This window comes from Papaver somniferum, chromosome 8 (genome assembly GCF_003573695.1).
Source record: "Papaver somniferum cultivar HN1 chromosome 8, ASM357369v1, whole genome shotgun sequence".
NCBI lineage: Eukaryota > Viridiplantae > Streptophyta > Magnoliopsida > Ranunculales > Papaveraceae > Papaver > Papaver somniferum.
The window spans coordinates 158890930-158963018 of record NC_039365.1 but is presented as its reverse complement, the minus strand read 5'-3'; the positions used below and the strand labels follow the sequence as shown (position 1 = coordinate 158963018).

Genomic DNA, 72089 nt, shown 5'->3' with positions numbered 1-72089 from the left:
CCTATCGTAGTCAAGACGTATCAATTCAGGTTTTCTGGCATGAGGTTTTTGCAATGTTTGCCTCAGAAACGGGGAACCCGTTTATGCATGTGTTAGAGCATAGCTCCGTTGAACCCACCAAGCGTTGGTATGTCAAGTTTGTTTGTCATATTTTAGTGAATCAAAACTCATGTTAAGAGTCGCTTGATTATGTACTAGAGTCAACTTCGTATAGGTTAGCTTGAAAGTATTAGGATATGAGACTTTACAAGTATCGCGAAGACTTGAAGATGTGAAGAAGCAAGGAGCTACAACGACAACATCATCCTTCCACTTGAGGTTAGTGATATTTGACTTGAACTGTTTCATTCCCTAACGTATCTTTCAAGTCATGCATATTAAAAACAAATCTGTGAATCATGTTTGAACTCCAGATAGACATAATATTAAGGAATACAATACGAGGTTTATTGCTTAACCATTAAACTTTGTAGATAAGACATCGACATAAATGTTTAAATGCTATTGTGATTATGTATGAGTATGAGGTGAGGATTTCATCCTAGGGAACAATGTTTTACATGTGTTCTAAGGAAGTAAATTCATGAACTTGGTTTGTGAATCGAAAAGGAAATCACCAGGTGTTATTGGTATTGTTATTCATTGCATATCTTGTGAACAACCAATATGTGTGCTTTAGTATAACCGTTAATGACTTGTTTGTGTTCTTGGTAAAACTATTCACAGAGGCCTGACTTATGTATTGGTATGACTTTTATTAGTGAAACCGATCTTAAGTAATCACCTGAGATGGTATGATCGAGTTTGTGATTTTATGTCTGACCAAATCTGGGTAAAGGGAAACCGATCATAGTAAGAGGTGCAGTACATCACAAAGGGGAATCGATCCTTATATTAGGTGCATCAAGTTTATAGCAGAAAGGGGAACCGATCCTATGGACATGTGCAACACGTTTTTAGGCAAAGGGGAACTGATCCTATGGACATGTGCAACTCATATAAGTTAGATACCATATATATGTGGGGAACCAATCCTAGTACCTAGTCAACTGAATTTTGGAAAGCTAGTGTGACTATGCACAGTACTCACATGGAGGTAGAACCGAAACCTGTTTCGGTAGAACAGTTAAACCCATGATTTGTGATTGAATGTTATTTGATCAATCGCATAGTTCTTGAAAGTCAGATGAACCAATTCTAAACTTGTTTGGAAGTGTGGCAAATCGGTTTCAAGGTTGTAAGTATGAAAGAGAACTTACAAAGTTAGGATGTCGACATACTTTGAACACGTGTTGTGAAAGTTTATTATATAATTTTTCAAAGTTATTCCTTAATTGGTAAGGGAATAGAATCCAAGGATCGAAACATAAATAAGTTAAGAATCTTTTAATTAAGGTTATTAATTTCATTTTTAAGAAAATAAGAATTAGTAATGTGCATTTAATAATTAGAGATTCTCCAAGAGATTTCGAACTTTATTTTTGGACCGAGCATTTCCAGGAATTATGGAAACCGAATTTGTGCCTTAATGAATATCTTGAGAATATTTTCGGTTTTGGAAATTCCTTGGTGTCCGAACTTCCTTGTCTATAAATATTGAAGTTTGCATTTCTATCAAACCAATCCTTCGTAACAGAAAATTACCTCTTGTTATGCTGCTACTGGTGAAGCCGCCTATTCGCAGAGGAGAGTAACCTAATTAGGCGAAATCTCTTACGGTCACTCGTTTTAAAGTCTTCTTTGGGATTGAGAAGCTCTATTAGTATCGTTGGTGGGAAGCTAGATAATTACGGTTTATCTTTTGTTTTTGATTGATTTAATTGACAAACGGTGGTTGAATTTTGATTGCACCTAGTTTGTTTATGCTTGAGGATCTTCTCTTTTGATATAAGATTCACTCAAACTAGTTCAGAGTTTCGACAGGGATCTTTAGACTGATTGTAGTTCTAAAGACGATCTTGTGATAAACCATTGTTAACAGACTCCGTTCTGTGCGTGATTGATCACAAGAGATTCAAGTTGTTGTGTGCAGGTATTTATTGAAGATCTAAGAAGATTTGAAGACAAAAAAGATATTGAAGATTTCTGATTTGGGGTTCATAATCTTTGGTGTGCACAATACTTGTTTCAGTAAAATAGGATCCAACTATAATCGGTTTATCCTTGTGATAGAATTAGATTGATTAGTTGAGTAGATCGGAATCAACACAATTTTTTGGATTAAGAGTGTTGATTGCAAAATCTTAACGATTACTTCGGTAATTGAACATAAGATAGATCTAAGGACCTGACGAAGGAGTTTATGTTAAGATAAACAGAAGAGCCTTTGTCCGAATCATATCACTTGGTTGAAGAGAGTTGATACCAAATAGATTTGTTGTTCCTTTACTGTTTGGAATATGAACCAAAGGAATTGTTCCAAGTACATGACTTATTCATAGGTTGGAGGCGTAGGAATACAGACGGAACTAGGTAAACTATAGGTTTAGTTGCTTGGTCTCAACTATACGAAGTTAGGTTTAATTTTGTGTAACGGCTTAATCCTGAGAGTATTCAATTCTGGACAAGGTCCCTGGGTTTTTCTGCATTTGCGGTTTCCTCGTTAACAAAATCTTCTTGTGTCATTTACTTTTATTTTCCGCAATTATAATTGTATTTATTATAATTTAAAGTAAATTACACAAACGTTAATTCCTATTTACTTGATAAGTAATCCTATTGTGTTTGACTAAGTCCGAACCTTTTTATCAAGTAAACATACTTCGTTGTTGTATTGGCTCGATCTCGTATCCATATACGATCACAAGAAGTGTGAACCGATTAGTTGCATCGTCTCGACTCAGTCCAAAGACAATCACTTTCGGAGAAATGAAGGTAGTAAAAGTTTTAGATTGAGGTGTATTTGGGTACCCTCGTCTTTTCAATTGGTGTCAGAGAGGGCAAACACGAAAAGATCTAACAATCTGTGTTTGGTGCGATCCAACCTATAAGAAAAAGAATCTAATAAGTGATTCAGTTAACGTAAGTCAAGATGATAAATCAGGACTTGAGGATAACATCTTCTGTGAATCTACTGAACAACCTGATATCTGTAATGTAGATTCCACTGATTGGAAAACTTACCTAGAAAAACAACTTGATGAGATATCTGAAGATGGTGACTCAGAAATTGATCAAGATGTTAAAGATGATCTATCTGAATACTCCTCACTACTAGGAGCTGTCTCCGCAAAAAGACTGTCTTCCTCAGATGTGATTCGACTTCTTGCTCCTCTCAGCAGAGAAAATAGGAAACTAAGAAAAGTATTTTCTGGCTTCTTCTATGAATATCAGAATTCCAGATATCTACTTAAAGACTATAAAGAAAGTTTTCACTCAAAAACCCTTGAGTTTGAGAACCTCAACAGGAAACATTACTTGTTGAATAAAAAACTTCTCGAGACAGAAGCCATGATTAATTCTCAACATTCAACAAGCAACGAACAACTTGATTCTGATTCCTTCATGAAAAATCCTCTTGAGGATCAACTAGCTGAAGCTATTGAAAAAAATCAAGGTGCTATAAGAAGAATTTGTAAGGCTGAGAAGACTCAATGATAGCACAATTAACTTATCTTCCATGTTAGATGCAAGGAGAAGTCATGGCGACAAACGTGGATTAGGATATGATGGGATTGATACTTCGTCAATCAACAAAGAAGTAAAATTCTTAAAGGCTTCCTGCGTCTACTCCAGAAGATCCACCGGTAGAAGTATGCTTGCATGATTCGCCCAAGTGCTCAAGTGAGGTTCCAACATAAAAAAACTTCGAATGCAAAAAGCGGAAGTTTCCAACCAAGAAGCATCATCATGACCAAAAAACTCATAAAGGTAAATTGAAAAACTATACACCTTTCAATAAGCATTGTTTTTATTTTAGAGAAAAGTGTCATATGCAAAGGGAGTGTAAAATTCGAAAGATGCAGAATGCTCTATCGTTTGCCTCAAAAGAGTTGGATAGATTCACTTCCAAAAACCTCTCAGATCATTATTGTCCAGTGAGACAAATGAACTATAACATAAATTCAAAATCATATCCTAAAAGAAACATTCCTACAAGGAGTAATAATAGAAAGGTAATGCCTTTTTCAATAAGGATATGAGATCTGATGTTCCAAAGTGGAAAGATGCAATGTCTCTAGAGATGAAGAATCTTCATTCAAAGTCTACCTACAAGTTGATACCGAAATCTGAGAAGGTATCCAAAAGAAAGTCATCTAATTCAAAGTCTAAGAAAAAAAATCCTGTTATAATATTGGACAAAGATGACTATAAAAGTCTAGTGGTTAGACTCAAAAAGGATTTAGAGATATTCAGTGATATCAATGTGCAAACATCGTTTGACGATCTACTACAAAGTAGAAAAACAAAAAGGGGGTCGACCAAGTCTCTAGGACCTCTCAAATTATAGTAATTTTTCCCTCTCTTATGTAAGGAAAGAGTTGTTTTTCGGAATTGTATAGGAAATCTTTCCTTTTTGAGTTTTAAGTAGGGATTATAAATAAAGTCCGATTATGCTTCTTCTGTGATATTGTTACAATGCTTTCACCATTTGTAAAAAGTGAGGAAGACTTGACAAAAGAAATTTCAGAAATAATTAGCACATGCAATACTTTGCCGCGTTCAAAAATTCGTCATATGATCCCTTTCATGGTGGAAGGTAAAGAACGATATGATGTTGTCTGTAATTTTTGTGTGGAAAAGATTGAAATGACTCTTGAGTCTAGATGCACATATTATGAGAAAATATTATATGGAATATGTTCCGATTATTTTTCTTTCCCTAACAAGAAAACTCTCTCAACAATTCTTGCTCAGAATTTGTTTGAGGGAACAATGGAACTCATTGGAAGAAGAGATATTCTCAAGGATGATCTTATTGGTGCTAAGATGAGTATCTCTAGATACAAAGAATCTATTGCAAAATATAGATGGCCTCAAGACCTTGGATAATTTAGAAGAAATTTAGAATATTCTAAAGGGGAACAAACCAAACTTGAGATTCTACTAAAGGAATTCTCCAGTAAGACATGCAAAGCAAAAATAAGATTAAATTCTTATTTGAAACTAGGATACTTTATGTAAGGTCTATTATGAATAAAATTATTTGATTTATAATTTTTCTTGTGATAGTTTTGGTTTACATAGCCTGTGCTTAAATGCTTTTATCTCATTGCTATGTATATTTATGGGATGTTTGATTTCGGTTTTCTAACCTTGATATTCGATCTCATAATGTTGTGAATACTTGTGGTTTGGGTGATTTTTTGATTTAACAGGATTAAGTTCTAGCCCATGTTGGTAGGCTTTATCAAAGAATCATGAGGGGTTCTGGTAGAAACAATATGTGAAAAAGTCACAGTATGTTGAATCGTTTTTGGTTTAGCATAAAAGCAGAAATGTTTCGACGGTTTTCAACTTTTGCTTGCAATTATTAAAACCGATTTTCAACCTTTCTCTGGTAAAGGTTGGTTTTTGTTATTCTTTTGTTTTTACATAAGGATGACAACATGATGATATTTCGATATCAATTCTCCCTGGAAGAAGATGCAAACATATTGGAGAAGTGGATGCGAAATTTGAGGTAACAATCTTGTTAGTTAATTGTTTTCCTGTTTAAGAAAAACCTGATTTTTATTTCATATATATTTTGCTTTTGCTTAACAAAATTTCGGTACAATTGATGTTTATTCCATTATGTGTGTATGGATGTATGTGTGATTAAATTGGTCCCGGTTAAGAAAAACTATTGTTATCTTGCTTTATTGTGTGGTATCAATTGTTTAGGCTTACAAAATTTCGGTGCAATTGCGGTGCTTTAATGTCTATGTTGTTTCAATTGTTTCTGGTTGAGGTGAATAATTATGCAAGTTGATTTATTTGGTTTGTATGAATTATTTATGGCTTAACGAAAGAAAAGGTTTATGGAATGAGTTGTTTAGTCCAATTCGATTCTGGATAAGAGAAACTAAGTTAATTCTGATTTTAGTTAGACTTATCGAAGTGAGGTTTCGTTTATTCAAGTCTAATCGAATGCCTTAACAAGAAAGGCTAGTTAACTAACCTAGTACTTGTCTTGTTTAAAATTGAAAAGTATAAGTTTATGGATAATTAGAACCTGATGAGAAAAATAGAGTTATCTTTATTTTGGTCTTATCGAATAAGTGATTGTTTTTGTACAATCAGTTTAGCAAAGGAACTAAGGTTCTTAGTTGATTTTTGGTTTGCTAAACTAAAATGGGAAAATTGTTTCCTTGGTAACATATCAAAATAAAACTACTTGTAGTTTCTATTTTTCATATTGGTTATCATAAAATGGTGTGTGGAACCGTCGTGCTTAAGTCTACAGGTTGTAAGTCTATTTTGAGATTTGTAAGATTATTTTCGGTTTGTCCTTTATTTATTTTTCGTTTCTTTATCATTTTGTGACAAAAAGGGAGAGAAATATATGGAGCAAACAAGTGATACTGGCATTGATTTTATATTGATTGGTATCACAAAGGAAAAGAACATATGTGCTTAAACGTTTATCTAAACGAAAGAGTGAAAGCATAGACTAAGGGGGAGTAACATATCATTTTAATTGGTATAACAAAGACGTGTTGATTGAAATATGCCCATCTTCCTTTAGGTGGAGTATTAGCTTTGTTATTATAATGTCAACATTAGAATTTTTAAGGATTGAATGTATGCAGATTACTGTGCTGTTGAATTCGAGAATCAAGCGTATGTGTAATGAATTCTTGTAATTTGTTTATCCATATGATGTAACAGTTTTGTCACTAAAATTGACAAAGTGGGAGATTGTTAGAGCATAGCTCGGTTGAACCCACCAAGCGTTGGTATGTCAAGTTTGGTTGTCATATTTTAGTGAATCAAAACTCATGTTAAGAGTCGCTAGATTATGTACTAGAGTCAACTTCATATAGGTTAGCTTGAAGTATTAGGATATGAGACTTTACAAGTATTGCGAAGACTTGAAGATGTGAAGAAGCAAAGAGCTACAACGACAACATGATCCTTCCACTTGAGGTTAGTGATATTTGACTTGAACTGTTTCATTCCCTAACATATATTTCAAGTCGTGCATATTGAAAACAAAACTGCGAAGCATGTTTGAACTCTAGATAGACATAGTATTAAGGAATACAATACGAGGTTTATTGCTTAACCATTAAACTTTGTAGATAAGATGTCGACATAATCGTTTAAATACTATTGTGATTATGTATGGGTATGGGGTGAGGATTTCATCCTAAGGAACAATGTTTTACATGTTTTCTAAGGAAGTAAATTCATGAACTTGGTTTGTGAATCGAAAAGGAAATCGCCAGGTGTTATTGGTATTGTTATTCATTGCATACCTTGTGAACAACCAATATGTGTGATTAGTATAACCGTTCCTGACTTGTTTGTGTTCTTGGTAAAACTATTCACAAAGGCCTGACTTATGTATTGGTATGACTTTTATTAGTGAAACCGATCTCAAGTATTCCTCTGAGATGGTATGATCGAGTTTGTGATTTTATGTCTGCCAAATCTGGGTAAAGGGTAACCGATCCTTGTAAGAGGTGCAGTACATCACAAAGAGGAATCAATCCTTGTATGAGGTGCAACAAGTTTATAGCAGAAAGGGGAACCGATCCTATGGACATGTGCAACACATTTTTAGGCAAAGGGGAACTGATCCTATGGATAGGTGCAACACATATAAGTTAGATACCATATATGTGTGGGGAACCGATCCTAGTACCTAGTCAACCGAATTTTGGAAATCTAGTGTGACTAAGCACAATACTCACATGGAGGTAGAACCGTAACTTGTTGTGGCGGAACCGTTACACCCATGATTTGTGATTGAGTGTTCTTAATAAATAACATAGTTCTTGAAAGTCAGATGAACCAATTCTAAACTTGTTTGGAAATGTGGCAAACCGGTTTCAAGGTCGTAAGTATGAAAGAAGACTTACAAAGTAAGGATGCCGACATACTTTGAACACGTGATGTGAATTTAATCTTTAATTGTACAAAGTTATTCCTTAATAACTAAGGGAAGAGAATCCTAGGATCGAAACATAAATAAGTTAAGAATCTTTTAATTAAGGTTATTAATTTCATTTTTAGGAAAATAAGAATTAGTAATGTACATTTACTAATTAGAGATTTTCCAAGAGATTTCGATCATTATTTTTGGATAGAGAATTTCCAGGAATTATGGAAAACGAATTTGTGCCTTAATGAATATCTTGAGAATATTTTCGTTTTTGGAAATTCCTTGGTGTCCGAACTTCCTTGTCTATAAATATTGAAGTTTGCATTTCTAGCAAACCAATCCTTCGTAACAGCAAATTACCTCTTGTTGTGATGTTACTGGTGAAGCCGCCTATTCGGGGAGGAGAGTAACCTAATTAGGAAAAATCTCTTACGGCCACTCGTTTTAAAGTCTTCTTTGAGATTGAGAAGCTCTATTAGTACCGTTGGTGGGAAACTAGATGATTGTGGTTTATCTTTTGTTTTCGATTGATTTGATTGACTAACAGTGGATGAACTTTGATTGTACCTAGTTTGTTTATGCTTGAGGATCTTCTCTTATGATATAAGATTCACTCAAACTAGTTCAGAGTTTCGACAGGGATCTTTAGAATGTTTGTAGTTCTAAAGACGATCTTGTGATAATCCATTGTTAACAGACTCCGTTCTGTGCGTGATTGATCACAAGAGATTCAAGTTGTTGTGTGCATGTATTTATTGAAGATCTAAGAATATTTGGAGGAAAAGAAGATATTGAAGATTTCTGATTTGAGGTTCATAATCTTTGGTGTGCACAATACTTGTTTCGGTAAAAGAGGATCCAACTATAATCGGTTTTATCCTTGTGATAGAATTAGATTGATTAGTTGAGTAGATCGACATCAACACAATTTTTTGTATTAAGAGTGTTGATTGCAAAATCTTAACGATTACTTCGGTAATTGAATATAAGATAGATCTAAGGACCTGAAAAATGAGTTTATGTTAAGATAAACAAAAGAGCCTTTGTCCGACTCATATCACTTGGTTGAAGAGAGTTGATACCAAACAGATTTGTTGTTCCTTTACTGTTTGGAATAAGAACCAAAGGAATTGTTCCAAGTACGTGACTTATTCATAAGTTGGAGGCGTGGGAATACAGACGAAACTAGGTGAACTATAGGTTTAGTTGCTTGGACTCAACTATACGAAGTTAGGTTTAATTTTGTGTAACGGCTTAATCCTGAGAGTATTCAATTCTGGACAAGGTCCCGGGGTTTTTCTGCATTTGCGGTTTCCTCGTTAACAAAATCTTGATGTGTCATTTACTTTTATTTTCCTAAATTATAATTGTCTTTATTATACTTTAAAGTAAATTACACAAACGTTAGTTCCTATTTACTTGATAAGTAATCCTATTGTGATTGGTTAAGTCTGAACCTTTTTATCAAGTAAACATACTTCGTTGTTGTATTGTCTCGATCTCGTATCCATAGACGATCACAAGAAGTGTGAACCGATTAGTGGCATTGTCTCGACTCAGTCCATAGACAATCACTTTCGAAGAAATGACTTATATGTAGGAAAAGTTTTTGATTGAGGTATATTTAGGTACACTCGTCTTTTCAGCATGAGAATCACGTGTTGCCGCATCGATTTAAGCTAATTAATCGTGAAATCACGCAATTTGTAGCTCAGGTGCACACTAATTGCAGTAGATTTAACGGTGAAGGTATAATATAGTGGTACAAAGAACACTAGCGAGTTGGAAATTACTTAGCGGGTCACCTTTCGTTTACGAAGCTTGTTCCAACATCCTTAAAGAGCTTCACAAGTTCAACCCTTTTGGATTCTTGGATGCTCCACCAGCGGGTCGCTGAACGTCAATGTTACTTAACAAGGTTTATAAATTGACGGCTATGTAGTATGCTTTAATCCAGTGTAGTTGCTTTAATCTTATGTAGTTTATTTAATCTAAAATAGTTTTCTTTAAAATAAGAAGGTTCAAATTAGTTACGATAGTACACTGACGGTACAAATACATAGACATTTTCATTGATTAAAAACAAGGCAACATATAAGACCGTGAATCAGTTCATACACTCAATCAGTCCTTCCTAGTTTAAAACATATCGGACATTTTCCGAAGTGTTTTCCATATGTGCCTTCTTCTGTAGAAGTGTGCAAGTGCATAAAAATAATTGCAGCCAGGGTATGAACACCCACTAATTAAGATTGCGGGAAACTCTTCTTGTCCACAGTGGTCACGCTGTGACTTCTTCAACTTGGCTTTAAGTTGCAAGTTTTTTGGGTGATTTTTTTCTCCACAGTGGTCGTGACTTCTTCAATTGGATTTAAGTTTCAAGATGTTGCACGGTGCTTGTACCTTTTCATCTTCTTTCTTCTTCATAGCATCATCTAGCAGGTGTGGTTCTTCAAGACATTTATGATCTTGATATTGTAAATATCTGATATTTTCCGGTTGCGATTCAATGACCAATCCTGATTCATGAACAACCTACTTACGGACACTAAGAATACATCCAAAGGTATCACATCATACTATTGTCATCCATGAAACATAATTGACCTGTTATTATATAGTGGTATTTTGTAAAATGAAAAATTCATCTTCAATCTCAGACAATGTTGGTTGAGATTGACTTCGATTAGGTCGTATTTTTTTGTTTTATTTTTTTAATATGTGGTATTTCGTAAGAAAAAAATAGACCTATTATTATATAGTTGTTGGTAATTTAAAAGAAAATAAATACCCCCTTCGTCCTAAATTAACAGTCTGCTTTGACTTTATCAAGATATTAAGGAAATCCTATAAAATGTCATGACTAGCCCTTGACTAGCCTATTTAATGTTATGTTATTATCAAAACTAAAATTATTAGTGTTAAAAATTCTAAATTGGATAGTATTATTATTTTAGGAAATGTTTTAAGAAATAAAAGCAAACTTATACTACTTTTATATGAAATCCACAATTTACTGATTTTTTTTCCTACAAAGATATTGAGTAAGTTTTTTTACTTATATATGATGATAATATTTAAGATTTTGAATTAATTTTATATTTTTATTTTTCATTCAATAAAGGGTATATTAAAAATGATTTTATGATTATTAAAAATAAAGGGTATATGTGATAGTTTAAGGAAAAAGTATGTCTATAAACAGAGCGGACAGATAAAAATGGACAGACCAAAATAGAAATTAGGACATATAACAAAGACAGACGGAGTAGTAGTTATAAAGATAATTGTTATAAATATTTTCATTATCCAACGGACCTCTTTGAATATACTCTATAAGATTCATATACATGAATTTAATCCAATTTAGTTTGATGTTATTTTTACGTTATTAAATATAATCAAGTTAACTAAATGTAAGTCTAAACGTAATAAGTACCAATTAATTAAAAACGGAAATCAAATTTTTAAGTTCTAAAATTTCCTAAGTAATATTACTGCTTCACAAGATATATACTTGGACAAAAAAAACTTCAACATATATAGTTTTAGACAAAAGAAACTTAAACAAAGACTTCAATAAAAGAACTCGGACGATCTTTGGCCTCTTGTTTATCTTCATTTGACGTATCTTACATTCAACGCGCTCTTGAACGGTGTTTTCTCGGTTTTTTTAACTTCGGTTATTAACTTTCGAAACTCGAACTCTTCTTCTTTTTGCATAACTTTTTCCTGGATTAACTTTTAAAACTTATACTGCTCTTTTCCTTTTCCTATTTTCAATTTATTGAAATTAGCACATATCTCATCAAGAGCAACTTCAAGTTTGGCTTCATAAAAAGAAACGTAATAGCTTTCTAGGACATTTTGATTGAGGAATTTACAATACTAGAATACAAATTAGAAGGAAAAAAATTTGGTAGAGAAGGGTGAGTGACTGAAAGTCAATGTAATTTATAGGGTTACTTGGTGTTTGATACTTATATTTTGACCAACATTAGTGTTTGGTCTAACTTTTGTCCAAGTTAGTGTTTGGTACTTGGAAAAGACGTTGACCAGCGTTGACTAAATTATATCTTGACTTCTGTCTAGTAATTATTTTTAAAATAAATAAATAATAACTACTTAACGTTGTTTGATGACCGTTACAAATTAAATTGAAGAAGAAACTTAATCACATGTTCTTCCCCAAATTAAAAATCACTCTACCTTTCTTTCAATGCAATTATTTTTCTTCAACCTCGCTCGCATACCACAAGTTCAATAATTTCATAAACAAAAATCATGCACCCAAAATAATAACAGAAAAACAGCTCGTCTGCATAAATCTTCTGCCAAAATCATGAAAAAAAGAACTAACTACATTTGAATCAGATTGAAAAAAAAAAGAGAGAATCAAATACCCATACATGAAGATCATCTAAACATCAATTGCAGGTGCCTATTTCAACTTGAAAGCCTGCAACAACAACAAAAGCCTTATAAACAGAACTTCACTACTTCCACCATTCACCACCGGAAGAAGATGAATTTGTAGACGAACAACCACCCAGTTACAAACCCAACAAAAGAAAAAAAAAAAAACCCATCTTTCGAATTGTCCCATATAGCTCCTTCAACTGGTAACACATTACAAATCCAAAAAACCCCAATTTCAATCTTAGGGCACTCTAAAAGTTCGACCACATTACCCTGATTTCATCTCCAACCTCAAAATTTACACCTCCCCGAGCCAAAATTGAATACAGAAAAAACCTTAAAATTCCTTCAATCCGATGAATCAAATACCAAAAATCAGAGATCAAAATCAAAATGAAATCAAAACTTTAGGGAAAGAGATTAATGGGATCAACGGTTATGATTTAGAGTTTGAAAATCAGATCGAAGAAAATTAATTTCGATATGGAATTTAATGAATTAAATCTGACATTTGATTTCAATCTGAAATTTTTCGGGCAGGCGATTTGATTTGGTCTGAAATTTTTAGGACAAGGGGTTATCAATCATATATGAAAAAGAGCAAAACAGGGGGAAATGATTTCATGATGGTGTTGATATGGGATTTAAAGAAGAAAACAAAAAGACGAATATGGTTTTGAAATTTGTAGTTTAAGTCTGTATATGGATTTTAAGATGAAGAAGGAGATGCAAATGGTCTCTGTTTCACCCGTAACAGATGAACAAAATGAAAACTAGTTTTGAAATCTTAGTCGTTCATCTCTTATGTGTACGGAGATTTAATGTAGATTGTACATTTGTTTGATGCGTTAAGGACACGGTTAGTCTTTGTTACTAAAGTTAAAAATATTTTATTAATTATGTATCAGTTAACAGAAAGTTTACACATGTCATGACTTAACCGGGTCAACGCGGGTCAACATTATTTCCAAGTACCAATCTCTAAGTTGGACAAAAGTTAGACCAAACACTAATGTTGGTCAAAATGTTAGTATCAAACACCAAATAACCCTAATTTATAATGGTAAAAATATAATTCTTTTTTATTATAGCAAACTAGTCGTTGGCGGCTTAGCTTTGACCGTCAGCGGCTTAAGTTGGAATGCCCACTACTTAAGTTTAACCGTCAGGGTTTTAATTAACACCGCACGCTTCTTCATTTGCCGCCGGTGAAACTCCACTTAGCCGATCCCCTTGGCTGGCCAAATGTCATATTTGCAAAAACACGTAGGAATTTCCCACAATTCCGTGGCTTTCCGTATAAAATTCAAACAAAAGTGATCCCTTTGGAACTGTCCCCACTAAGTGTAGAACGACTGTTATCGATTGCAAATTGCGGGTTTCCTTTGAATAACGTTCGTATAGTATGTTCATGATTTTCCCTTTCTTCGTATAAGATCGATGGAGCATCATTATACACCGACAAAATAAATCCATATCTATAGATTAATTGAAAATGATGGAAAATTCATAACAAGATGTGGAATTTTTAATAATACTCGATTAATTATATGAATTATGCATCAAAAGAAAGAAAGAAAATGAATTATTGATCTTTCTCTTCTTGCAGATTTTCAACTCTTGAATTAAATTTGTATTTGGCGCCATTACCGCATACGAGTAATAGTTAAACTTATCAATCAAAAATATGCTTTTAAACTTAAAGTCTCCCTTTTATTTTGTTTTTCAAATGATATCTACATTGGGTAAAAAGATTGGTTGATTGATTTGTTTTCTCCAATTATTTGAAAGAGATAATATTCTTTATGTTTTGCATGATTAATGAAGAGGGAGGATCCACGAACACTCTTAGATGGACAAGGTCGGACAAGATTTGTGTCATTTTCTCCGCAAAATCCAAACGGTAATGAATTTAAGTCCAATATTTTAATGGTATATTCTTCTTATAAGACTCTACATTCCTACAAAAAAATGAACACAGTTCGAGATGTATAAAATCACCATCTACTCCTTTGAATATCAGTCGTTCAAAATTAATTGTTGAAATTAAGATCGGTAGATGGTCAGGTTTGCTATCTCGAATTGCATTCATTTTTGGTAGGAATATAAAATCTTATAATAGCAGTGACGGAGGCACACAGAGACAAATGGGGCTCAACTCTCGAGCCCCCATTTGTTTTTCAACCTCAGTGTAAAATCAGTTAGGTTTTTGGAAGTTTTGCTCTACTATAGGGGCAAAGGTGATGGAATTATGAACATTTTTGTTCGTTAGGGGTTCAAATACATAAATATTTGATAGAGATTTTCGTATGACCCCTCTCAAAATTTTGTTTGGCTTCGTCGATGTATAATAGGAACATATCATTAAAATATTAGATTTAAATTCATTGTCGTTTGAGTTTGGCGAAGAAAATGGCACAACTCTTATCCGACTTTGTCCATCTAAAAATATCCATCGAACCTCCCTCGTTAATGAATCAACTATAGGTAATCTGAGGAACAAGCAAAATGTACAGGAGTCGGGACTAATGCCAAGGTAGTTTCTTCCTCACTTGAAGGAGAATAGAATAGATACTGTAATTTATTTATTCTTACATTTGCTTGTGATCCTCCTGCTCCCACCATGCTGCACTATTTACACTCTGGTGATGTTGATCATAAAAAAATTTCTATTTTTTCTCTTTTTCTTTTTGTTTTTTTGGTAGAAATCTGAAATATGTCTTCTTTGAGTGTGTGTGCATATCCTAAATCTGAATCTAATCTGAATGGTTTGATACAGTGCAGTATTAGGAGAGACAAAATATGTCTTCAAAGGGAAACAAAATCTAGAGGGATATTAGGCCCGTGATGTTGAAAAAGGAGTTAATGAAACTGTGGCTTACCACCACTTTGTGTCCCAATCATGATTGCTCTTGTCTATTGTTAAATGTGCCAAACTGTGTTGACTTTAATTTAGATACCACTTTGGACCCAATAATGACATTTAATACTATAAATGTAGTGAATCATTTACATCCGTTGACTAAACTTTTGGAGTCACATTTTGTGAGAGGGAGGATTATTGATAATCTTATATATGTGTACACTGTACACTATTCATATAAGGTTGAGCCAATTTTTTCCCTGTTAAAACTCTCGATTCCTGTAAAAAAATGATCACAATCCGATATACCAAATTTCATTGCTTATTGAGTGAAACTTTCACCGTTACAGTTGATTTTGAAAATGATAGACAGTGGTGTTATACATTTCTGATTGTGCTCACTTTTCATAAGAATTAGAGTTTTTAATAAAAAGAACATGTCATCAAAATACTGGGTTCAAATTCGTTGTCGCTTGGACTCTAAAGAAAAATTGATTTGATCTTGTGCAGATTGTATAATATAAGATTGTAGATGCTTCATCTTTTGTGGAAGAACCAAAAATGAAGGGTGTTCTATCTATGGCTCTCTATCCTCCGGGTGAGGCGCATCTCATTATAGTCAATCACTTCAATGTGAAGGCCGAAAATCATGACCGTAGCTACTAAGAGTCTAAGAGGGAGTGAAATAACCTAGTCACAAGGACGAAATTCTGCTGAATAAAGTCCATTCAGATGGACAAAAGAAACTCAGTTATATGCAATCGGAAAAAGTGGTCTGAGTAGGTTACAACTTCACTGCAAGAAGAACAAAAACTAGCCCAGAATGTTGTTAACTTAGCTCGTGCTGACAAAAATAAGAAAAACTAGCTGGTTAGGTTGAGAAACAAATATGAGATAACTTAGCTGGCTATATTGCGCGAGTATATTATTCAATACCGAATAACTAAAATTTCCATTTCCTATGTGCACTTTGCAGTTGATAAGTTAAACCGCGAATGCAAAGTTGTTGAAAACGATTAATAAAAAATAATTTTTTAAAGTTTTAATAAAAAATTATAATTTATTGTTTTATTTTGTGAATGAAACTTTTTAGTCCCACATCGTGGAGTTTCCAATTTTTAGTAGTTTTAAGAAACTATATAAACCTTTTAGTCCCACATCGGGAAGTTTTTCTTCTTAAGTTGTATTTGTCAATTATATAAAGAAATTCACTACTTTTGTAAAATCTATGGGAAAGGGGTTGCTCTATATTTTAGAGGGACCCCTAACGGAAAATATTTTATAGCGGTTTTTAAGCATTCGCGATTTTCCTTAACGGTTTTTTTCGGAGTTGCCAAACTCAAGTTGAGCATCTACTACATATGCTAGTAGTAGGTGTATTAGGGTGTTTTATCCTGGAGATATCCGTCCTGTGAGGGCTATAGCATCACTCTTGAGTGTAGCCGGGCGCTAATGTCTTAAGGACAGCGTGTTGAACACGTGACTCACTCTATTTTCCAAAGTTTTGCCTTGTTGCTGTTGCGGAGATACGGGGAGCTTGTTCGTTTCGTCAAAGCAATCACTTCCATTATAAAGGAGCTAAGTATCAATAACTTTTGCTTATTTGATTTTTCTTTGTTTTTGATTATTGCACCCAACAATCTTAAGACATTATCATTTGTAATAATCTAAAACGATTGATTGGTTTGTGAATCATGGATGTTAATTGTGGAGTGAGAAAACAAAAACGAATTTCTGGTCAGCTGTAGAGTTTCAATTTTATCTTTTAATCTAGAAGGAATTTCGATGAACCCTTTTGACACAACGTAGTTGACATCCTGATAGTTACCCGCATAAAATTTCAGAATTTTTCGAGTTGTAAAAGTATTTTTTTGATATTTTACAAAACAGAAAAACGTTTCTGAAAAATTCTGACGAGCAGAAAATTGTTGTTAACTAAATTAATTTTTGTGGGGTAACCATGAGTTTTTTGAAACGCTGATTCAAACGAAGTTTGTATATATAGATGTTATCTTCAAAACTCATATTTTACTTTCTGATTTGGAATTGTGATTTGTGAATAAAGGTGTCATCTCCGAGGGACATGGCTAATAGCCGCATGTGGTTGGAAACAAATCTTCCAAAGATGGCAAAGGTGAGAACATCGAACGCAACTCTAAGCATGGTCTTCATGATAAAGGTATATTTCGTAAACCTGAATCCGGAATTACTTTAGTTAGGGTGAGTGTTATGTTTGTAAAATTCCTGGCCACGCGGCAGTAAATTGTAGACAACATAAAAACCTTAATAAGTAGAAAGTTAATGCTAATTTAGTTGAAACAAACTAGAACGAGTTTGGTGGCATGATGTCGGAAGTTATTTTAATAACCAATGTGAGAGACCAGTAGGTGGACTCTGGAGCCACCAAGAATGTTTGTTGAAACAGAGACCTGTTCACCTCCTATCATAGGATAGGGATGTCGAGAAACTCTTATTGAGTAACTCATATGCAATAGAGGTTGCATAAAAGGAAAAGGTCGAGCAGAAGCTCATATCTGTAATATTCTCACATTGAATGAAGTTTTCATGTTCCGAGCATATGCGAAAATCTTGTATCTTGTTCTGTTGTAGATGGAAAAATATTTAAGATCTTAATTGAATCTGGAAAACTTGTTGTAACTAGGCAGTGATTTTTTAAGCAAGAGTTATAGGACTTTGGGTCTATATAAGCTTAACGGAAAAACTGATGATGTGAACGTAGTTGATTCTTGTGATATCTTTGTGTGATTGATTGTTTTACGTGGTAGACTTGGAACCGTAAACTTATAAGTCAATGCTTAACTGGCTAGCATAGGCTTCGTACCCAAATTTAGTTTGGATTTTGAACACAAAAGTGAAATCTGTGAAGAATCAAAATATGCTATAAAATCTTTTAGCACAAATGTTCAGAGTAATTCTAAGCCTTTAGAATTAATTCAGTTAGGCCTAGTTGACATGAGTTCAACCCAAAACCACTGTGGTAAAAGATGGTTATAACTTCCGTGATGATTGTACGAGGTACTATCTTGTATACTTGCTTAGGATAAGGATGACGCCTTAGAAGCCTTAAGATGTATAAACTTGAAGTTGGAAACCAATTAGAAGCCTTGAACATAACAATCGTATCCTTAAGGAGATGATAATTTCCATGTTGATTAGTTCAGGATTACCTGCGGCCTTGTGGGGGAGGCAGTCCTCTTAACTAGTATATCCTGAATAAAGTACCCTTTTAAGAATCAGATGAAACTCCATATGGTTTATGGAACGGTAGATGACCTTCTTATGAATGTGTCAAAGTGTGGGGGCGTTTGACTAAGATTGTAATTCCTCTTCCTAAAAGAACTAGATTGAAACCAAAAATGTTGATTGTGTTTTCGTATAGGGTATATTGAGTATACTTCTACAAATAGATTTTTGGTTGTGTGTTCTGATTTTTTCTGACATTGGTGTGAATATTATTACGGAATCTAGGGATGCTGAGTTCTTTGAACATGTTTATTCTAAACCTGTACCTCATTAGAGATGTGTTGTTGATCCCCTAGATTTATCTTCAAATAGTCAGAACTTATTTTAAAGGAAGAAGTTGATGTTGAGCCTAAGAGAAGTAAAATAATTAGACTTGAGACTTCTTATGAAACCGACTTCATAACATGCCTAGCTTAGTCTGAGCCACAGACTTGTAAAGAAGCCTTATATCTACTGAAACCCATTCTGGTAAGAAGCTTCATTTAGTGAAATGGACTCAGTCCGTTGGAACCAGACTTGGGAGCTTTCTAGTTTACCTCCAGGTTGTAAGACCATGGGATGTAAATGAGTCTTTAAGAGGAAACGATAGGTAGATGAAACTGTGGAAAAATATTAAGCTAAGTTGGTAGCTAAAGGCTATAAACTAAAAGAAGGTGTAGATTTCCTTGATTCTAATTCAATTGTGACGGAAATTACTTCCGTTGAGATACTAATTGTTATTGCTGCCATAAAGAACGTAGATATACATCAGATGGATGTTAAGACAACTTTTTCTAAAACCGTGAATTAGGTAAAGAAATTTACATAGATCAACCTGAAGACTTTGTAGTGAAAGGTTGTGAATACCAAGCATAAACAAACTAGGTGCAATCAAAGTTCAACCACCGTTAGTCAATCAAATCAATCAAAAACACAAGATAAACCGCAATTATCACTACACCAAATTCTGGGATTAGCAACTCAAATTAGCAACAGCTTAGCCGCTTTTGCGAATTTTCAGTTGCTAATTTTAGTTACAAAATATTCGCAACAGTTTAAGACAGTTCGACTGTTTGGCTCTGTTGCGATTCGCAACTAAACCCACTTGTACGCGTGTGAAAAACTAATGTGGCTGCATACATTTTAAGACTGACTCACTATTCAGCTCATTCAGATAATCTGGATTCTGACTCGCTTCTCTTATCTCTTATTATTATCGATCATTCATTTCATCTACCTCATTCTCTCCTTCTGTTTCCCCCTGTGAAACTCTTTCTGGTTCTCCTAGTGAAACCCTACCATTGAAGTTCATTTTTCCCGTTTCTGCTACCACCACCATCATTATCATCAACATATTAACCTCACAAATCCTTTTCCTTCCATTCTAATTCGAAGCCCTAGAAATATGTCCGCAGATTCCCCAAAACCTAATAGCCGTCGTCTGGAATATTGGGTTCAATTCGAGTTTGAAATCGGTAGCAAGGTGGATGAATCGGATTAGGTTTTGGATAGAAAACGAAAGCCAAGAACTAGGGTTCTGTTCTGGATCGATTTAGAAGAAGAGAGAAATGAGAAGGTGATGTTGTGATGGAATCGTAGATGGGTTTGTTGTGATGTCAAGAAATCAAGATGAGAAGATGACATAGGTGATGGAGGAGAAGAAATTGAAGATAGGGTTTGAATTAAATCAACAAGTAATTGAGGAATTGTGTTTATGATTATGAATTTGGTAGAAAACAGAGAAGAATACAACCTTGATAGCGTTGAATTTGTAGATCACTGGAGGTGATTGAAGCATGAATAGTAGTTCTAATGGGTTTACCCAATTTTGAGTCCACAGTTAGGGTTACAGGGCTGTGAAGATGATGGAGTTGATCTGGAATTAATAGGAGTGAAAATTGGTGGTATCCGATGATGATGGTGATGTATGAAGCTGTTTATGGTGCTGCTTGATGCTGATGGAGAAAGGGCATAGAAGATTACCAGTTTTCTGTGAGCATCCTACAAACGTAATTGGACTTATTCTGGTAATATCTCCAACCTTTTTAGTGTTCTCTCGTAATTTTATCAGCAAGTATTACATCTTAATTGAGTCTTTTGTTTCTTTTCATCTTCTTTGTCTTTAGCCATGAAAATTAGCTAGCTTTTTTCGGATTTATGGGTAGTTGAAGTTACTTTATTTAGAACGATCGTGGTAGTTGAAGTTACTTTATTTGGAATGAGAAATAGCTAGATTTATTCGGATATATGTACAAGTAGTACCTCTGAAGATTGTGCTAGGTCCACTTGTGCACGAAGTTCATCAGAAATTCAACTCCTAGGTATATCAGGTCTATTGCGAATCATCTAGTTACGGTTTTACTATCTTAAACTTGGCAGAATTATCTGATGGTTTCACTACATTGCTCATGTTACAATACTTGATAAAGATAAGGATCACGTAGAAGTTGAGTTCACTATGAGTCTCTTTGTACCTCCTATCATTTTATCACTAAAAAAAATAAGTTAAATTATTGATCTATTCGAGTTAATGAATCCAGCTCTGATTAATACCTTGAATCAAGATTGGTCCGATACCGGCATACGATGGCAGGGAAGTCATTACTCGAATGACAACCAGTATGGCTACAAAAAAGACGTTTTATACAGATTCTAATAGAAGAGATTTCCTACAACTGGTATATCTCTAGTTCTTTACTTATCATATACTATTAAAGTTAGTAATTGTACTCATGGTTATGTGCATTGTGTGAAGAACTGAAAGGCAGTGACTAAACTATCGCTACTTGAAAGTGAAGGACGACCCTAGGACATATATAGCTAGGTCGTAGTTATTTTGCTCAAGATTGACTTAAAATGATTTAGCTAGATTTTGGGCTGTTGAACACATTATCTTTGGACATTCTGGCCCCTTGCACGTATGCTTGATGGTGACATACAGTCATACATCTATCGTTTAAACAAGGTCATTTGTTTGGGAACTTCTTACATTTCTGAATTCTGACCTTTATTGTTATCTGAATTTTTTGTATGCATTTCATTTTCTTATATTGATGCTTATTTTTGTTGTTCGTGCGGCAGACAGCGCTAAAATGACAAGAAGTGGAAATACGATGTTTTTGATGACGAAGACAAACCTCGAGTTTCAAGTATGGTCTAGTGTTGATATTATTATATGCAAATAAATAACCTTTTCCATATTTTTGGTTTTCATTACTGATGGATTTGTTTATGGTTGGCGTTTGAAGCTCTCCGAGTTGCTGCTAATGACCTGCATCCAACATAAGGGTTTGAAGAAAACATATCAAAAGGGAAAGGGCTCTCTTGCAGGAGGTGTCCAGGATCTATGGGTAAAGCTGTCAGGTATTGCGCATGAACAACAGGCTAATACTGATCTACCAAAATCAAAACCTAAAGAGCTTGCTAAACCTGCTCGAAAAAGAGCTGCAGTTGATGTCCCCATGGCAGAGGCTGCATGCTTGATGTACTTGCATTTTTTTGACTTACAAACCTTGTGTTGCTGAGATATTTATTTCGGTTTCTTAAAGATTTTAATATATGAACTTCTCCTTACCACTCTGTGAAATGACCTCCTTCATTTATTGCTTCCACTAGAATTCTAAAACCTAATATGCGTGCTTTCTGGAAGATGCCTTATTTATGTATACGCAATCGTGTTGGAACCTTCATGAAGTAATCCAGTTGGTGGGCATTGGTATGACATATTTATTTTAATTGGATCAGTGATTGAGAGTGATTAGCAAGCCTCAAGTACTCAATGACTACTGTGTTAAAAAAAATCGAATCTGTTTACTTGTATTGCCCGCCGGTAGTTTCAAAGGGGTCTCTAACTCTTTCTTTTTTTTGCAGTTGGATTATCCAAATTACACTCCACTTCTTTTTAAACATGGAGTGTTTTCTTTCTGGGAGTGTCAAGGAAGACAACTCCATCTACAACGAAGAGGTAACTTTTTGTAAAATGGTAAGCTTGCCTCTAGAGCTGAATTTAGCCGACTAGGATTTTTCTCAAACACAATACTTATGTGTCCACGCTGCCATTACTACTTAACATAATTAAATTGGATACTCCATAAAAGTTTCTGCTAAACACAAGTTTTCAATATTTCAGCTAATAGACGCAGCAAATGAGGTTGTTGATAGTGTTGATAAAGATGAATTTTATTGAGGTTATTTTCGGTGGATTATAATCCTGAAGATTACAATGAAGAGGTTTGCATCCTGTAGACTCATTCCTTTACATATTTTTTTGGGGTTCATTTCTTTAGGTTTTACTACTTCTTAAGGAGAGTAACATCGTCTAAAATGACTGCAGGCAATGAAAAAGAAGATGGACGCAACACGAGACTGGTTGGTAGAAGCATTATACCAAACATGATTATCAATTTACGAGATTGTTTCTCTCAAGGTGGAAATATCTTTCTTTTGTTAATGTCTTTTTCACTTCCTTAAGTTGACATAATTTTTTTGATAAACTGATTTGTCTTTATCCATAAACTTTTCAAAACGGTTTAAACTGTGATTTGTTGCATGTGTTACAGATTTATGGCTCCTTTTTCTGTGTCTTGAATTCATATTTTTGAAACTGTTATAATGTATTTTGAATAGTAAAGTTAATAGTCCTAACTTAGTCTCAAGGGTGTAATTGTTATTTATGTGTGTATATAAAAGCATTATGCTAGTGTGTCTGAATAAGGTCAGTTGTTATTGACAGGCTGAGGCAGGAAAGGGGTTAGGCTGTTATAGCTCACGGCTCACCTGTACCTGCTACTCATTTGAAGGTGTTGATCGATAACATTCTCATGCCAGATGAACCAACTGTAAAGGCTAACAGGTTCACAGAGACCTTTAAAGATGTTGGAATCGGAGGATACGTGGTTCATCCAAAGAGGTCCATCAGTTATAATTAAGATGACTTCACTACTTTTTTGAAGATATGCTATGGAGTTCTTCATGGATATCTTAGCCATCTTTTGCATCACTTATATAAATGTCTAGCTAACACATGGCTTTAGTCTCTTTTTTTTTTTGGTTTCTGTTCACACTTTTTTGTATGTATGCTGAACACTCTAATATGCATACTCTTATTTATTTTTTATGTATGTTGAACACTCTAATATGCATACCCTTATGCATTTGTGCATACAGAAGAGTCTTATCCTATTGTGCTTAAGGAAGACTATTATGCAGTTGCGCATAAGAGGTTTTAACTTTACCTAGAAACAACTGATCTTTTTGATATATGTATATGTGAACAGAACGGTTTATGAATCTAAATTTACTTTTTATCGCCTGGTTCCTATTAATCGTATATATGTATGTGTGGGTGGTCTTTCTGTTGTATGTGATTGCGCAGGTGGCTTCACTTAAAGTCAATTGAAGAAGTAGTAGTCACCCGGGGAAATATCAACCCCTGGTAAGTACTCCACTTGCTTTCACTTATATTATTAGGTTTATGTTTGTGGAATCTGACCTTGAGTTTATATTTACTTGCGAGGTTTTATACTTAATGTTCACTTTTGCTGAGTGAGAAGTGCATTGCAGTAGGATCACCATCAACTTGTGCTGGTATAATTTTTCTTTACGTTTCTGAATTCCTTTTAGGAGTCATTTAACACAACTATCTCTAGTGAAGAACTTATGTCCTTCTTTTGGATGTTTAAACAGTGGCCCAAGGTCCGATAATGCAAGGAAAAAGTCCCTGCTCACTGGTAAGTGTTATGATTTTCTTTTTTTTTTTGGTTTCATCTTATTACACTTGATACAATAGTTAGGGTCCATTCCTTAGCATATCTGAGTTTCCCATATGACTTGAATAGTTTTTCTTCGTAATGATGTCATGGATTTTATCTCATGAATGGAGGTTCATTCTGCAGGATGTAGAATAAAGTTGGATCTTCTGGTTAAAGTTGAGGATGTAGAATATGAGAAGAGCACTATTATAGTTTATCTGGTGGTAAGTTTTATCTAATCACTGTTTCATTATTCAGTTTGTTATGTCTTAGAGAAGACAGAAGTTGTTGGTTGAATGCAGTGAGAGTTATAGTAGAAGTTAGATGAAGAAGGAGAGGTATGAACTGTCACAGGTGGAGTGGAATGGGGCTTAAGAAGGTGATGTTTCTTATAATGAGAACTGGTTTTGTAGGTGGTGAGAATGCTGATATGTTGAATGTTATGAATTGCCTGTGTATAGAAATAATATTGTTATTGAAGCTACTAGATGTGTCATGGATTATGTCTCATGAATGGAGAGTTACATCCTTTCACAACTTAGGAACTGACTCTATATTTTGCGAGTTACATGCTTTCACATATTTTATGAACTGCTTATATTTTATGAACTGCTTATATTTTATGAACTGCTTATACATAAGAATTGAAAGATTTGTTTGTTTAAATACCTAAATGGTGAGAGTGGTTTGCTGGAAAACTTGCAGGGACACTCTGGTATATACTGTTGCAGGAACCCTAATTTTAACCAGGTCAAAATTGACCTGGAACTATTTTTTTCAGGTTACAAAAATTTCGCAACTGCTAGGAACCGTTGCAAATTTTATACCAGGAACTGTTATATCCGGATCGGACAATATTGTCAGTTCTTTTAAAAAACTGGGTAAAAATTCCGTAACTGTTGCTACGTTTTATACAGTTTAAAGTTTCGCAACTGTTTCGAACTGTTGCGACCAGCTTGTTTCGTAACTGTTAAAAAGTTCCGAATTTTTGACGTTGCAACAGCTTAACTGTTGCAATCATTTTGTAACGGTAATGTATTGGTTGCGAAATAATGCAACATCGACTATTGCAACAGAGGAGAAATGTTGCAACACTACTTTGCAATTGCCACTTACCGTTGCTAATTCCTAAATTTGGTGTAGATCTATTTTCCCACCAGCGGTACTCGTAGAGCTTCTCAATCCCAAAGAAGACTTTAAATTGAGCGGCCGTAAAGAGATTTCGCCTAATTAGGTTACTCTCCTCTCCGAATAGGCGGCTACACCAGTAACAACACAACCGAGGAAATTTGTTGTCACGAAGGATGAGTTTCCTAGAGATGCAAACTTCAAGTATTTATAACCAAAAAAGTTTGGACACCAAGGAATTTCCAAAACCGAAAATATTCTCAAAGGTATTCAATACATTCCAAATTCGGTTTCCATAATTCCTGGAAATGCTCTGTCCAAAATAATGACCGAAAATCTCTCTGGAAAATATCAACTAGTAAATGCACATTACTAATTCTCATTTTCCTAAAATAAAGTTAACAACCTTAATTAAAAGATTCTTAACTTATTTATATTTCGATCCTGGGATTTTCTTCCTGTAGCTATTAAGGAATAACTTTGAACAATAAAAGATAAACATTACTATATGTGTTCAAAGTATGCCGACATCCTTACTTTGTAAGTCCTCTTTCGTACTTACAACCTTGAAACCGATTTGCCACACTTCCAAACAATTTTAGAATTGGTTCATTTGACTTTCAAGAACTATGTGATTGATTAAGAAACACTCAATCACAAATCATGGGTTTAACGGTTCTACCAAAACAAGTTTCGGTTCTACCTCCATGTAGTACTGTGCATAGTCACACTAGCTTTCCAAAATTCGGTTGACTAGGTACTAGGATCGGTTCCCCACATATATATGGTATCTAACTTATATGCGTTGCACATGTCCATAGGATCGGTTCCCCTTTGCCTAAAAACGTGTTGCACATGTCCATAGGATCGGTTCCCCGTTCTGCTACAAACTTGCTGCACCTCGTACAAGGATCGATTCCCCTTTGTGATGTGTTGCACCTCTTCATAGGATCGGTTCCCCTTTACCCAGAGTCGGCTCAACACATCACAAAATTGATCATACCATCTCAGGTGATTAATTAAGATCGGTTTCACTAATAAAAGTCATACCAATACATAAGTCAGGCCTTTGTGAATAGTTTTACCAAGAACACAAACAAGTCGTGAGAGGTTATACTTACTTCCTTAAAATACATGTAAATATTGTTTCCTAGAATGAAATCCTCACCTCATATCCGTACATAATCACAATAGCATTTAAACGATTATGTCGATGTCCTATCTACAATGTTTAATGGTTTAGCAATAAACCTCGTATTGTATTCCTTAATACTATGTCTATCTAGAGTTCAAACATGATTTGCAGTTTCGTTTTCAATATGCACGACTTGAAAGATACGTTAGGGAATGAAACAGTTCAAGTCAAATATCACTAACCTCAAATGGAAGGGTGATGTTGTCGTTGTAGCTTCTTACTTCTTCACTTCTTCAAGTATTTATAATACGTGTAATGTCTCATATCCTAATAATTTCAAGCTAACCTATACGAAGTTGAATCTAGTACATAATCAACCGACTCTTAAATGAGTTTTGATTCACTAAAATATGACAACCAAACTTGACATACCAACGCTTGGTGGGTTCAACCGAGCTATGCTCTAACAATGTACTTCGAAAACTTCATATATCTAGAAATGTTGCATTTTCAGAAAAGGAATTATATTACTCAAGTGACTCTATTACATCTGATCTTAATTTTGCTTCATCTTCTCTCATCACTAAACTACCTTCTGATGCCAGTTCTTCTACTCCTTCAAGTTCAATTGTAACCAGATCCTATGAAAGGCATTTCAAAGCCAAAAATCTTTCAAGATCATGTTATGCATTGTTCTGTTAAGCATCCCATACCTGTTGTTTATTCTTCTTTAGCATTTACAAATAATTGGAATATTAAACGGTTGGATGCGTCTAATGCATTCTTGCATGTTATTTGAATGACGATGTTTATATGGCTCAAACACAAGACTTTGTTAATCTTGAGTATCCAGATTATGTATGTCATTTGAAGAAGAGTTTATATGGTTTAAAACAGACACCAAGAGCCTGGTTTGATAGATTTAGTAATTTTTTTACTCAAATTTGGTTTTGTCAAATCAATATGTGATTATTCAATGTTCATTTATTCTTCAGGTTATGATATGGTGATACTATTATTATATGATTCTTACTAGTAACTCTGATATACTTATGAATTCTTTAGTCCAAGCTTTAAACATTGAGTTTGCAATGAAGCAGTTGGGTGATTTGAGTTATTTTTTTGGTATTGAAGCTCAAAGAAATGTAGATTCTACATTTATGACATAAAAAAAAATATACTTTAGAATTGTTGACGAAGGCTAATATGCTTGAGTGTAAACCTTGTGACACACCAATTGTTAAAGAATCTAGAGCCTCTATAAATGGTGGTGTGTTGTTAAAAGATGTAGCAGAATATAGAATTATAGTTGGAGGTCTACAATACTTAACTATTACAAAACCTGACATTTCTTTTGTTCATGCTCCAACAGGTATTCATTTTTTCTAGTAAAAAGGATGCTGAGGTATTTGAAGGGAACTGTTGGGATAGGGTTTTACTTTGAGGAAAGGTGATGTTACTTCTATAAGGGTTTATACATATTCTAATTGGGTTGCATGCCCTGACACAAGAAGATCTGCATCTGGTTATGCAATTTTTATGGGTAATTCTTTAATATCTCGGTCTAGTAAGAAACAATTAATTGTTTCTAGATTTTTTATTGAAGTAGAATATAAGTGTTTGTATGTTGTTGATTCCGAATTAGAGTGGTTATCCAATTTGTTCAAGGAATTACATATTTCAGTGCATTTTCCTATAGAGATGAATTATGACAATACTTCTGCAATATGTTTGGCATCTAACCTTATGCTTCTTGCCAGAACCAAGCACATAAAATTTCAATATCATGTGATCAAAGATTTATTTCTTAAAGGATTTTTAAAGATTCAACATGTTTGCATCTCAACATCAGCTTGCAGATATGTTTACAAAGGGTCTCTGTTCATATGTTTTTTCTACTTTGCTTCACCAACTGCTGGGGACTACTTCAACTAGTTCTAAAGGTGTTGCAGATCGTCAGAATTCTTCTCATGTTGCTGTTGAAGAAGACTTATCTTCTGACAATAAAATTCCTCATTTTACTACCTTAGCTTTTTATTCTGTTAGTGTTACTTGAACTATTTTTCTCTTGTCTGTTTTCTGTTTTTCAATTTCTTAATTTGTCTGCAAATATGAACTCGCAAGAGGCTATTAGGAGTTATAATAAGTCAATTACAAAAGTGAAATAGTCAAGTTAAAGTCAGTTTGACATAGTCAATGTAATGATTGTATTAATACTGTGGTAATATTATTGAATGATGTAATATTTACATTCTTTTGTGAAATACAATCTTCTTCTTCTACACTCTAATGTTTCAATCGTTCATGTAATGTATTTATATGATTTTTATAATAGATGAACACAATTTTTCAATTCGAAGAATGATTTTTTGTAACGTGCCGACACTTTTTGCATTCCACAGGAGTCGCCTACAATGTGGTTCCCAATGCACATGCATATAAAATGGCAATAAGGAATACATAAAAAGGTTGAAAGTGAACTTATTAAAGGTGCATTATTTTAAACAGAGAATCTACAACTTGGGCCTCGTCTTTCCATCTTAGTGCAACCTCATTAACACAAACTGTTGTGCTTAGATTTTGATATGTTTTAATTCAAAGAAAACATTAACAACATAACATCGTCAAGCTAATACCTTGTCCTTGGTTTAGTTACATACAGAAGACAAGAAATGAAGACTTGGAATTCAAGTGCTTTCAAATGCTTCTTCTATACAAATACTACCAGCTTCTCATATCACTTGTTTTAATGCTTGTTCTTCTAAGGGATACTAGTGTAAATGGGAGTTGTAATTTTCATGATGATGAATGCTATGCGACAACTTCCATAACGGGCAAAGATTTATCTTAGCTCAACTCATAGAGAACTACAACTTTCCAATTTACATTATTGCAGCAAAGAACAGCTCCATCATAGATTGTAGTAGGATATCGGCAACCTACTACAGCTACATAATCATTTGGAGGAAATTGAACCCAACTACAGACTTTATATCAAGTGAACAATTGGATATTTGGATTATCAACCCTGGCCTATGACTTTGACAGACACCTTCATATTTTCTCATAAACATACTGTAGATATTATATTCATTCTGACGTGAAAGCCGGAAATGAGATGTTGGAGGAAATTGAACCCAGCTCCACCACATTTTTGTACTGTGCAACTGGTTCAATTTCCTACAACTCTCTTCTACAACTTCAGCTCGTTTATATTTTCTCACTTGCAGATTGACATTATCATTATCTTCTTTTCGTCGTGTAAGCCAGAGATGAGATATTGGAGGAAATTGAACCCAACCGCACCACACTGTAGCAGTGTGCAGCTAGTTCAATTTACTTCAATCTCGCCTGTGACTTCAACACGTTTATACTTTTGCTTCATATATCGACATTTTCTTCTCTTCGAAGTGAAAGTCGTAGATGAGATGTTGGAGGAAATTGAACCCAACTGCACCCACATTATAGCACTTTGCAACTGGTTCAATTTCCTTCAACTCTTACATATGACTTCAACACGTTCAACTATTCTCCTTTGCAGATCGAAAGTATCTTTTGTTTGTTGTGTAAGCAAGAAATGAGATGTTGGAGGAAATTGAACCCAACTGAAACAATCTACAACAGTTTGTAACTGGTTCGGTTTCCTTCAACTCTCACTTACGACTTCATGACTACTTACAAGTTTTGTCTTCCCGATTGTTCTTGTTATTGTAGTAAATACCGGATGTAAGACATTGGAGAAAACTAAACTGAACACCGTTAAGGATGATAATCACTATCAATTTAGTTTTATCCAATTCTTACTTCCACATTTACATCATTCTTTTTGCTTATAAGTTAAAGTTGGAGGTGAGATGTTGGAGGAAACTGAACCACATTAGACTGTATTTTACTAAGAATTGGTTCACTGCCCTACAACTCTCACATACAACTATGTAACATTTTTCTTTGTTAAGCTTGATCTGCATTGGATAAACTCTAAGTGCCAACTATTTATAAGCCTTGGAATGAACAACAATTATGATTTTCAGAAGGCAAAATGCATCTCTGGAATATCTCAGAGAATAGATTACCAACAATAGATAGAAATAAAGCATGTTAAAACTAGTAACCTGTTATAGGGGCGGCATGTTTTATTAGAGGGGCGGAACCTAATAGGACAAAAAAGGGTCATTACATGATAATTTCAAGTGCCCTTTATCAAAAGAATAATGACTAATTAACCCTTACATAGTTTAGTATTGATAAACTAGCTTAATGTTGATAATCTATTTTAGTGTTAATGATTAAATTTCAGTTATATTTACTCTAAATCAACACAAAATCAGATTTTAGAGTTTTAAAAAAAATTATAGGAGAAGAAAAGAAAAACTTTTGTGATATTTGTGATTCTAGTGACAAATTTGAGATGGGTGAATCTCTATATGATAGAAAAAAAATACAACATACCTCTTGATGGAGATCCGTATATGGAGTATTTGTTAGATGGTAGAGATGTTTTAACTCAAAGTGAAGGTCAATCTGAATCAATTGAAGAAATTAACCAACAAAGTGAAGAACCAAGCACTGAAAATGACCAGGTATACTTCTAAATTAGTCCCAACTAGATTTTTGTTGCTCAAAGTTATCTAAAGTACCTAAAAAATTCTATTTTTTTTTACATTGTTAGTACTAATTACGGTTGGAATGTTTCTCGTAACCAACCGTAAGTATCAGTTACGGTTCGTAAAAGATGAAGTACCAACCGTAACTGGTTAAATTTGGGGAAAATTCAAACGTAAAACCAGTTAAGGTTAGTAAATGAATACACGAGACGAACCGTAACTAAGATTTACGGTTGTTTATGACGTTTAGTAGGTACCAACCGTAACACATCATATGCATGGCGGTATTTACTGTTGGTAAGTTGAAAATCATTACCAACCGTAAATCATCCTACGGTTCATGTTTTATTTTAGTTTTGCACCGTAAATGACTCTGTATGTTTGCAAATATTTGCTACGGTTGGAAATGTGTAATTACGATATGTTTGATGTATTTACGTTTCGTAATTTGAAAATCGAGAACAATCGTCAATTACGGTTCGTATTTGAAAAAAATCTTGGACCGTAACTAATCTACGGTTCGTCTCGCGGTTTCATATCCAACCGTAACTATATATGTGTTGTCATTTTGTTGCATCGTTTACACTAATGTGGGTATATTTTTGTCTAGGTCGTGGATGAACCTCCCCTAATGGATGAACAAACTTTAGCAAATGAAGTTCTCATCGAAGATTCTAGCTTTCACTATTCAACCAAGGAGACATGGGAGGAGAAAGATGATGCAAAGCAGTGGGTTAGAGAACGAGGCAAGTTGATTATGTGTATCATAGTTTGTAATGGTACCACTAATGACAACAGCTTTCAAATGGTTTGCGAGTGCAGTGGACAACATAAAAGTCACGCAAAAAAAGGTAACGTGCATGACGCAAACACAAAGAGGAAAAATACTACTTTCACTAAGAAGACCCGATGCCCCTTCAAGCTTCAATTTAAATGGAACGCGGCAAAAAAGTGGTTTTTGGAGAAAATTTTATGCGGTAGTCATAACCACCTTATACCGGAGAGTTTTCTAACACACCCTTATGTTGGACTCCTTACTGAAGAAGAAGAGATGATCGTAGAGTCAATGACCCAAAATCATATGAAGCACATTGATATCCCCGTTCACTTAAAGCAAAGAAACCCACGAAATGCTTCTAATTTGGCTAACATCTACAACGCAAGAACAAAATTGAAGAATATGAAATGGGAACAAAGGAACGAAATGCAACAATTAAGGCATTTGGGGGAGAAGCATAATTACTCGGTTTTCCACAATGAAGATGCGAAAGAACGAATAAAACATCTTTTATTGGCTCATCCCGAGTTTGTAAAGTTGTCAAGGTGCTCTCACCAAGTGCTTCTAATGTATTGCACATACAAAACCAACAAGTTTGAGATGCCGTTGTTGAACATTGTCGGGAAAACTTCTACCAATTGTATTTTTAGTGTTGGTTTTTGCTTCTTGAAAAGTGAGCTCGAGGAGAGCTATGTGTGGGCACTAGAACAAGTGAAGTTATTCTACGTAGAGGGAGATACTCCAAAGGTGATTGATACCAATAAGGAACAAGCTTTTTTGAATGCAATAAAGATGGTTTTCCCGGAAGCTCATCACCTTCTTTGCACGTTCCACTTGTGGAATAGTATTGAAACTAAGTGCACGTGCATTGTCCGTCCAACCAAAAAAAACGAAATGGAGAGAACAAAGAAACAATCGGTTGATCAACAAAAGGAAGCCAAAGAGAAATTTTAGAAGGAGGAAAAGTTGGCGGAACTAAAATGGGATAATACGAACTTCAGCGTCAGTTTCACCCCTTAATCGTATTTGACCAATAATACGAACTAATGCCATAAATTCTTTAACTTTATCCCGACTAGCTCCATATTGAACATACGACATCATTCCATCACGGTTATAAGGGTTACCTGTTTCGGAAAAAAAAATCATAAATGGTTTTCAAATAACTTGTTCTCACAAAACCATCTCGACGTCTTTTTTTTCCTTTTTTTGGATAGCATAGGACATAGTTTCGGCAAATACATAAATCTTCTTCCAAAGTAAATTCAGGAACTTGAGCAATAACCTAGTTTAAGGTAGTTTAGTAGGATATGATTCATGTGGAGGTGTAACTTCTAAAAAGACGAAGGTACCTAAATATACCTCAATCTAAAACTTTTCCACCAATAAGTCCTTTCTCCGAAAGTGATTGTCTATGGACTGAGTCGAGACAACACAACAAATCGGTTCACACTTCATGTGATCGTCTCTGGATACGAGATCGAGACAATACAACAGCGAAGTATGTTTACTTGATAAAAGGTTTGGACTTAACCAAACACAATAGGATTGCTTATCAAGTAAATAGGAACCAACGTTTGTGTAATTTACTTTAAATTATAATAACAACAATTATAATTGCGGAAAATAAAAGTAAATGACACAGCAATATTTTGTTAACAAGGAAACCAAAAATGCAAAAAAAAAGCCTAGGACCTTGTCCAGAATTGAATACTCTCAGGATTAAGCCGTTATACAAAATCAAACCAACTTCGTATAGTTGAGACCAAGCAACTAAACCTATAGTTCACCTGATTCCGTCTGTATTCCCACGCCTCCGACCTGTAATAAGTAACGTACTTGGAACAATTCCTTTGGTTCGTATTCCAAACAGTAAAGGAACAACAAATCTGTTTGGTATCAACTCTATTCAACCAAGTGATATTAGTTCGACAAAGGCTCTTCTGTTTATCTCAATAAACTCCTTCATCAGGTTCTTAGATCTATCTTATTTTCAACTACCGAAGTAACTGTTAAGATTTTGCAATCAATAATTTTAATCACAGAGAATTTTATTGATGCCGATCTACACAACTAATCAATCTAATCTACCACAAGGATAAACTGATTATAGTTGGATCCTCTTTTACGTAAACAAGTATTGTGCACACCACAGATTATGAATCCCAAATCAAAAATCTTCAAAGTCTTCTTTGTCTTCAAATATTCTTAGATCTTCAATAAACACCTACACACAATCAACTTGAATCTCTTGTGATCAATCACGCATAGAACGGAGTCTGTTAACAATGGATTATCACAAGACGTCTTTAGATCTACAAACAGTCTAAAGATCCCTGTCGAAACTTCGATCTAGTTTGAGTGAATCTTATATCAAAAGAGAAGATTCTCAAGCATAAACAAACTAGGTGCAATCAAAGTTCAATCACTGTTAGTCAATCAAATCAATAAAAAACAAAAGATAAACCGCAATTATCTAGTTCCCCACCAACGGTACTAATAGAGCTTCTCAATCCCAGAGAAGACTTTAAACTGAGCGGTCGTAAGAGATTTCGCCTAATTAGGTTACTCTCCTCTCCGAATAGGTGGCTTCACCAGTAGCAGCACAACTGAGACAGTTCTTGTTGTACGAGGATTAGTGTGCTCGAAATGCAAACTTTCATATTTATAGACCAAGGAAGTTTGGACACCAAGAATTTCCAAAATCGAAATGTTTTCAAGATATGCAATATATTCCAGATTCGGTTTCCATAATTCCTGGAAATGCTTTGTCCAAAACAATGACCAAAAATCTCTTGGTAAATCTCCAACTAGTAAATACACATTACTAATTTTTAATTTCCTAAAACAAAATTACAAACCTTAAATAAAAGATTCTCAGTTTATTTTATTCGATCTATGATTTTCTTCCTTTACCTATTAAGGAATAACTTTGAACAATTAAAGATAAGCGTTACTGCACATGTTCAAAGTATGTCGACATCTTTACTTTGTAAGTCCTCTTTCATACTTACAATCTTGAAACTGATTTTCCACACTTCCAAACAAGTTTAGAATTGGTTCATCTGACTTTCAAGAACTATGTGATTGATCAAGAACACTCAATCACAAATCATGGGTTTCACGGTTCTACCAATACAAGTTTCAATTCTACCTCCATGTGAGTATTTTGCATAGTCACACTAGCTTTCCAAAATTCGGTTGACTAGGTACTAGAATCGGTTCCCCACATATATATGGTATCTAACTTATACTTGTTGCACATGTCCATAGGATCGGTTCCCCTTTGCCTAAAAATGTGTTGCACATGTCCATAGGATCGGTTCCCCTTTATGCTAAAAACTTGATGCACCTTATACAAGGATCGATTCCCCTTTGTGATAGGTTGAACCTCTTACTAGGATCGGTCCCCCTTTGCCCACAGTCGATCATACCAATAAAACAAAATCGATCATACTATCTCAGGTGATTACTTAAGATCGGTTTCACTAATAAAAGTCATACCAATACAAAAGTCAGGCCTTTGTGAATAGTTTTACCAAGAACATAACCACGTCATGAGCGGTTATACTAATCACACATTTTGGTAGTTCAAAACATATGCAATGAATAACAGTACCAATAATGCCTGGTAATTTCTCTTTCGATTCACAAAACAAGTTCATGAATTTACTTCCTTAAAACAAATGTAAAACATTGTTTCCTAGAATGAAATCTTCACCTTATACCCATACATAATCACAATAGCATTCAAACGATTATGTCGATGTCTTATCTACAAAGTTTAATGGTTAAGCAATAAACCTCGTATTGTATTCCTTAATACTATGTCTAACTAGAGTATAATCATTCATGCTTCGCAGTTTTGTTTTTAATATGCACGACTTTAAAGATACGTTAGGGAATGAAATAGTTCAAGTCAAATATCACTAACCTCAAGTGGAAGGATGATGTTGTCGTTGTAGCTCCTTACTTCTTCACTTCTTCAAGTCTTCGCGATACTTGTAATGTCTCATATCCTAATACTTTCAAACTAAACTATACGAAGTTGACTCTAGTACATAATCAAGCGAATCTTAAATGAGTTTTTGGCTCACTAAAATATGACAACCAAACTTGACATACTAACGCTTGGTGGGTTCAACCGAGCTATGCTCTAACAACTTCTAAGTAAGGTGGATAAGCATATATATATATATATATATATATATAAACAAGTTTGTACTATGTAACGGATCTATTTTTTGAAAAAAAAGTTGTTGAAGGATTCAACGACTATATTTTCGAATCAAACAAGTACATGTCAGTACAAAACCTTTTTTCCTTCTTTTGAAAATAACTAGTTACGGTTGGTAACTAGAGTATCGAAACGAACCGTACTTCTGGAATTTAATTTTCTACAGACTTACGGTTGGTACTGAGTTACAATATACAAACCGTAACTTTGTAGTAAATTCAGTTCCAGAGGTACGGTTGATAACGTTACACACCATAACTCTGCATAATAATTTTTTCTCAGAGTTACTGTTGATTAACTAATTTACATACCAACCGTAAGTGTGACCTCTCTGAATCTCTGAGTTGCAGGGTGATTTACGGTTGGTAATTCAAAATCGATACCAGCCGTACGTAACAGGAGATATACATGAATATGAGTCTTTCTTGAGGAGTTACGGTTAATTAACTAATTTCTATACCAACCGTAATTATGACCTCTCTAAATCTCTGAGTTCCAGGGTGATTTACGGTTGGTAATTCAAAATCGATACCAGCCGTAACAGGAGATATACATGAATATGAGTCTTTTTTGAGGAGTTAGGGTTGGTAACTGAAAATCGAGATCAAGCATAACAGATGATAATTAACATATTAGTTCCTTGAGGAGTTAAGGTTGGTAATTTAAAATCAAGACCAACCTTAATAGGTGAGCTATTTCAATTTAGTCATTCAACCAGTGGCTAACCACACAATTGATAATAAGTTAATTCATTCTAAGTAATCCATAAGCTAAAATCCATAACCATTAGTTCGTGATAATATCCATAAGATAAAAACTAACCACACAACCATTAGATCTTGATAATATCCATAAGTTAAAATCCATAACTAACCACACAAAGAAAATAAATAAAAGGAGTGTTCTCCTATCGAATATCACACAACCATAATTAACCACGACAAACACGACCTCTTTTGTTGGTGGTACCACCACCACGAGTGCGAGGACCATCACGACGACCACCGCGACCACGACCACCTCTTTGGCTAGTACTCGTACTTCCAAAAGAGTTTCTGCTCCTCTTTAAGCCTCTTTCTTCCGTGACCAACCCCTTGTACAATTTTTTCTTGGTTGGATTATGCATGTTCCTTATTTTCTCTTGTAAGGTCCTTTGTTGAGGAGCTTTAATCACACCATTAGCACGGATGCATGAAGTCAAACTATTTGCCAAAGTTTGTCCTCGCTCTTTCTATTAACATATAAAAACGAGTGTGAAGAGATTATTCCATAATATAAATTTATTTTAAATTCCAAGTCATGAGGGTAACAAAGTTACGTATCCCCATGAAATATAATTGCTTCCAAGTCATGCCAAATAGACTTTTTTTCTCTTTGGTCTCCTCGACAACCTTCCTTTTTTCTTGAGCCTTTTGAATAAGTGGTTGGGCCTCCGTATCATTATTAATCACATGTGGATGGCCAAAATGATAATACCAATTTATGTAATCATCAGCGGCTTCTTTCGTGTTGTTACAAGCCGTTGCTTCTCCCGCTGCGAGTTGGTATTTTTTGTCATGGTGGTTGTTTCAAGCATCAATCGTCGAAGTTGGGCGGAAGTTGAGTACAATGGTGGGACCTTTTGTTGTGGATCTTTACTTGGATAATTTGAAATTTTCCTTAATGACATTTTCTTGAATATGAGCAATTTTGCGTAGAGTTCGACGAGGATTGGTCATAACATAACTTGTGGGATGATACAATGGTCCGTTGTAGCCTGTGGTCTGTGTGAACTGACGAACATCAACTCCATTTTGAATCCTCAAATAAGGGTCAAAGATAACATCTTCAAAAGTGAAAGCATCTATTTCCTCCCTCACTTGAATGAGCCTCCCTTCTTTGTTCCTTTTTTGTCAACCAGTGAACTTAAACTTCTTTCCTGTAGGGCCATAATCATCTTCTTTCCATTAAGTAGAAGGTCTCAGGCTCGGAAAGTGGTCATACACCCATGCCTAAAAATTTTAAACAATTGGCACATGACTAAAAATGATAAATATAACAAACTATCATATAATAAAAAATAATAAAATGTAACCAAACTTACCATTAGAAGTGCAACATTCCAAGCAATTTCAGTAGCTCCAACCCTCGAGGTCTTTCTTAGATTGTCAAGTAAACTTAATATCGGACAATGTGAAGCAAAATCTTGACTTGGAAGTTGAAGGAAAATATGTGGCAGAAGGTCTCGACAACAACAACAAGGCTGTAAAACTCAGTCCAAGACATGTTGTTGTCGAAACCTTCTGCCACAGATTTTCCTTCAACTTCCAAGTCAAGATTTTGCTTCACATTGTCCGATATTATTTTCATCTCTCCAAATGGGAGATGAAATGTATCAGTTTCAAGCCAATATCTTTCCCTGAAGGTAGGGACCACAACACTATCATACCCCGCTTGGGCATTCATAATTCCAGGCCCTAATCCTGAACTAGCCACTAGAGCACGAACAAAAGAACATTCTTCACCTAATGGCCAATATTTATCCCTTTGACGCTTGAGCAATTTTTTCTCCCTTGCATGATCCTAAAAAAAATACAAACATATTTTGTTAAGATGAGATATACAAAAACATACAAAAATACAAACAAAATGAATCGAAATAAGTTATAACAATGTTTTGAGAATAAAATCATACCCTAGTCTCACAGACTTTTGCGGCCCAATAATTGGTATAACCAAATAAGATTGAGGACTTATCTGGGGCCTCTCCCCAAGGTCTTATATTCTTCTTCAGTGACAACAACAAGTCTGGTTCGTTTCTCGGCTTCTTTTCTTTAACTGGCTTAACTGGAGTTGTAGCTACAATAATTTATTTCCCCTTGTTTTGTTTTCCTCTTTATCATTTGCTTCCTCAAACCCCTATTCATCATTTACTTCCTCTCCCTCCTCTTCCTCATCATTTGACTCCTCTTCCTCCTCTTCTTCATCACCGGATTCATTAGAATTTTTTTCCTTTTCTTCATCATTAGATTCTTCTTCTACAATTTGTTTTTCTTTGCCTTCACGGTTAATTTCGACTCCCACCTCTTTAATTTCTTGATCATTAGGTTCCGCTCCTTCTAAATCAACCCCGGATTCAGCTACAGGTGGTTCTCTCAACCTAATTTCAAATTGATTCTTCTTCTTCTCATTCTTGTGGATACCTCTATAATCTATCCCTAAATGCTTGTCACCGCGAGGGGTGGGTGTATGATCAATCGGAGTTAAATTATTCCCTCTCTTATTCTTCACCCTATCAGGATTCCTGCACAAACAATACAATTGATTGATTTCCTAAGGGTTGAACAAACAAAATAGAAACAAATAAACCAAAAAAATTGTGACCAAAACAATTTACGGTTTAAAATGTGATAATCAACACAGACTGTAACTAGTTACGGTATGTAACTAGTTACGGTATGTAACTTGACAATCGAGACAAACCGTAAATAATTTACGGTTGGTGAGTTGCGTTTCGAGATCAACTGTAACACTATTTGATACTAATGTTTTCAGACACAGGATGATATACAGTTGAAAATATAGATAACAACACATGCCGTAACTACATTACGGTTTATAAATAAACTAGACTTATGAACTGTACAATATATATGAATTCAGCCAAGAGATTATATACGGTTGGTAAAAGACATACAATTATATACCGTACCTAAACTACGGTTGGTAATTTTCATACAAATACGAACTGTACAACAAATTGTAGACATGCAGGACGAATTACGGTTCGTAATTCTGGTTTCGACATCAACCATAACTAGAAAAAATTCTCATATTTATGAACCTACGCTTGGTATTTGAAATAAATTCAATTGTTACAAATCGTAACAGCATCAAAATCTTCAGTTACAACGCGTAATTGATTTAATACCAACCGTAAATAACAAAAACCCAGAATTTGAAATTTTAAGCTTCATCAAAAACCCTAATTTTTTTTGTAGAAAATTAACTTATATCAAACAAAATAAACTAAACCCTAACTGGGTTTCGCAAAACACACCTCATGTAAGTCTTTCCAATTAATTTGTCCAGTTTAGGGGTTTGAAATTGAAATTGTTGTTCTTCACCTTTTGGGGGATTTGCTTAATTAGAATCGCTATAATCTTCATCAACTTACTTCTTCTTCGTCATTTCTAATGTAAACTTCAATCAAAACGACTATTAATTTTAATTTTACGAATCGCCGATTAATGGAAGACGATGATATGATTGAGGACAATTCAGTCTTTTTAACTAATAAAGGAGGGACAAATTAGTCCATTTAAAGTTGAAAGGGTAATCTAGACAATTTACAACCCCATCCCCTAACCAACTAGTATAGAGGGACATTACTATCATGGTTCCGCCCCTCTAATAAAACCTGCCGCCCCTATAACAGGTTACTAAGACTACTTTACTTGAAAATGTATTCCCAGGTACAATTTTTGTCTCTTTGTTTGGAGAGGAACTTTTGAACCGATATCTCTAGGTTACTAGCAGCATTTTCATGTGATTGGTGGCCAAGTGAACCAAGGACCTAGAAGGTTAGCTGCAGAAGTCGCAATAAGAATGCATTTTTGCTTGGCAATAAGATTTGCAGGCAACTAAAGTCTCCTGACCCTCTTTTTTGTTCCCCGACTCCATACATGGGTGGTCGAAATTTGACATGACTGCAGGCGTCCATGGGGAGCCCTAAATCCAGCCCTAACAGGTCGAGTTACGTCTGTTTATCTTTTTTACCATCTAGGGTTGATCGTATCAGTCCAGCTCTTACTGGCAATTTTGATCTTTGCTTTATCGAGCAAACCCGGCAAATTTTACGAAAAAAGAAAGCAATTAAAGGGTTTAGAAGAATTTATATTCACTATATATAAACCCTATAGAAAAGGGTCACCAAAACGTCCAGTGTTGCACCAATTTGATTTTTTTTTTTCTAATTACACTCTGCTTTTGTTTTAGTACTCTCTTGCCACAGGCCTCTTCTGATATCTGTTACAAATAATCACACTATAGTAAACTTCAGCCCCATAATGGGACCCTAATCTTAAAATTGGTTCTCTACAAAAAAAAAAAAAAGAACAAAAGAACAAAATGGAGGAAATGGAGTTCCAAAACTATTTGAAGATAAAGCTTGGAATCAGCACCCAGATGGTCATTTCGTGGCGCCCATGCTGATAAACTCTTGACGAGATCTTCAAGTACAATGTACATTAATCACAGAATGAAAAACTAAATGTACTGAGCCAACCATTGTTTGCACAAATCAAGTACAGAGAGTGCATTTGCATGCAGTGCCTGCAAACCAATATGACCAAATTTCGTTAACAATTATGTTTATGCTAGCTTTCTGTAACCGAATTAGCGAGGAAAAACTAACGAATGAATAAATTTTAGTGGAGAAGATAACCTGATGAGCTACATACTGAACATCGGCCACGCTTCCACTTCGTGAAGCAATTTGGAATGCAGTTTTCAGACGACCACAAACCACGCAGGCTAGCACTTTCCTGTGTAGCATGAACAATACTGGGATCAGCATAACACAACATACGAGAATCAATAAACAAACGTCACACTTTTTTATGATACACCATGAGATAACAAAATATTCATATTTGCAAAAGAGACAGTGGTTTGATATACTAGCAGTTCTTCTGTAAAATAGCTAATGCCCACAAGGACCGCTCTTCCACTTAATTTCCTGTATTACAATGGTAAGAAGTGAATACCACACTACTACACCTCCCACATCGAGCGACTTGTTAGCCGCAATCTTTTTCGTTATTTTTTCTCTGTTTTTTTCCCCCTGATAACTAAAGGTCTTCCTCATACTAACCTGACCACACACACTCGCAGTCATTGGGTACACTTGGTGTTAAGACATACTTTTGTGGCTAAGGAAGTCAGATCCTGCCTCTTCAGGTCAATGTATACTTCCATGATTTAGGGGTGCAGAACCCTCAAAAAATAGTTTGTACGAGTCATTGCTTAATTTCTTAGCTTCAATTTGTCACCATAACTACCTTTTGAGTATTTAACAAAACCTGTAAGGGAATTACTCTACGAATAATAAAATATCTGCCTGTCCGGTTTATCCAGTAATGGACCCTTGATTTATCAAGATGCGTTAGTTGACCATGTTGATTCTCAACTTTTCGCAACCATTACGGCATTTCCATCAAAAATCAAGTCCTTTACAATATAAATTCCTACGAGAAGTGAATAACTAGAAGAAGTACCTGTGGCTACTATGTAACATGTCTATGAGACGATCAGGGCGTTCCTTGTGCTTGTTTGCATAAACATTAATTGCTGCTCCCAATACCTACATGATAATACCCAGACACTGTAAAACATCATTGACATCCAGTACAACCAAAAAACATCTTAATTGGATTTCAGAATATGCACATTACATCACAAGAAAATGATGGGAAGCAAGCAAAACTGCACTCATTCAGTTAGCTCCCCACCTCCACATAGGATACCTTTTCTGCTTGAATAATATTTCCCGTTCTTTCTGTTTCTTAACCTAAAAAAGAAAGCTAAACAGAAATAGTTCAGAGACCGAAACAATAACATTACCTGGTCCCAATCTTCATCATCTATTGTGCCCTTGATATTCTTTAGATATTCCGTTAACTGACCACCCTTTTTTCTCTCTGCAAGTGATGAAGCGACTCCAGCATAAATATCAACAGCTGCAAAGCAGATATGCAAGTTAAAATAACGAAGCAGTTCCCCTTCAAAAAAGTGATACTAGTGCATTAACCTTAGACCTTATAACAAAAGATGTGTTTAATAAGAATAAGAGTCAGGGATCTGGTACCTGGAAGATGAAATTCATAAATCACTTGGAAAGCCAGATCGAAATCCTTCTCAGATAGAGTTTCTGCAATCTCGGACCTTCTCCTGTGAAATTATAGGAGGCAACAGCTTTTTCAAACAGTTCTTTTCACCAGGAAGCTTTTCTAGATGGTGACGTTATTAGATTTGCCAGATACAACATGAAAGGAGGTGAACATTGGAGATAACCTCTACATAATCCCAACAGTGGAAACTACATGATTTCACTTAAGCAGGAAGATGCATATTTGATGTGTTGTTCATATTCATGTTAAACCAGAAATGTGTGTAAACTCATCATTTAACCACGCATCACTAAACAGTAATCGGGAGGTAACTCCCTGCTAAGGTTATTTCTCCTAGCACAAGTACATGGAATCAAGCAAAATGAAGGTAATACAAACCTGAAAGTTTCTGGATCATTTGGATTTCCAAAAAGAGAGTACTTCCACTGTGATCCATCAATGTCATTGAAGGCTTTCAGAACATCCATCTGCACAGTTGACAGACATGAAAATCATGTCGTGATTTTCAAGAAAATTATATAAAGGATATGAGCCAGAGTAAGGCAGCACTTCAGCTGTGACTTTTTTCGCAAGTAATAGCACTGGGCCATTACTATATATTGATATGTGTGTTCAAGCATGAACAATGATTTCCTTGTTTTTACCATGTTCATAAATTTGTCGTTTAATACAAACGATATGACTGCATGGCAACCAAGAACTTAACCAAAGATTTACTTCCGCGTGCACAACTATTTCTACATTAAAATTTAAAGCAGAATTTTTTGTCATTGGATTTGTCTCAAACCTGAACATTTACACGGCCAGCAATTTTGACAAGCTCCTCTTCCGTAAGACTTTTTCCACGAATACCCTTGGAGATAATCTTTGCTGTTTCTGCTTTTCTATGTCGTGCCGACAATCCCTCATCAAAGTGGATCTAGCCATCATAAGGAGACTATCTATTAGGTTGAATGAAGCAATAGTAAGAAAAAGTTTTTGTAAAATGCATGCAAACTTAGCATTGAAGCAATTTTTTGCTTGAGGTAGTAATAAAAAAGATCATTTTAATGGAGCTTTTGTGTGCAGGCAATTGAGTTTTCTTCGACTGACATCAGAGTGTAGGCCTCATATATCACATGCTTTGATGCATTACAAAAGTGAAGAAGAGCTAAATGAGGAAGTAAAAATAAAAATAAGTGTGCAATACTTCACTACCTTGGCATTCTCTAAATGTTTCAATGCTTCTTCTTGAGATAAAGAATTCGCAAATAATTGAATACAGCAAAGCCCAGCAGCAACTAGATCTTTCTTTACTACCTGCACCATTGAATTAATAATCAGAATCAGACAATGGGATAGTGCCATAGTGGAAATTATAAAAGATGAAGAAGCTATATTAGCTAAGATCAGTGGTTCATTTTCCATCAAAGATATAAAAATCAACAAGGCGTACAACATAAAATTTGCAATAAAAGTCGACAACGCATATAACCAAGGAAGCAACAAATGATGGAAAACTAATTTTTGAATGCAAAAAATGAAATTTATTTTGGACCTTCATAAACAATATCTCAAAGTATAGAACAGCAGAAAACAGGCGATATCGCAGGGTAAGACCACATTTACAGGTGCATTCTAGATAAGAATTTTCCACAATGCATTCAAGCCTATGCACCATTTATTTTCATTTATTGGTCATGCATACACAAGTTAGCTCGGCTGAACAGGAGTGACAGTAATTTAGACGACTTCAACATTTGTCAATAAAGACGGAAACCAGCTAACTTTTAAAGCAAAATATGATACAGAGATTACAAACAAAAAACCAAGATTTTTTTGCCCCAAATAAAATAAGAGTTAATTTTACCTGAAACTTGTAAAGATAATTAAAATGCCGATGGGTTTCACAATAGTTGCATATGCGGGTAAGGGCAGCAGTTATGTACTGATTCACTGCAACATCCTGGGGCGAAGTAGATGCCATTTTTGTAGAAATCACTTCCTCTAGAATAGGCATGGCACCATAACCAATGCATAAGTCACACAAATCGTCAATGGTACCATAATCAGTTGCCAAGGGATCAGGTCTTTGAGGGGATGAAGAAGTAGTAGCCGCAGCAAGCGATGACGGCTGAGGAGGTGGAGGAAGACCATTTGCAGGAAAAAACAGAATACAAGCGTCGTCGTAGTGACCATGCTTGAACATGAAACCCAGCATTTGATAACGTGCATACTGTTGGAAAAAAAAAAGAAATAAATAGAACTATGTTATAAGACAAATAATGAGGAGCATGCGAAAATTTAAAGAAAACAATAACAGGAAGAGTGGATGGAAAATGAGAGAGCACATGCAATGACTAACTGCTAAAAAAGCTGCCAACTGGACAATGGAAGATCTGAAAAATATCAAAAATATCTGAGATAATGGATACTCTGATGCGCTAGCCGCAGGTATCCTGATGTAAGTGAAAAGTCACCAACAATCTCTACCTATTTGCAATACATACTAATGTGAGTGAAGATTCAAGAAGAAACTAAATCAAACTGCATATATGGACCTAAAAGTGATGCTTGGAATTTGCGGAACTATGAAATCTGATTTGCATCTTACATCTTGTAAGTAATTAACACACTCAAGGTATCTAATGTTGTCCAGGTTGCTGCGAGGGCCCTCCTCTTCCAACATAGATGATTCAGAGAGGTCATTTGAAGATCCTCGAAACTGCCTGGACCTCTCTGAACGGGGAAATGTAGTTGGCATATATAGAACATTCAGATATGAATCAGCAGAAAGAGAATCGTCCAAGATAGTTGGCGCACTTTTCGCCAAATGTTCATACCTGCAGTACCAGTTGATATTAGCAAATAGCATGTACTGTCACCTCAAAGAAACGATAAATAATAGGACACCCTTATTTCCCTGGATAACGATTTTAACATTGGGGTCGAAACTCCTCATTTAGAACATAAACAAGATGAAATACCAGGTGCATGATCGTTTTCCCATTCAGACGCAGGACAGGACAGTGGATGCACTCATAATGAACCGTTTTATACTTTTATCAGAAAGTTAAATGCTTTTTATCTGTTACCACAGAATACTTTTTATCAGAAAGTTAAATGCTTTTTATCTGTTACCACAGAATACCAAATTTGATAAACATTTAAATTTAATCTTATAAAATGACGGTAGCCTTTTTTTAGAGGAGATTATGGTTGATAGGATGGCTGGACATGGGCTCTAAGTTCGATTCCTTCTAGACTAAAGACGAAAATCATTTAGTCTTGCTAACTGGACCAAACAATTGAGGAAGGCAATAGGAATGGACCTGAATTCAAACCGACCAGGCTTTGCGCTTTGATGTTCATGCCAAAAAAAAAGGAAGGGAAAAAAAACGAAAAAGTATTTCCAATTGTATTCCAACTTACATAGAGCGAACAGCTGAAACATCAACTGGTGGACCACCTTCAATTGTATTAATAATCTCCAAAATGACAGGTGCGGGATCAACCTTGTACAATTGCAGAGCTTGCCTGGACCATTGAAAAAAGATAAGACAAGCATCATAAACTTCTTACCAAATGCAAGAAAGTTTTTGCACCACAAAGCCAATGCAGAAGTTATGACATGCTCTTCATTCCAGTTAAGAAATCATACTTAAATTTCACACGAGCTTGAGAATAATGTTCCATCTTGATTAAAGCAAGTCCCCATGCACTCCAAACAGGAAAGGCGTTGATCTAAAACCAAAGATATGACGTACACAGGTAAATAGACAAAAGAAATGAAAACCATGAAACATCAAACATAGGTCCAGGCAAACAATTTTTTACCTTGCACTTCTTGCAAGTGTATACAGCCATGCTGTACCGTTCATATCCAATTAACCTGTCACGTAGACGTGCCGACGACTCCTTGTCAGCAATATCATCAAGAGAAACAATAATTCCTGACCCAAGAAGACTTTGAAGAAGCTCTGCACGTCCTAGCCATATATCTGCTTGTGAAAGAAGTTCCGACAACTCATCTGTACTCGAACTACCAACACTAGAACTGCCAGCATCTGAAGATGCATCATCATTTTCCCTGTTTCTTTCTGAATAAGTACTAGACAAGTCACTACTTCCAGCAAGTTTTCTGAACTGGCTTTTAGCATAAAGGAGCGCCTGCAATATGCAGCAATAGAGAGTCAAAAAAAATTAACAGCGAATGAAAATGCCAGCATGCAGCATGCCATCATTACCATCAAACAAAATTCAAGCCACTTCTGTGGCTGACAATTAGGGTTAGGTGGGGAGTAAGATCTCCACAAACTAGATAAATTGTTCCACGGTTTGGTATTTCTCAGGTATTATCTCGGCCCAGTTATCAAGTGCTTAACACATATATCGAACAATATTAACAAAGTACACTTTTATTTCAAAACAGGTAATAACTCTTTTTTTAACAATTGTCCCACACTTCCATTGGATGAGGAAATCTTGAAATGAACAGGGGTTCCCACCCCATTTGCTGTAAAGCAAAGTGCCTCTTCATCCCAATAATCTAATGCTAAACCTGAATGTTTAACCCAGACCATGGACATTAAAACTCTCTGGTTTACTGGGTTAAATTAGGAAATCCTCTCCTGTTCTATTAAAAATAATTACTCCTCGTCAAGCAAAAAAAAAAAAAAAGGAGAAGCATTATATTTCTTCCATAAATAACAGCATCATTTGACAGTTTGATGCCCCTAAATGAACATGGTCATTCAAAACTGGCTCACTTGGATTTGCCTCATAAATACACCTATATAAGTATATAATGGTTACTAATTGCAAAACATGAATACCTGCACAAAAGTTTCTGTCGCATGATATGCTCGACCAATTATTTCTGTAGTTGCATCCAGTGGCAACTGCTGGGAGTTTAAAACACTCTTCATTTGAGTAACGCATAAATCCAGGGCACCTTTGGCAGATACTGTCTCGTCGGAACACAATGAAAGCAATGCCTGGAGACCAACAGCTTAGCAAATTAACAAACGCATAATACTTAACTATTTCATGAGGCGTGACATCCATAAGAAAAAATAAAGACTAAGTTGGAGTTTCCTGGTAAACGATTAATTTAAGATTAAGCTTGTTTCAACTAATGGGCCAGACTAACTGGTGCTGACATCTCTAAAGCAAGAATAATGATGCACTTCTACCTGCACACAAGTCAGTTCTTTATCCATTTTATGAACGCTAACATAGACCAATGAATAGAAACCATTTTTTATCCCAACAAGCTTGACGCAAGTTGTACATGGCCATTGAGCCACACAGACAAAGTTCCATGTATCGTTGATCAATTACCACAGCGCTTATGTACCTAGTTTTACTGATGAGGCTTATTTATTCCAACAGGATGCTGTGAACATGTGTACGATATTAAGCACTAGCATGTCAAATGCCAATCTGCTAATTTACTGTATATTTTCCTAGTAGCTGTAATGGTGAAGCGTACCTTAAACAGAACTATATCAGGGGCACTTTCATATCGATGAGATGAGCGAACTGCATCATCTTTGTTTGGATCACCAGTAAGGATCCATTCCTCAGAAATAGAAACCGGAGGAAGCCGTTCTTGCCCATCAACTGAGTAAGTCGAAACTCTATCCTCGTGAATACCAGTCATTGCCTCCCAGGCAACTTTTTCAGATGGCGACAATCCCGAACTTTTTCTTTTACGGTAGACCTCTTTTGGAGCAGGCTTATTTCCATTATCACGTGCAGTCCAGGAGAAAGCTCTCCTAGCCTCTTTCTGCAAATTATTAAGGCTATTGGAAAAGTTTGATCTACTGGGTGTGCCTGGTTTTATTTTTTGTTTTGGAATTGGACCTGCGACAGATATCCGTTGTTCTCTTGAAAGAGAAGGAACATGGACAGCAATTGCTTTGGCAGCATAAATGAGAACTAGGTTGTTGTCTCTCAAGGATGGAAACTCTTTCAATATCTGCAGGAAAAAATAGAAAGAACAAATTTATAGTCAAAGATAGGTAATTTGAATGAGGATCCTGGGCCTCTTTATTGCCGTATTCCAATCCCTAATCAACGAAATACAACTCTCTGTAGACAAAATTCCTTCACAAGGTGGGGAACAGATATGGTGGTCGAAATTCATGAGTAAGTTAGGGACCGCAAGAATAAAAGCATTGAGATGTATCCAAAATAAAAGGAAATGCATCGTACCAAAGAAGCAGATTGCAGTTGCTTCCTCATCAAAAGAACCTCTAATATTAAATGAGGATGCTCATGCAGAGATGAACACCTTTGTTGCCATGGCAGCGGCAAGGCTGCTAGAACACGAAGACCCAGCGCCCATAAGTTCAGACGTGAAACCTCAACATCTGAGAGATTTCCAGCTCTTCGCTTCAGAAAGAAGTGAACCTATACAAAAGAAACAAAAACATGTAAGTTGAAGCAAAATTATTAACATTCAAATATGAAAATTTAGTAGCGAGGAGAAACATAATACAAGAAGTTGCTTTGAACGCAGATCTGATAACAGCGGCATTGCACCCATAGCAACAGGCAGAGCATCATCAGGATCACGAAGAGAAGAAAGAAACCGTGAAGCTTCTGCAGGACCTCCACCACAAAGAGGATCAGCGGTTAGTAACTTCACAAGTTGCCGTCCTTGAAGCTCTCTTCGTAAATCAATAGATAAACCCGCACTCTCGGCTACTTCTAACGCAGCAGAAACAGCACCTTTCCCAGCCAATCTAAGTGCCAGTCCTTCAGGATCTTCCTTTGATTCAGCTTCAACCTAGAATACATATATATCGCGTTACAAATAGAAGTCTGTAGTATGGGAAGATGATATATATTACACATTAGTCTGCGGGATTTTAATATTGAATGCGCTACGGGTGAAAATACAAGTAGCAAAGCCTAAAAAAAATGATTACCTCTTGCCAGCTGGTATAATGGTCATCTGCAGATAAAATGTGACTATATCTCTGCAAAGCTTGTCTCATTTGCATGACCTAATAATGTAAAAGAATTTCCCATTAAGAATCAAAACGAAAACTCCTCCCCTCCAATATCAATGTACATATGGGCAAAAAAGAGACTAAAGCATGACGAACTCCACCAGCAGCAAATTGATTAATATGGTACAACACTATACTAATCATGTACCTCTCTCTTAACTGGATCAGTGGGAAGCAGGTGGCAGCTGCACATGGTGAGGACATCTATAGCAGCATCTAGCTCCCATCTGTGCAGGTACCTGGGATTTAAACTTGTAATATTAAGTGAAGAACTAGAATAAAATTAAACCTGCAGCCTATGAAACACCAGCACCACAAATGATCTAATTATATCTCAACAAAAATGAAAAATGCATACTTGAGAGCAAGTTTGGCTGCCAACTGTTTATCTTTCAACCGCAAACAATATTGCCAACTATTACTCCAGCTGTTATGTGCACCATAACCTTGGGTTTGTCCTGATACCGACTGGATTTCCTCTCCACGCTCGACAAGCAACTGAAGTAGCCGATCTGAAGCTCCATCACGTAAACAGCGATCAGAAAGGGCAAGAGCGTCCAGGAGTTTTCCTTCGTCAATTAATCTGTAACAAGAGAAATAAAGACAGATAAATGTCAGACGAAGAATCTCTACGAATAAGCTAATTACCAGATACAGCTCAACTGACGGCAGCAGAGAGGTTTGTTAACAAAGGGATAATTCAAATATAAAAGGTGAACAGGAGAGTAAACATGCAAATTAGCAACATCAAGAAATAAATAAATACCTCTCCACAGCTTTTTCATATGGCACTTCATTCTCCGAATCAAAAGACAGGAAAATAGTTTGATCATGTTCCAGATTTTCAGACTTCGGAGAATCTTGCAAGAGGTCATGACCTGAACTGACTTTCTCAGTGTATTCCGGCAAATTGGTAGAAGAATGGACACTAAAAACCATGTCATCTACTTCTGATTCAGTATCACTGTCAGGTTCACGGGAACGTTTGACAGCAGCTTTTGCCTCTGGTTTTGGTTCACCAGTCTTAGCAGTGCGTTTAACTGTTACAGCATACTCTGATACTCTATGAAGATTTGTCTGCATCTGTATCCATCGGTTCAGAGTTGGAAACCTGTAATATAAAAGAATAGCTAAGTTCGTTATCAAACCAACAATCATGTGTATTACTTTTCTAAAGTATGTGTTCCTCTAGGAGTTCTTACCTCTCTGATTGATCAAGTGCAAACTCGTAGAATAATCTGTCCGCATCAGGTGCTTGTATTAGTTCATCACCAGAAGAACCGGATGCGGATGATTCACTACTACTATTTAGTATGCTACTTCCAAAGACGCAAGCTAACACTGCTCGTACTGGGGACAACTTGGCCAAATGCTTAACTATATCCATCTCTAGAGGGTAAAGAGGGTTTCCAGGAGTCACTGAAGATGGGCTATGTGAATTAGGCTTAGATTCTTTAGAGGCGCGGTTTACTTTATTTTCTAGGCTCATCTTAGAAAACATAGGTAGCAGTGGTATACAAGCCCAACCATGACCGGTCCGAGGAGGATAAACCGGAGGTACACATGCTGATATAACTTCATTCACAAAATCAGCCCCCATTATATCTGCTACTTTACCAGCTGCATCAGTGCTGCCTCGCTCAAAGACAAGACGTGTTAAAACCTACAAGAAAATAGAAGGCGGTCATGACACCGCCTGATCAGTGTCTTTTTCTTTCCAAAGAATCCTGTTTAAATAACAGTGTCAAAATGTAAAATAAGTTGCCCTTCTATCAAGTTTTAAGCTAATAATCATGAATTTATAACAGCTTCAAAGAATTCAGGAGTAACTGAACTTACGACCAAGAAGATTGTTACATATCCGAAGTCATAAGTGGCCAGGCTATATGCTAACAGGAACAACTATAATACTGTCAACCATGAATTAGAATTACCTATGTATTTATTCAGGCTCAAAGATCCTCTTAAAAAAATGAATCAGTGCTAGACATATCAAATAACAGAAAATCGCATTTCTCATCCATGTCTACTCGACACCACTTTCCACAAATCCTATTGAGACCCAAAAAGGCATCCAAGGAGCTATGTAAACTCCAAGCTCAAACTACATACATATAGTGCAATAACTCAAATGACCAACACTAATTATTGGTATCATAACTTCCCATTGCTGTAGTCATAATATCATACTTGAGAAACCCTTCGAACAATTAGCAGCAAAAATAAGAAACTTACATCTTTTGGCCATTCATACACAAGTGAAAAGAAGTTGAAATCATGAGTCGTATCAATGAAGTCAACTATATCACCAATAGTTGCAATATAGAGAACAAATGCTGAAAGGTAGGTAGCAGGTTTAGAACTTAGGGGACCGTATAATCTCTTTCCTGGATCTCTAATATCATAACCAGCTGGTTGCACACTATTTTCACCAACTGCTGTAACTGAAGAGGGCTTGCTAACATTAAGCCCAAGACCAAGCACCCCTTCCCTATCGATACTCGAGAGCATTTTCCGATCAGAGTAGGGACCTTCGCCCTTAACATAACTTGTATTTGTTTCTTCGTCAGCAACTGCTCTGGCAAGATTATGGAGCTTTCCTGGAGTCATACAGAAGTGATTAATGTCTTGCAGCTGTACCTTCAAAATACTAACTATTACATATGTGATACCAATTCGAAATGAAAATGATACCGCTCAAAAACTGCCGTTTTCCTTTGTGAGCATCTTCAATCACTTGATGTAGGATGGCAAGAGCACGTTGCCTTTGCCCTTCTCGGTTGGACTCCTTGGCTAAAGTAACATTCATCTCTCCAGAAAGAATTTCTTGAAGTATTGGTGTTTTTTCCTGGGGAAACAGGGTATAAGAATTCTGGAATACGATGTCTCAAATGTGCCCTTGACAAGTAACTAATAGAGTGATGGCAGAAATAAAACACTATGCCACTACATAGTGAGAGCAGCACGACATTATTCATAAAATGCAAGGTCTTTAAAAAACTTTCTAAAAGGAAGCAAGTTAACGCGGAGTTTCATTTAAAACATACCTGCTCCAAGAATTCATGTAGACGCTTAAGCACCCGCCTATTTACAGAAATAAGCCCTACTTCTTGAACCTGGTCCCAGTAAGTTAAACCTGTCTTTGGAGCACCTCCTGGATAGATCTCAGATAGCATAACTTGAGCCTGCATAAAAAATGCCACTGTTTTATAATAAGCAAAACATTTTGTTTTCGTGATAGCATCATCGGAAATGTAAATTCATAGGGTGATGACAAACAGCTGAGAAATAGTTGCGTAAGATCACATGTAGAATTTTGGATGTAAGGAAAAAAGTAACAGTTGTTAGAGTCCGGTCTTGCCTGATCAAGAAGCCGTTTGGACATATCCACAGACCTAGCAGAAGTTGCAGCGACGTCAATACACAGAAGAATCTAACAAGAAAACACAAGTCAGCATAAAACAGGGATCATGAGAAACAAGGGAAAGGAAAAAGAATTGAAGCGTCGAACACTTACAGCAGATAACGAACCAATCTCAGAACGAAGGGATGTAAAATCCAATTCCTGTATGGCATTAACATTTCCATCCGCAGCACGTGTTACTGCATCTTCCGCCTGGAAAAGATGCAACAAAGTTTACTTCCCTAAATCAGAAACAGCATATAGTGCAGAAGTGATATAATACAGCCAAATCCTTGTAAGTTTTTCAATAATCTACAAGTCATGATTATGATCAGCGATACAATCAGTAACATGTGATGAGGCAGTAGTGCAAGATAATACAGATACAAATGTCAAATGCAATATAAATTCAAAGATGGGTAGAAATAACCAGTTTGGATCGTACTGATGTTCTTCTAAAGGTATTGTCTACCCACTGAGCAAGTGCAAGAGTAGCCTTGTCTTCTGGAGGTAAAGAGAACCTATTTACAGCCTCCTCTCCAATATCATACTTTGCCTTTTGCATGCAACTGTGAGCAAGCACATCAAGTAGATGTGATTATACAATTCGTGTAAGAACGAAATACACATTATTAAGAAAATGAAAAATTACATAATCATTTGCTTTTTCCCTGTTTTTTTCCAGGACATATAACAATTCCCGAATTAATTGTGAGCAGTTTCTATAAATTGGGGTACCTAACAGGAATAAGTATACATACTTGAAGAAGCATTAAATAATGTGGCACAAATTTGACAGATCAAAACACCTTAATGGTGCTAATTAAGGATTCTATGCAGAAGGATAAACGGGTACCATTAAGAATTGAATAACAAAACTAAAATGCACCAGGTGATATATGTAGTTGAGTGTTAGTGCCATGCTCATCGCGAAGTCTCCGCATCATTATTAAGTCCTTCCTAAAACAATTTTCCTAATTACTCGGCTGGATTTTGTTTAAAGCATCATATACCTAATTGCCAGACTTGAAGTACACGAATTGAAAAGGAGCTTCGTGGACTTACAAATTCAATAATTTAGATGGAGCAGCACGCAAAATACACAATGCCTCCTTCCAACTCCACTGGCGTTCCGATAACGGTAGAAGACGCTGCAGAATAGACAGTCGCCACTCCCAATCTTCAATTAACTGTTGAGCATTCGAAATTCTCCACTCCAAGGCCTGTCTTCCACCGGCAGTCATACCATTGTTCAACATGTTTTCTTGCTCAAATGCAGCTGAAGGTAAATTGTGATGCAATATCTCAAGTAACGTCCCAGTGAAAGACACTACAGTTTTGTTTCCCCCCTCATATGATTCACTAGGATCAACTTGTCCCCTGGTAGACTTAAGTGGGGAGTCAGGATAGTTGTTGGAGGAGATACATTGGGTCAGATTCAGAGATATGCCATCCATGTGTAGAAGTGAGATAATAATGTCAACCAAAAATATCTGCATCCAAGAATAGGTAATCAAACTAGTGGACCGAAATAATTACACATGAGGAGAACATAAACCCTGATCTGTCAATAGACTCATCAAGATTGTATAAAAGAAATATAGTAGGAAACTCAAATTGCAACAATGCAGAAGAAAACTGAAAACTCTACATAGTCCAAACACTAGCAAACTCTATTAACTACAACTCAATGCAACAGATGGTATCCATTAAAGAAAAATGAAAGAAAAAACTGACAAAAAGAACAGCTTCCACCTTAGAGGAACTGAAATGCTAACTCAGCTGTCAGTACTTGTAAGGCAGACATGGGTGATAACATTCAACAAGACAAAGAGGAGACCTCCAGCTTTCACAACGATGACTATAGAGAGTCTAACAATTTCACTACAGAGAGTTAGAACACGATGCCCACTTACCTTGCGTGGAATATTACTGACTGCTTCTAAATGGTTCCTCAATTCTTTCAAGTGGACCAATGCCATTTGATGATAGAATTGTGTTTCATCAGAAATACTTTGTTCCATGGCTCCTAAAGCAAGAACAGCAGATTGAAGAGTATATCTCATCTGCATAAGTTCGATATCCTGCATCCTACCAGGGTACATATATGGACTCCAATCAGTGAACGAAAAACTATGAAGAAAGCACAACACGGGGAAGTGTAAACAGAGTGAAAAGAATTTGCAAATGAAAGGATTTAGTAAGCAACATCTAGATAATACAAACAGATAGAATATCGATAGATGACCACCATTCATGCATGGATTATAAGGGTTAATCTGTAGATCCCTGTGAAAGGAAACTTTCATCGACTTACAATGGTTTGGCATGTACAACAGGTGGCTATCTTCATCTAGAGAAACCTTCTATGTTCAGTGAGTGTTTCAAAACTTATCATCCATCCTTTATGAAGATAATAAATCATGAATCCCTTTGGAGGTTTAAGCATTAATTCAACAAACCAAGCTAACATCAACAATAAAAACAGCTGGCTAAATTCTTCAATGCAATTCCCAATTAACGTACACGGATTAAGGACTTTGTTACATATCATACTACATAAGGACTGTGTTCAACAAGGAATAAGGACTATGTTACATATCATACTACATATTGGTCACTTTTAGACTAAGAGGATTATCAAATGATAAATACCAAAGATGATTATGATCAAGCACAGTTGGATTCCCACCTTTTCCATGCTGCTGCAGTAGAAGCAATGGGCTGCATACTAATTAACTCGATAGCATCTTGAAACTTTATGTCCGGGACTACATCAAACAAGACCTGCAGATAAGTAGACTCGGTCAAAATCGTAAAGCTTAGAAATGACCTATATCTTCCAGATTTTTCAATGATTGTCGGCCTCCCTTTTTTGGGGGAAAAAGAGCAAAACCAGACTTCCAGAAAAATCACGCATATGTATCGCAGAGAAAACAAAATCATAAGGGTCATCAAACTCATAGGTTCAGATATTTACTTACTCGCAGAGGAGTTTGAACAGAAAGTCGTTCCAGAACAAAGTTTTCCACAAAAGGATCTGAAAGGGTATCATCAGTTTTATCCTCTATCTGTTCTTTTCCAGAAAAGAGTAGGGAGGATTTTGAGGTCCACGGACGGCCCGAATTGACACATGCAACAAAAGAAGCAAGATCCAGCTGATAACATAAAACATCACAAAGGTGCTCCACGCAAGATACCTATCAACGGCGCAATGCAGACATGGATTCAGACACTGACGCTCATTTATAGTACTTAACTACAAAGCAGTAATTAGGAAGGAAGTTACCTCATCTGATTGCTTTCCATAGAGAGAATGTTCTTCCAACCTCAGTACCTGCGATTTGCTTGTCCATAGAAGTTGCATCAATCTTCTCCTAGCAACTGTTTTACCAGACAATAGATCCCAACCCATGACGGCTAACAAGGGCAGGAGAAGGGGATATAGTGAAAGAACCTGTCATGAATGATGATGTTGTTATGGACCTACAGAATACACCCATAAGATTGCCTATCTTAATGAAAGTATAACTACTGTTCATGTCTTGTACTCACTTATTCAATATATACAGGATACTGAACACATACATTGCTAGCTTCTTGAAGTTGCTCCCTTTTAACAGCAGAGAGAGCAGTATCCATAACAAGCTCCAGCATATGAACGCCAGAGACACGAGCATAGTGGTACATGTCTCTCATGCAAGAACTGATCGCTGATGGAGTTCTTTCCTCCGAAATCATAGCATTGTCAAAACAATTCTGCAGACGCCCAACAGGTGGTATCCAGTTGGCATCAGTAGCTCTAGACATCTCCACTTCTTCCGAAAGCAATTCATCTTGAATAACCTGGAGGATAACAGTAAACTGCCAAAGATAAGCCCCTAATGTTTATGACTTAGACACGAAATTACTCATATGCAGGAGACTGATAGATTAATCAAGTTAAGCACAGAAATACTAACACATTGGGGGAAAAGGGGTATTTAATTTAGCTAATTGGGAGGAAAACAAGGTGGTGAAAGTAAGCACAGAAATGCTAACAAATTGAGTTTCACTACATACCAGACATACAAGTTTCTTTACCAATCAACCTCCACATCAACATAGCAGTGGGCATAATTACTAAGTACTTGGTCTGCATCTTTTGTGAATCATCAATATAATATCTTGCTCTTTTTGATAATCCAGGTCTTGCCCTTGCTCTTTTAAAATGGAGGAATGTACAGTTCCTCCCACACATACCAGGTAATTAAAAGAGAACTCGCTACGATGGGGCCAACAGGATTCGAACTAGAATCCCCACTTATTTTTTAAACCTTGTATAGAAGGTCTTCTCCACCCTCAACATAACATTACATATAAGCTTCTCTAACATGACATGTACAGACTAACTTTGGCAGATTAGTACTAAAGATACATCGTACCTACTCTAAGCAAAACATATAAAGCCATAAACTATAACCATGCCTTAAAGCATACATGAAACTAAGTTTTGTAATCAGTACTTCAAAAAAGATCAGTAATTAAGTAATAAGTGCCACAGCCAGCATTTGACTAAAGACTTATAGGACCTGAATCATTTTCACAAGGTTGGTGTTGTTTGACGAAAGAGCTTCACCGTAGATCCACAGCATTTTCTCCCGGGTAGCAAGCCATGTATTTCCATAACCATTTCTACTCAACCAAATCCTCCTATTAAGCTCTTGCAAAGCCACCCTAGTAAGACCACAAAACAGGATACATCAATATGCAATTACGCAAACACCTTTAATGTCTGCATTTGTATAGTTTAAATAAAGTGTACCAGGAGAGAAACAAGAAAACGAGCAGATGAACAAAGATCAAGAAGAACTGTCGGACTGTATCGCCATATAAGATGACCAGTTAAAAAATGCTTCCCATGTTATGAATAGATAGATTAAACAGTAAGAGTCCATATATAAAGATAAACATCAAACTCCAAGTCAACCCAAAAATATTAGTTCTCCATAAGAATAGAAGAATCAGTATGCGGCAGTATTTTTGCCTCGTCAGCTGCGTCTTAAAACGCTCTAATCTAGAAGTCACAGTCCCGGGGAGTAACTGTGCAGAATGTTTTAGGCCTATTTTGAGATAATCTAAGGAGATGGGTCCAGAATCGAAGTTTAAACAAGCTACTAAGGCTTTATTTATACAAGTAGAATCGTAGGGAGGGTGTCAAGCAGCTTTGCCACCCCTCAATCCCAAACAATATATCCAGCTTATGGCTCCCAGATCTTCACATAAAGTGAAGATATGGTTACTGTAGGCTACAGATGCGTCAAAGAGGAATTGGAGATCGTTTTTCAATATTTTCCTAAATACAACAGCTTTCAGAGTACCTCCTGTGAATGGTAAAGGAGTACCTCTCATCCCCATGGATATAACACAGCCCCTTACACAGACATGGATATAACACAGCCTCTGCTTAACAACAGGAAGGGCCCTTGTTCAGCGCTTCGGCAAAGTAAATACTCTCCTTTAGATCCTTCTTTCAGTTAGAAAGTTTTATTCAGTTCAAAAAGAAAATAATCTGGCCAAACATAACTGAACATAACGTACGGTGTATAGATAGTGCGTATTTGAAACGCATCCCTAGTGTCTATAACCGTGTATGTACCTGGCATTGTAGCTTTATATGGAACTTGGTTTTAACAAGAAAAAATAGCTGACCTATATAGATTCTTTCTAGACCAAACCAAAACTGAAGCTCAAGGTAACATTAGAATAGCACTGCAATAAATTATCAAATCATACAAAGTCAACCTTCCTTCTTTGAGCTGGGTAAATCTGAAAGTACTAAAATTACAATCAGTTTATAACTACACGATGTTGACCCAATGAGCAAAAGATGGCCAGCGAAACACCACAAAAAGCAATGTTAAACTCCTTTAAGCTAAGCATTTCCACTCATAACAATGAGTTAAATAATTTGTTTAGGTTGCAAAGCAGAAAATGGAGAAAACTAATAACATACCTATACTGATGCTCCTCAATTCCATAATTTTGATGAAGAAACCGAATGTGAGAAATCGCTCCATCTAAGTCATCATCCTTTGTGCAATCATTCATAGCATCCAGATGTGCTGAATGAACATTCTTCTGAATCAATTTAAGCCCCTTCACTTCCTCAATTAATTCTTCCCTCGAGGAACTCTCCACCTTCTCTTCTTCATTTCCCACAGTAGTAATCGCCAACCCTGACTCATACCTATCAGACCACTGAATTTGCTTCTGAATATTCAAACATAAAGCATCGAAAATCTCAGATTGATCCAAGAACACTTTCTTCAAACATTTCAATTCATCTTCCTCAACAACTTTAAAACCCTCAACACCTTCACCCCCCACTACTACATCTCTTCTCAATCTCTTTAACCCTAAATCCGATAACCGATCCAATACATTCACAAAATCAACCAAATCACTCCCAGATTCCTCCTTCAAAACCTCAAAATCTTCAACTCTCGAATCAAAACCCTCGACATTTTCCTCTTCTTCTTTCTCAATACTTTCCAATACACCACCACTACCAACATTACTAATACTCTCAGAAACCTTAGAAGAACTTAACTGTAATAATAAAATAAATTCAACTTTCAATTTCAACAACTCAGGTTCAATATCTTTCTTCCAGATCGACGACGAAGCTGATTCTGATTCTAATGACGATGAAGTGGAAGTATCTTGTTGGAATTCAAGTAGTAAAAGAGTTGATAACCAAGTAAGCTGTGATGGTGATGAACATGTTTCTGACCAGATAATTCCATTATATCTACCACCTTTGGAAATTATCTCTTGCAGAATGTTTGTTGCTAGAGATGGTTTTCGTTTTCGTAGACTCAGAATTGATGCTCGAAATGCTTCGAATTGGGCGAGAAATAGATGGTTTATTGTAACCCTAGATAGTAATTCAATCTCTTTCTCCATTTCTGAAGATTCAGAGATTTTTTTGAATTTTGGAGAAGTTTTTCTTCATTGAATTTTTTAGGTTTTACAGAAACAATGTCTCTCTGTAAGATTCTGCAAAATATATAAATAAAATGAGAAGCTCATATACAAAAGTGAAAAATACTAGAACCCCCTACTATATGGGTTCAAACATATAGAAGCCCCACAAAATGGATCCTCCACCCTCAACTCCACACTTTCATAAAATGATATTACTAGGCCCGAAAAATCAAATTATCTTTAGATCAGGCCCATAATTAATTATTCCGAACTTTAATAATGGCAACATTGCCCTTTAGTATTTATACAAGGGAATCCCAGAAGCTTCTTTTCATTTCTCTATTCTCTTTCTCTTTCATCTTTATCTCTCTCTGTTGTAGAACAATGGTTTCTAGGGTTCCTGAGATTCATTTTCGACTGCATCAAATCTTCTTCGTCTTCATCCAAATCTTCGACTGCAACAACGACGATCTATCACATCTTCTTCGTCTATGCCTCTGTTATTTCACTTATGTCAAAGATCGATTGCATATGATCAAAAGATAGATCATATGGAAGATGAAGATGATTTGTTTAATCCTGCATCTGAAGATTCATCTACGAAATCAAATCGACGTGCAGATAAGCTTCATTTTTCATTATCTCATAATTCAATTGAAGTTATATGTTATTAATTTTGAATTTTTTCTCTCGAAATCTTCGAAGTTATGATTTCACTGAATTTTATCTATGAACTCATGATCAAAGTTCAGATCTGTTACAGTTTAATCGTTTTTTAGCTTTTTAAGATGAAAATATTGAAAGATGTTACAATTTTTTTTCTAGGTTTCCTTACTGAATATCAATCGATCTGTTTATCTTAAGACTTGACTGAAAATTGGTGTTCAGATTCGAAATCAGCGAATCATCATCTCTATTACCCATGTATTTGTTATGAATTTTATAAACTTTGATTGAATTGCTTAATCTTGTGTACTTTACTTCTAATTCTATATAGTTTGATGTATCTCTGTCAATGAAATCGAATTTGTTATCCTAGTATTATTTATTGTAAATTAGTGGTGGTGATATGGTTGGTTGTAAATGAAATTTACAGAAGAAGGGAGTGAAGATATGATGGTGAGTAAGGCAAAAATGCAGGCTAGCATTGGATTTGAATGAATATGTTACTGTGAGTTATAGATGGAGATGTGGTTGTGCTATTTGTGGCTTGGATGTAATGTTGCAGGTGAGAAGGAGAAAGCTGCAGCTGAGATACATCATATGTTGTAAGTGTCATTTTATCTTATTTATTGAGTAGCTCTATGTCATATCACTGCTTCTAGCGCTCATGTAGATAATTTATATGCTCTGAGTACACAAGCATATGCATGTGTAACTGGATATTACACAAGCATATGGATGTGTGACGGGATATTACACAAGACATATGGATGTGTAACCGGAGATTACACAAGTCATATTCATGTGTAACTGCCGTTTACACAAGCCATTACATGTGTACCTGCTAAGCACCATGAAACCCAACTGTTTCAGTTAGCGTGTTCGTCTTGAGTAATATTTTTTTTTATATTTATGTTAGTGAAATTATTTGTATGAAGGATCTTCTATGGTTAATAAGTTCCGGTGGTGGTATAGGTGCATGCTTTGGAGCCGGTGGTGGTGTTGGAGTTGGAGCTAAGGTGTGAATGTTGGAGGTATAGGTATAAGTGGCAGATTAGGTGGTCGGCGGAATTGCTGAGTGTCAAATTTACTTTGTTGAGTCTGTAATTCTGTAGCCACTCCTGAGGTGAGGATACGCCGTTGTTATATACTTTTTCAGCTTCGGTTGTTTGCTTGATCTGAACTAGTAAGGTGTTATAATAGTTTATCTTATTCTTGCGGATGCAGGTATTTCAATTCGTTGCAAAGTGAGCGCTTTTCTGGTTGTTACTTCTCTGACATGAACATGGTCATTTTGGCGCCAACTGGAAGCGGCAAAACAGTGTTATTTGAGCTATGTATCTTAAAGCTCCTTTCCTGGTTCCTTTCTCAGGATGGAAGGTTCCTTCATATGAAGGGTACACTGAAAACAGTAAGTTTCCATACTTCTGTTGCTTGTACCGAAAACGCGATTTATTCTCTATCATTTATGTCATACGCCTTGCACAAAACAGATCTCTCAATTTACTGATATCCGTGTTAAACTGCTAATACATATTCTTCATGATATCAATACTTTGGATACTTATGTCCCATATGTTGTAGTAAGACAAACTGATTAATCTCCTTTAATTGATCAGAAAAATGTTATTTGTTTTCACTTTTTGAGTAGTTTGTGTATTACGGGTGCATGTGTAACTCACAATTACACATGCCATATGCATATATAACTCCCAATTACACATGCATTTTGTATGTATACCAGCTGAATACACATGTTTTTTTTTTTGGAATGTTTAGACTATGGCATCTTAATATTTTTATGACAATAATTTCTGAATAGTTGTAGCCTTTTTTGGATCAATTGATGTCTATGCAGGTCTCGACGTTTTTTGTGCGCACTGACAAGACACTAGCCTTTTTTTAGATCAATTGATGGTCGATTAGGTTGAACTAATATCAAGAACATGTTCTCAAAAATTGCTCACAGTTTGTGGAAGTAAGGCTTTTACATGGTTATATTCCTTTAAAATTAAAAACTAATACGTACCATGCTCTCTCTTAACGTTTATTTTCTTATGTTATGACATGTTAACTCTTAAAGACCTTGAACGCATTGGGATATGACCTTGTTTCCGGTGGTACTGAGAACCATCTGCGAGTCTTGGTCAATCTGAAAAACAAGGTTAGTAGGAATAACGTTCCACTTTAAATGGCATATTCCATATGCAAGTGTAACTCTTAGTTACACTAGTTATATGCATGTGTAACTGAAAGTTACACAAGCCAGATGCATGTGTATCTCCTAGTTACACATGTTATATGCATGTGTAACTCTCAGTTACACAATTCAGATGCATGTGTAACTGCTAGCTACACTAGTCAGATGCTTGTGAAACTGAAATATACATTGTTGTATGTACTGTTCATTTTAATCGTATAAATATTGATTGCTTGTTGTTATATTTCAGGTTTCAGATAACTTCATAAAATATAATTGCTTAAACGTGGTAATGGTCTCGCTGGAACTGGAGTTGACGCTGAATACACAAGTCAGATGCATGTGTAACTCTCAGTTACACTAGATAGACACATGTAACTCTCAATTACACTAAACAGATGCGTGTAATTATCGATAAATTACACTGGTGATATCAGAATTGATAAATTGAATGAGAACTGCTTCATTGGTTAGTTTGTTTATCCAAGTGGCTATAGATGAAACAACAAAAAACACTCTTGAATCACAAAAGAGTTTGATTGCTCAATTGTTGTACTTTTCTGAGAAATTAGAAAGCTCTGATTCATCCTTATCACCAGGCTCATATGTGTTGACATATATGAAAGAAAGCAGTGCTGAGAAGTAGAAGTCAACTGATAAACCCTGTATTGTCACTTTGGTTTTGGTTTTCACTTTGAAAATTTTAGGGATCTTGTATTGTCTGGTACTGACTACTGTGCTGCAATTTTCAGGGTGATGAATTGTTTCATAAGAAGCATGGGATTCATATATCTGGGAATAGTGTGTCGTTGCCACCTCAGAGGTAAAAGCTCAACCCTGTTGACTTAATCATTTGTCCTTCATATGAGATGATAATTCTTGAAAACCATATTTTAGATCTCAATTACATGCCTCAAACAATGTATAATAATGATGCATTATCTCCAGATTACAGAATGGTAGGATAATACTGATTATTAGACTGATTAGATACATGTGTAACTCTTAGTTACACAAGTGAGATGAATGTGTAACTATTAGTTACACATGCTAATTAGATGTGTAGATACCAGTTACACATGCAAATTAGATGTGTAGTTTCTACTTAGATGTGTAACTTTTACTTACACATACTGATTTTGGGTACACATATCAATATGTATGTGTAACTCCTAGTTACACTAGTCATATGCATGTGTAACTCTCAGTTACACAATTCAGATGCATGTGTAACCGCTAGCTACACTAGTCAGATGCTTGTGAAACTGAAATATACATTGTTTTATGTACTGTTCATTTTAATCGTATAAATACTGATTGCTTGTTGTTATATTTCAGGTTTTAGATAACTTCATAAAAGCTAATTGCTTAAACGTGGTAATGGTCTCGCTGGAACTGGAGTTGACGCTGAATACACAAGTCAGATGCATGTGTAACTCTCAGTTACACTAGATAGACACATATGTAACTCTCAATTACACTAAACAGATGCGTGTGTAACTTCTAGTTACACATGCTAAGAAATTATTGTAAATGAATATTAAAGTAATAACTTTTTTTTTTGTGTTTTTTTTTTATGTCTATTTATTTGCATATATATACAAGTGTAACTTTGCATTACACATATCATAAGGATGTGTAACTTCTGGTTACACATGCCATATGCATGTGTAACTTCTGTTTACACCTTCGCACTGTATTTTAATAATTTCGGGCCTAGATTTAATAATTTTGGGCCTAGATTTAAATTTTATTTAATTATGGGCTTGACAATATGCATAACGGTATCAAGGTCTTTTAAAAACTCGGGGCCTAGATTTAAACTTTTTTTAATTAAGGGCCTCATATTATGGGTTATCCATGGGTTGGGCCTGAGCCTAATTTCCCCTATACAAAATTACGAATGCCGTCTTGGGTCTGGTTTAGGGCTGCACATGGGTCGGGTTGGGTCGGGTTTGGCCTCACCCACCACCCGACCCACTGCTGGTGGGTAATTGAACTTTTCACCCGCAACCGACCCACCATAACAATGGGTCGCTTTTCACCCGACCCACAATAATGCGGGTTGGGTCGGGTCGGGTGGTGGGTTACCCGTCATATTTTATATCTTGCGGGAAATTGAAATCAATTTCAAATGAATCCCTAGATTTATTTAGAAAGTCAAGAACAATCAACAATACATAGAGTTCAACTAGTTGGGAACAAGTTTTAAGTTGATTCATACCTTCAGTTCACTAATCAAGATTCAAGAACAACGAATTGACGAAGGAAGAAGAGTCTCTGTGACTCTGTCTCTGAGAAGGAGAGAAGAAGAGGCCGAAGTGATAGGTGTGGGCTGCGAGTGCGATGCTTAGTTAGGGTTAGGTATTTTATTTTTTCAATCCAATGGCTGAGATTCATTCTAGGATAGAAAATCTAAGGGGTAGCATGCTAGGGAATATTGGGCGGGTTGGTGGGTCGGGTCGGGTGAAGGAAGTTCCTACCCGCAACCGACCCAACATACGGTGGGTTTTCACGTGCCTCACCCATAGTCGACCCATACCTAGGTGGGCCGGTTCGGGTACGGGTATTTTTCGACGAGTGTGGGTCGGGTCGGCGGGTCGAGTCGGTTATGTGCAGCCCTAGTCTGGTTCTCCTGTAACCTGTTTGAGGAAACCCCAGTATCGTCTGCTGTATCGGGTAATGTATCAGTATTACATCGGTCCTTTCTGCTACAAATGTGAAACGGTGGCATCGGCCATACTATTATTACTAACAAGGGGGAAAAATATGGTTTGGTCCAAAATCTCATCCAAATATACTAGTTAGTCCTAACCCATTCAACTAGGCACAAATTAGTCATTTTTTATGGAAAGTATGTAAATAACCTTTCTGATTTACAATTTAGTCCAAATATTTATAGTTTAGTCCAAAATGATTTATGATGATGTCAGTAATTTTAAATAATATAAAAAAAAAATTAAAATCAATTTATCTTTCGAACCGTTTGTCCAAAATTCGCAAACTTTATATATTCGGAAAGTTCTTTCCGAGAGCTACAAAAAGAGTACCCATATGACTATATAGTTCTCATTTTTTTTAAAAGCTTAGTTTACATTGGTGTAAAAACATGTACACATCTAAAAAAATACAACTTGTTTACAACCCAAACTCATTAGCTACACCAGCTCCAACGCTCAAGCACTCTTAACCCTGCTGATGCAAACAACTACAGCACCTCAACCATTCAACATCTACAAAAATCCAGAAATAAGAAAAGATGCACCAGTTTGTATATCACGTACAACTTGAAACGTCCACCTAAGCACCACTAATGCTATTAAAATCTCACACATAGCAAGTACCTAAACAAATAGCAAGCATGCTATTAAAATCCAAAAATCCGAAAAATCGTCCATCTACGAAACCCGTCCTTTGTTCTTCTCCACTTTGTTAAGCTCTCTCGAAAAGTGCCTAAATACATAGTAAGCATGCTATTAAGATCATCTCATGATATCAAAAAACAACTTAGGGTTTCATCAAGAATTAGTTTTTTCATATTTTTGAGAGAGCACAATCATGTACAACTATGTATACACCTACAAAAATCTAATATCCATACCCACAAAACATACCTTATATTATTGAGATAGCACAATGGTGTACAACTATGTACACCTCTACAAAAATCCAAAAAAACTAACATCCATACACACAAAACATGCAATATATTCATGAGACGGGATAATAATGTGCAAATTATGTACACATCTACCAAAATCCAGAAGATACAACATCTACACTCATAAAACATGCAATATATTCATGAAACGGGACAATTGTGTATAACTAGGTACATTAACAATCACCAAGAACAACTACGGCGGACAATACATATAATCTTGCTGATATCACATGAAACATAAGTAAGATAAGGTTCCAACTCAAAAATTGGTTTCGTTCATTTTTGAACCATATTATTAGTCATCGCAAAAAATGAAGTCAGAGACAGATACAAAGCAACTAAATCATCAAGTAAAAAGAGAATTTGATACCTCATTAATATCCAAAACCTATCCATTGCTCTTTTTTTCAGATTCTTAAGCTTCCTTGAAAAGTACCTAAAAACATTTCAAAATGCTATTAAAATCACCTCACGATATCAAGAAACAACTTAAGGCTTCATCAACAATTAAGGTTCCTTATTATTGAGAGAGCACAATGTTGTAAAATTATGCACACAATAACAAAAATCCAACATCCATCCCCACAAAACTGACCATATATTATTGAAATAGCACAATGGTATATAACTATGTACGCACCTACAAAAAATTTGCAAACTGCACAATCTCGGTGACATGAAAGTAGGGAACATACATCCCAGTTATCGATAAAGTTAAAACCAAAATGAATCTCAAGAGCTAAACTGATCATTTGAAGCATTTATCAATAAAGTCGAAACCTAATGAAAATGATACATGACCTTTGACTGGTATCCAAACTGAGAATCAACATGTGCACTCAGTAACAATCAATAAATATACAACTAGGTGCACATTGAAAATCAACATGTATACAATTATGTACACATCAAAAATCAACGTGTACAACTGTGTGCACATTAATCAACAGGTGTACAATTACATACACATCAAGAATCAACATGTGTACAACTATGTACATATTAACATACAATGAATCTTAAACATTAAATACTCAGGTGAAACATCAATTTCTTATTAGAACAAGGATGTGATTTAAATAAGCATCAAGTGCCAAGGAAGCGTATGAGGTTACAAAATAAACAAATAAGAAAAATGACTAGAAAGAAAAGGTGGAGAATTATGTATACATCAATAAAACAAACAACCACTAAAACAAAATAGGAAGGAGTGAGCGGTAGGATAGGGTGAGATTAACGAAGAGCAAACCAAACAAACAACCACTAAAACAAAATAGCACGTTTGGGAAGACTATAAAGAAGAAGGGTTTTCAGATTTAAGTAGAGCTTGAAGAAATAGCTAATACATAAAGAAAACCTGATTCAGTTGTACGTCAAAGGATAGAGGTGAATAAGATCATTTTTAAAGGATGCAAAAGCCGCAGTTAGGAAATAAAAGAACAAAGGTACATATAGCTTAAACTATACGCAAATGTAAAATTATTCAAGGTTCTATTAGGAAAGTACAAGTGTGTTTTCTCTTTGAATACTTAAACGGTTAAAATGTCCACCTTACAAAGGAAGACTACAATAATAGCTTCTGTAGAAACAAAACTACATATTAGAAAATACTCATCTAAGGAATTATTTGTCAAACTGATCAGAAGGTGTACAATTACGTGCACATTGAAAACCAACATGTGTACATTTATGTACACATTAAGAATCATGTGTACAGTTGTGTACACATTAACAAATCAACATTAACTCCTAGTATTCCATGACTTTTGGTTACCAAAATCATTATATCCACGCTGGCTTACCAAAATCCAAAAGAAAGCTTCATATCATCTATATTGTTACTATTTTTGTTGCCGGCACTTACATATTCCAAGTATACGAAAATTATGTGAGGGAATTCTATTAAAAAAATCAAAAAGAGAGTATGTACCTCAACAGTTGAGCGTTTCTAGATATCAATGACAATCAAACTTTGCTCGTATATGACACGTCGAAAGTATCTTTGACATTTGTACAAAATATACTATCAAGCACAATGAACACATCCAGTATGTACAGCCTTGATATGCCAAGCCGACATTGCACAAAACAAATGCAACAAAAAAATAATTATAATGCGCATTAACCAAACTACAAAATCGTTGTATATTTAAGTCATGATTATCAACAAGGAAAAACAAAGCCTATACCCTTTGTATGCACCGATCACATTCATCATAGATTATATCCATCCGATAAACGTATACCCTATGTGTGCACCGACCACATTCATCATAGATACTATCCATCCTTTCGAAAACGTATCAGATACCTTTGCAATCACCGAGAAACTCATAGAACCATAAGAAATTTACTACATTCGCAAATGAGGGAACATGGTGGATGAGAAGTCTATTCCATAACCCGGTACAAAATCATTAACTTTTTCTTCCCCGGAGTGAAGACACTAATTGGGTACACAATTAGATCAAATATTATGCCACATTTCTTTGTTGCAAATTCATCACCTGTAAAACATAGCTTTGTCTATAAGCTACATAAGACATGGACTCGATGTAAAAAGTGTAATGCTTATAAATGATACAGGACAATGGTGTACAACTACGTACACATCTACAAAATATAAAAAATAGCTAGAATTGATTCATCCATTTTTATTAATTTTCTTGTCAACAAATTTGAGCAGCTAAGACGTTAACAGTGCCTGAATCCTTGCAATTGTAAAATGTTAATACCTAAAAAATGAGGCACGACAATGGTGTACAACTATGTACACCTCTACAAAATACAGAAAATAGCTAGAATTGATTCACTTAAAAATCCATAAAATAGCTACGAAATCCATAAAACCAAGAAAGATTAATGTCAAAGTGCATCAGGGTATAATATAGTTTTGTACCCAGGTTTTAGTAGCTACCAAAATACCACTTGTGATTTTTTATGTTTGCACCTATAAGTAGCAAGTGGATCCTATTGTTTTAGAATGTATTAAACAGTATCTTGAAGAATCAAAATCCTAAACCTAGCACAAATAAACCAACCTTCCAACATCTCAAGCAAAAATATACTCTAAATATGATATCTATTTTTCTTCTTTCATTCTTTACAAGGTCAGCATATTAGTCAACCTCCAGCGCTACCAAAATTCATTGATTGAGTGGATACAAATCATACACTGGATCTGAAAGTAGAATATAGGAAATAAAGTTGTGTACAATAGTTACTAGAAGTGACACTATTAGTCAGCATATCAACGAGCTAAACTGGAAATGTAACAAGAAACAAGGAAGACAAAAGGAGATCCTAATTGAACATCATCTTGATAGAAAAGGTCACCCCTCGTGGTAGCCTACAGGCAAGCCCACAAGCTAATGACCAATTGCATTAAATTCCTTCCACTTTGGTACTAATAAAAACATAATAATAGAACTTATTTCCATTATTTGAGACCAAAATTCATGGATTGCTACATTTTTGGTTCCTTTTTTTTTGTATGATTACGTAAAAATCTCATATAAAGTGGGTCACTCTCTGTATCTCGACATTCTCCTATATTCATATGGTTATTAACATTACATATTTCTTTAATTTCCTAATTTTGTAATGCTTAATTTGTTGATCTCAAACAAAATTCCCCATTGTGTTATAAAATAAATTAACATTCTCATCAAGTGAGCGTTTTTAAAAATATATCAATTTCAATACAAAAATCATCAACGAAAACAGACAAAAAACTAAATTAATCCATTGCTTAATTTCCTTACCTTAATGTCTTAAATAAGTTCCTCTTGTCATTTGATACGCTTGTGGAAGTTCTTCAAATGGACATCATCCTCATCATCTTCTCCATTTCAATGGCTATAAATCAAAAACAAAATGAAAATAAAACCCTAGATTGAAGTTTTGAAATTATTTTGAGCTCAGATCGAGATGGAGATGAATTAGAAGAGAAGAAAACAAAAGGTAACGGTAGAAATCGTTATAGAAAATTGATGAAAAATTCACTATGTATCAATCATCTTGATTCCCGATCGAAAAGAAACGAAAGATGCCTCTGTCTTTTCTCCATAAGTTTCACCGACCGCCAGAGAAGACCAAAGAAATGAAATAGTACTCCTATTTTCGTAAAATGGTCATTTCGGTCATCAAAATAATTCAATTTGGATTGAATCGTTAAAGAAAGGACTAACCCGTTCAACATTTGGTTAATTAGGACCTCCGGGTATCAGGCTTGAGAGGGGTGGACTAGAGCGTCCAAAGTCCAACTAAAATGGTATTAAACGTAAATTTCTACCTAATTAAAATTGAGGATTTTTGTTTCGGAAATAGCACCCCGAAAATGATTTATATCCCCGCTTTTATACCCAAAATTTTTACACCACCATGTGTTAAATTTTAATTGGCTCATCCATAAAGCAGGACCCCCTATTTTTCCTGGTGGGGCTGGGTGAGATGGAATCAATGGTGGATTTAGATGCCACGTAGGATGTAAAAAAGAGGATTATAATTCCGAGGTACCTGTAGCATCTTCGATAGCGCCCTACTCTCCACCCAAACTGACGTGGCTGCCTATTGTACTCAAACCACGTGATTCTTTCTTTTTCTCTCACATTTGTACCTTTTCTATGGAAACAGAGATATCAAACAAAACTTAATCTTATTTATCCTCCTCTTCAACATATAAAAATCCTCGCGTTTTTAGGGGCCACTCAAAAGAATTTAGGGGCCAACAATAAAACAAAAAGGTCACCCAAAGGGAAAATGTAGCCAGCCCTTATCTCGCGTAATTCGTAATGGCAAAATTACTCTTATATATTCGGAGGATATGATAACATTTTTATCCTCCGATTTCAATCGGAAGACAAAAATTTACCCAGACTTCCGATTGTAGTCGGTGCAGTATTAGAATGATTTATGTTTCATTTTTTCCATTTCTTTTTCATTTTTGAGTTGTTAGAGTTATAGAGAAGAAGGTGAAGGAAAGAAGGGAAAACCCATTTTATCACTACAAAAATGGATGGATATGAAGAAGAAGGTGAGAATCATGGCGAAGACGATTTGGGGTATATGTTGAATGATCCAAACTTTTGTGGAGAGGAAAACCTAGACG

General features: G+C 35.6%; 1 protein-coding gene and 3 long non-coding RNA genes across 11 annotated transcripts; 3 read left to right on the top strand and 1 right to left on the bottom strand.

The window, feature by feature from the left end:
• The first annotated feature begins 19786 nt into the window (after nucleotides 1-19786).
• LOC113303693 lies at nucleotides 19787-23865 on the top strand. Of its 6 annotated transcripts, XR_003337690.1 has the most exons (9): nucleotides 19787-20584; nucleotides 21098-21235; nucleotides 21639-21706; nucleotides 21806-21920; nucleotides 22173-22272; nucleotides 22428-22539; nucleotides 22687-22787; nucleotides 22891-22983; nucleotides 23290-23865. It is a non-coding gene; the product is annotated as an uncharacterized LOC113303693 (long non-coding RNA). The 6 variants fall into 6 exon arrangements; XR_003337693.1 differs by having other exon boundaries at nucleotides 21122-21235; nucleotides 21806-22272; XR_003337694.1 differs by lacking the exon at nucleotides 22173-22272 and having other exon boundaries at nucleotides 22428-22521.
• A 194-nt stretch (nucleotides 23866-24059) lies between these two features.
• Nucleotides 24060-24833, top strand: LOC113304182. Its single transcript, XR_003338064.1, has 3 exons — nucleotides 24060-24143; nucleotides 24243-24286; nucleotides 24452-24833. It is a non-coding gene; the product is annotated as an uncharacterized LOC113304182 (long non-coding RNA).
• A 16212-nt stretch (nucleotides 24834-41045) lies between these two features.
• Nucleotides 41046-60538, bottom strand: LOC113303692 (protein DDB_G0276689-like). 3 transcript variants are annotated; one of them, XM_026552751.1, is made up of 36 exons: nucleotides 59479-60538; nucleotides 58055-58199; nucleotides 57072-57329; nucleotides 56773-56940; nucleotides 56468-56683; nucleotides 56176-56270; nucleotides 55400-55574; nucleotides 54549-54976; nucleotides 53929-54052; nucleotides 53598-53696; nucleotides 53442-53513; nucleotides 53128-53265; nucleotides 52775-52928; nucleotides 52316-52680; nucleotides 51283-51743; nucleotides 50847-51191; nucleotides 50439-50663; nucleotides 50229-50319; nucleotides 49997-50074; nucleotides 49564-49854; nucleotides 49278-49475; nucleotides 48553-49041; nucleotides 47894-48055; nucleotides 46896-47228; nucleotides 46720-46802; nucleotides 46491-46595; nucleotides 45673-45901; nucleotides 44929-45294; nucleotides 44277-44378; nucleotides 43867-43998; nucleotides 43458-43546; nucleotides 43037-43119; nucleotides 42793-42908; nucleotides 42447-42532; nucleotides 41615-41714; nucleotides 41046-41502 (listed from the first exon to the last, which is right to left on the bottom strand). In XM_026552751.1, the coding sequence occupies exons 1-36, from the start codon at nucleotides 60429-60431 to the stop codon at nucleotides 41437-41439; spliced, it is 7620 nt and encodes a 2539-aa protein (XP_026408536.1). In that variant the 5' UTR covers nucleotides 60432-60538; the 3' UTR covers nucleotides 41046-41436. The 3 variants fall into 3 exon arrangements, with proteins under 3 accessions (XP_026408536.1, XP_026408538.1, XP_026408539.1); XM_026552753.1 differs by lacking the exons at nucleotides 58055-58199; nucleotides 59479-60538 and having other exon boundaries at nucleotides 57039-57277; XM_026552754.1 differs by lacking the exons at nucleotides 56773-56940; nucleotides 57072-57329; nucleotides 58055-58199; nucleotides 59479-60538 and having other exon boundaries at nucleotides 55400-55567; nucleotides 56468-56627.
• A 1867-nt stretch (nucleotides 60539-62405) lies between these two features.
• LOC113304187 lies at nucleotides 62406-63271 on the top strand. Its single transcript, XR_003338069.1, has 3 exons — nucleotides 62406-62526; nucleotides 62974-63093; nucleotides 63199-63271. It is a non-coding gene; the product is annotated as an uncharacterized LOC113304187 (long non-coding RNA).
• The last annotated feature ends 8818 nt before the right edge of the window (nucleotides 63272-72089 follow it).

Bases quoted from the DNA above. Each gene is read 5' to 3' on its own strand.
- LOC113303692 (XM_026552751.1), bottom strand. From the start codon at position 60,431: ATGGAGAAAGAGATTGAATTACTATCTAGGGTTACAATAAACCATCTA. The intron at 53,266-53,441 runs GCAAGACCGGAC...TTTTTTATGCAG, and splicing joins CCAAACGGCTTCTTGATCAG to GCTCAAGTTATGCTATCTGA. The intron at 50,664-50,846 runs GTATTTATTTAT...CTCTTGTTACAG, and splicing joins TATGAAAAAGCTGTGGAGAG to ATTAATTGACGAAGGAAAAC.